At 36.8% G+C, this 72,089-nt stretch overlaps 1 pseudogene across 1 annotated transcript; it reads right to left on the bottom strand.

Annotated features, from left to right (window-relative positions):
• Positions 1-49,030: 49,030 nt before the first annotated feature.
• Positions 49,031-70,398, bottom strand: LOC308495062 (heat shock cognate 71 kDa protein-like; annotated as a pseudogene). Its single transcript has 3 exons — positions 70,194-70,398; positions 69,536-70,108; positions 49,031-50,806 (listed from the first exon to the last, which is right to left on the bottom strand). The product of its transcript is annotated as a heat shock cognate 71 kDa protein-like (transcript).
• Positions 70,399-72,089: the final 1,691 nt, after the last annotated feature.

The raw sequence follows: 72,089 nt of genomic DNA, 5'->3' as shown, positions 1-72,089 counted from the left end.
TGTTGCAACAATGTTGCTAACCTTTTTTGATATCAAAGGGATTATCCATTATGAATTTGTACTAACTGGACAAACAGTGAACCAAGTTTACTATTTGTAAGTGCTGAAAAGGATGCATGAAAAATTTAGATGACCTGAACTTTTCACCATCAATTCATGGCTCTTGCATCACGACAATGCACCAGCTCACACGGCACTGTCTGTGAGGGAGTTTTTAGCCAGTAAACAAATAACTGTATTGGAGCACCCTCCCTACTCACAAGATATGGCCCCCAAAGACTTCTTTCTTTGCCAGAAGATAAAGGAAATATTAAAAGGAAGACATTTTGATGACATTCAGGACATCAAGGGTAATATGAGGACAGCTCTGATGGCCATTCCATAAAAAGAGTTCCAAAAGTGCTTTGAATGGTGGACTAGGTCCTGGCATCGATACATAACTTCCAAAGGGGAGTACCTGAAGGTGACTATAGTGATATTCAGCAATGATGTGTGTAGCACTTTTTCTAGGATGAGTTCGTGAACTTAATTGTCAGAACTTGTATGTCACCCACAATAAAGCTGGCCCCAGAGGAGACTTTATTCAAATGGGGGTCAGGAAAGAAGACACATGAGTAACTCCAAGCAGAGACCAATGAGAAAAAGTTTGTAATTAATTTGTTTTTAAAAGACATATTTGCTTTAGGCACAGCTCTGAGTTTTTCAGAGCTAGGGATGCTCATATTTAGATTATGTCTGTAAAATTAGGAGTGAATGATTTCAGTGGCTGGCAGTTTTGAATATGTCACTGATTATTGTTTGTATATTCCTTGTAAAATTGTTGCAGATTTCAGAGAAAACATTTAAGTAATTAATTAAGTTTCTTATTTGTCTGTTGTAGCTTCCACTCCTCATTGTGCCTACTTATAAATAGGTTAATTGTATTATGAGGATTTGCAATTAATCAACCTGACTTTTTCACATTTATTTTAATATATTTTACATACCGTAGGGGACATATTTGAAAGACACATCATCATTTCAGTTATCCCTTATAAAAGAAGATGCATATATTTCTGTGTTTTTGTTATTACCCAGGCCTTTTAATTACATGTTATGTTTGTGAAAAGTCAGACAATGGTCATATTTTTGAGGTTTTATTTTTTATTAATTGGAAAAACTAATCTCATGCATTTTTACTTATAAATATGTGTGGGGTACAAATAGTGGAATAAGAAGCTTAGCAGATTTCCTCCCCAGCAAAACAATTTAACTCTTCAAAGTATTCTTTTTAAAGGAACATTTCAAGACTTATGAAATCGTGAGACATGTTAGTTAGCATTTCATTAGGTAGAGAAGAAGGTCCCTGGTGGAATAAACAAAAAAGCAGCCATATCCTGAACCTCCACGTCCTGGAATGTCTCCTTCACTCTAGGACAGAGACTTGAGAATATACCTTGAGGTTAATAAATAATTTCATATCCCTTTTGGCCAGACAAAGGAGCAGATCTGATAGATAGGAATGGGTTATTTCCTTAATCCCTTCAGGATGGGCAAACAGGACAAACCTGATTGATGAGTTCCATTAGAAAGCTCCATCCCTCTTCCCCAAGAAGGCAAGGGAAGGTATAAAAGTAAGAACTTTTGCCTCAGTCACTGGGCACCCCCATTCGGGACCCCATCCAGCTTGGGAGCTCTGACCCTTGGCTTTCAATAAACTATCTTCTTTTTAAAACTCTTTGCCTCTCTTGGGTTCTTGTTTCCACTCTTCAGTCTCACGAGACACAATCCCGGCCCTCACTCACTCAAAAGTCCCCTACATCATTTGGGGACTCACAGAGAAATAATTCTTATATCAATTGTCCTATGGGCATAGTGCAAATGAGGAAACATTCAGTTTTTAAAAATCTATTAGATTTCAGTAGGAAGAGCAAGGATCCTACTACTGAAGACCCATAGCATTTAAGCTATGACCTGCTCCCTTGTGTCTCACCCTCTTCCATTTAAGAATCTCTACTCCCATGTACCCTACTCCACACAGATGCAAGAAAAAAGACAAGATTTCCCTCTATCTTCAGGTCTCAGTATGGAACTACAAAATTACCCTGGGAGGAGAAGGCTGCCATCAATATTTCACATCCCCCCTCCGCGCTGTGTTTCAAAAGCTCTACTACAAGTAGGCATGACCACAAGGCCTTGACTTTTATCCCCACCTAGCCCCAAGTAGTGTATTGAAAGCCCTAGTAGAGGAATCCCAGGCTGACAATATTGGGATTCCAATTGCCCACTTCCCAGCTCACTTGTAGGGTGCAAGTTTCATTCCAGGAGTATATACTGAGAAGACCAGGGTTCACCACTCACCCCCATTGTCCACTCAGAGGCAGTTGCCACTTTGGGAAAAGCACACCCTGCCTCTAGCTCCAGTGCATTGATGCAAGGTTTATGGGGGGGTGTATGCCATAAATATAAAAAGCTCTGCAGCTTTTCCTGAGGGGACTGACTTCATTTTCAAACAGAACTCCTTGCCTAAGGTGTTGTTGCAAACAATTGAAATCTTAGTGGAGAGTATTTAAGAAGGGATGGGGATAGAGCTCCAGAATATAAACACAACTGCATAACAAATAGAAATGTAATAGTATTAGGGAAAGAGATGACCTTGAAAAACCCTCCTAAGACCACTATTAATCATGGAGAATGGGAAAGCTGTGTACAGGTTGTTGTACTCCCCTTATTCAGGATCAGAGTAGGACATGGGGCAAACTTGAAAACATTCCTCAAGCTATACACAGACCCATCAATATATTAAATACAACCTGTAATCAAACAGTGATTTAACTATAAGCTATCTTGACCCAGGGGATATTGCTAGGAATCCAACCTAAAAAATAAAATCACATTCATCCCTGACAGTCTTGAACGCTCTATACATTCCCAAGGCTGAACTCTCTCAGGAGCAATCAAAAAGAAAACCTTCAAACTCTACCTGGCTGAACATAGGACAAAAATTGTAAGCTTCCTAAACTCTAATAGTAGCTTCCAAGCCACATACACACACACACACACACACACACACACACACACACACACACACACACAAAGGTAAAGGGTAAAATCTAAATGGAAAAGGATGGTTAAACACAAACTTTGGTGTATGCCATCCGAGGGACTACACCTAGGTACAAGGCTAAAAAAAAAATGAATGGGGATGATTCTGAACAGGGGCATTGGAGACTGTACACTCCTAGTGAAATAGATTTTGTAGAATTAGTTGTGAAATGTTCTAAAAATATTAAACAACAACATCACAAGGGTTCAGTATCCAGAGTTCCTACAATATATTATTTATTACGCTACGTTTTCAATAAAACATTGAGTCTTACAAAGATACATGAAAGTGTAATGGACACACAGGAACAAAAGCATGCAATATAAATGGTCATGAAGGAATCCAGATATTAGCAGACAAAAGACTTCAAAGAAATTACTATAAATATTTTCAAAACCTAAAGAAAACCAGAAGAAGTAAATAAATTTATTATGACAATATCTCATCACATAAAGAACATCAATAAAGGGAAATTATTATAAAGAAAGAACAAAATGAAAATTCTGGACTTGAAAGTACAAAATAAAAAATGAATTTACTAGAGGGGCTCAGCTGTAGATTTCAGCTGTCAGAAGAAAAAATAATCAAAGAATAGATATTTAAAAGTGATAAATAATAAATAGAGCTTCAGAGAAAAAAGAACATCATTAACTGCACCAACATATGCACTATGCGAACACCACAAGAAGAGAAGGGAAAAAATAAGACAGAAAAGATATTCAAAAACAATAGCTAAAAATATCCCAAATTTGATTTAAAAAACGGTAACCCACACTTACTGAAAGAGATTTGCACCCAGACACATCATAAACTGTTGCTGAGAACAAAGATAAAATTGCAAGTAGTAAGGGAAAATGATAAATCATATATAAGGAAATCCCAATAAGATTAACATCTGATTTATCATCAGAAACTGTGGAGGCCAGAAGACAGTAGGAATGATGTGTTCTAAGTACTGGAATAAGAAAACTGTCAACCACAAATCTTATATTCAGCAAAACCACTGTTTGAATATCAAGGTGAACTAAAGATATTCCTGGATAAACCAAAGCTGTGAAAACATGTTTCTAGAAGACCTGGCTTATAAGAAATCCTAAAGAAGTTCTTCAAGCTGAAGGCAAATGAGACTGGACAGTTCTGTGAGTCCAAATGAAAAACAGACAGCTCCAATGAAGATAATTATGTAGATAAGTACAAAATACAGCATAATTGCTCATTTCTCCTCCTTTCTTCTCTTAATTGATTTAAATAGCAATTGCCCAAAGCAATACTTATAGAATTGTATTGTCAGGCTTATAACACGGAGAAATGTAATATATCTTGTAGTTAAAGTAAATACAAAAATGTAAACAAAGCTGTATGAGAGTAAGAAAATGACAGCACATGTTAACTCAAATTCAAAAGGATGAGATAGAAAGAACCAGAAAGAACAAATAAGTTTAATATAACATACTTTCTAAATATACATTTTTCATTTGTCAGTTTTTAGATGGTATAAGATTATATAAAGTAATAATTATAAAAATATTGTTAAAATAATATGAATATGTAATATGCATAGCACAAAATGGTTAGAGGGAAAGAATCTATATAGGAATAATGTTTTTATAAATCACTGAAACTAAGTATAAACTTAAAGTAAATTTGGATAAATTATATTGTAAACCCTAGAGCACCTACTAAGGAAATAGCAAAAGTATAATTAACAACCCTTAAAATAATTAAAATACTACATTTGAAGATACTGGATTAATACAAAATGATGCAATGAGCAAGAAATTGAGGAATAAAACAGACATGAGACACAGATAAAACCAAAAAAATATTATACATAAATCCAAGTACAGCAATAATAGTATTAAATATGAATGGATTAAAAAATCAATTAAAAGTTGGAGAGGGTCATACTAATAAAAAACAAGACCTAAATATATGTTGTCTATAAGACACATACTTTAGATTCAAAGATACAAGTAGATTGAAAGAAAAAGAAAGAAGAAAATCATATTGTTCAAACAGATCCATATCAAAACCAGTGGTGCTATACAAGTATCAGACAAAATATACATTAAAACAAAAATATTACTAAAAATAAAGAGATACATTTTGTACTGATAAAAGTATTAATCCACCAAGAAGATACAACAATTATAAAAATAGTAGCACTTTAAAACAGCTACAAAACACATGATGCTAAACTGAGAGGTGGAGGCATAATTAGACATTTCAACAATAAAAATTAGAGACTTCAGTACCTTAGTTTCAATAATGGAAAGGAAAATAGGCAGAAAATCAACAAGAAAAGAGAAGACTTGACCAACACTACAAATCACTAGATGTACAAATCACTATCTATAGAACATTCCAACCACAAGCAGAAGAACATATATTCTTCTTGAGTACACATGGAATATTATTTGGAGTAGACCAATATGCTATGTCATAAAACAAGCCCCACAAAATTAAAAAGGATTTAAATTTTACAAAGTGTTTTTCTGATCATAATGGAATGGAAATAGAAACTAATATCAAAAAAACTAGAAAAAAGTAAATCAAAACACTTCTAAATAACCAAAGGGTCAAAGAAAAAAAATGACAAGAAAAATTAGAAGACATTTTGAGATTAATGAAATGAAAAACAGCATACCAAAATTATAGGATGCAAAGTAAATTGTGCATAAAGGTATGAATAAATTTATAATTCTAAATATCCACATTACAAATATAGGAAGGTGGCAAGTCACTAAACTTCTTAATAAATTATAAAACCAAAAGCAATTAACATATGCAAGCAGAATAAAAAGAAAAAAAACTAAAATTAGAGCAAAAACAAAAGAAATAGAAAAAAGTCAACAAAACTGAATATGATTATTTAAATGATTAGAAATGATAAATCTCTGGCTAGATTGAATAAGAGAAATAGAAGATTCAAAATAATAAAATCAGGAATGACAAGATAGCATCGTTACTGGGATAAATATAAATGATTATAAGGGAATACTATTAAAAATTGTTATATTAGATAACTTGAATATAATAGAAAATTACTAGGAGGACTATTACAAAAAATGACTCAAGAATAAATAGAAAATTTAAGTAGACAAATTGGAAATTTAAATAATTCCCCCAAATAAATGTACAACCCGAGGGCTTTACTGGTGATTTCAACCAAAAATTAAAAAAATTAACACCAATTCTTCACAAACTCTTCCAGAAATTAGATGAGGAGAAAACACTTCTTCAGTCATTCTATGAAGTCAATATTACCTTGTTACCACCACAGACAAAGATATCACAAGAAAAGAAAACTGTGGACCAATATCCCTTGTTAATATAGACACAAAAATCCTCAAAAAATAATAGCAAACTAAATCCAGCAAAATATAGAATGTATCATACACCATTACAACTGAAATTTATCCCAAGAATAAAAAGTATATTCATTAACATATGAAAACAAATCAATGCAATATATAATATTCATAAAGGACAAAGCATCATGATTATCTCACTAGATGCCTACAGTGTTTCCCTGAAAATAAGATCTCGCCAGACCATCAGCTCTAATGCGTCTTTTGGAGAAAAAATTATTATAACACCCGGTCTTATTTTACTACAATATAATAATATAACATAACATAACATAACATGACATGACATGACATCTTATGATATGATATGATATGATATGATATGATATGATATAATATAATATACCGGGTCTTATATTAATTTTTGCTCCAAAAGACACATTAGAGCTCATGGTCCGGCTAGGTCTTATTTTTGGGGAAACATGGTAATAAACATTAGACAAAATTCAACACACTTTCAAAATAAAAACACTCAACAAATAAGAAAGAAAAGGGACCTGTCATAACCTGAAAATATCCATTCACAAAATATTCACATCTCCACCTCATATTGTTGGTGAAAAAATTGCCAGCAGACCTAAATTGCCAGCTTCCCTAAGACCAGGAAGAAAACTAGGATGTACACTATATCACTTCTATTCAACACTGTAGTGGTAGTTCTAGTCAGGGCAATTAGAAAATAAAGGAAATGAAAATAAAACAGATTTGTAAGGAAAAAGTGAAACTATATCTCTTTTCAGGTAACAATATTTTATATATAGAAAATCTGAAGTAATCCGACAAAAATCTATAATTAATAAAAACTAAGAAACAAAGTCAGCAATGTTAAATGATACAATATATGAAAATTGATTATATTTCAAGACACCATCGATGAGCAACTGAAAAGAACAATTAAGTTAACTTATGACTTGGCAAGTCAACTTCTAGGTATCTACATAAGACAAACAAAAATATACGTTCACATAAAAACTTGGACAAAAATGTTCATTGCAGCACGTTACTCATAACTGTCAAAAACAGGAAAGAACCTAAATTTTAATTAGCTGGTGATTGGATAAACAAATGTGGTTTATCTATACAATGAAATATTATTCATCCAAAAAGGGAATACATTATTCATAAATGCTACATAAATGTGGATGGATCTCGAAAACATTATCCAAGTGAAAGAAGAATCAGAAAAGATAACATGCTCTATGTTTGCATTAATGATATTCCGTGATAGGTAAATCTATGGACATAAATAGTAGATTAGTGGTGGCCTAGTATTGGCCAGAGGAGGATGGGGTGGGGTGGCAAGCAATTGGGGTGGGGGATAATTGCTAATGTGTATAAGGGTGTGTGTGTGTGTGTGTGTGTGTGTGTGGTGATGCACATTTCTAAAAATTGAATGTAGTAGTCATTGAACAATTTTTTGATTTTACTAAAAACATGGAATTGTACACATTGAGAGATTTGTATGGTATTGTATCTCAATGAAGCTATTAAAATAACTGTGTAGGAGAAAATGAAACATCATATAAAGGACACAGTTGAAGCTTAAATTGACATTCATTAACATTACAAGCATTTTTGGAATTTTAAATAATTTTTTGCTTTATCTAGAGCCTTATAACTTTTATGTTTTTTGTCAATCCTATTATTATTATTATTATCCACTTTCACTTAATGAGCCTCTTATATGTGTTGAGACAATATCAGGCCCATTACATATTTTATCATTAATCATTACAGCAATGATTAATTACTCATAAAGTATATTAATATTATTTTTCAAATAATGATACTGATGTTCAAAGAAGTTAAATAATTTGACCTAAGGCCATACATTTAGGAAATGGTGGCACTATAATTCAAATCCTGATATTTAAAATCCTAGAATGTTAGAGTTTAAGGTCATAAAAATTAGATACGTAATTTCTCTGTTTCACAGATGAAGAACACACAGCTTCACGAAAAAAAGCTGTCTAAAGAATATGATGCTAGGGAGGACCCAAGATGGTAGTGTACACAAAAATTGTGCTTGCATCCTCCAGTGACCACATTAAAATTACAACTAAATTATAAAACAATCAACCTGGAGGACCATCTGAAGTCTAGCTGAAGTTTCATAACTAAGAATATAAAGAAGAAGCTACATTGAGACTGGTAGGAGTTGTGGAGACACACAATAAACCAGCCCATACCTGCTGTGGTGGCTGAGAATCAGGAGACATATCCTGGCCGTGGAGATCCACCATCCCCTAGAGAAGCAAAGAAACCCAGCCGCACACTAGGCTCATCTGCCCAGAGTACCAGAGCTGGAAAAAAGAGCCCCCTCCACATCTGGTTGGTCAAAACAGTGGTGATTCCAATCATCTGGGTAGGACTGAAGACGGTGGAGAACCCAGACATCCTCTTAAAGGGCCAGCACAAAGAATTGCAGGAACTTAACCTGGAGTCTGGTGAAAGGACAGTGACGTGGGAGGCATCAGAGACATATGGGGAGAGATTGAGTTGTGTGGCTTCAATGCAAAGACTGGAGGGACAGCCATATTTTCCCTGTGTAGAATCCACTTTCGGTGCAGCCAACAGGCAGGTGCCATTTTTCTTGTGTTGTTCCCTCCCCCACATAGCCAAATATGAATTTGAATTGGCCTAGTAAGCTCTGCTGGCTGCATCCTGCTGACTCCTTAGGATCATACCCCACCCAATAAGTGCAATGCCAGAGACAATTTCTTGGCAAGCAGCCATCCCCACCCATACTGCACTCTTTCATGGACAACTGTCAAGAGTCCAAGGGCAGCAGGTGGCCTCAGTGTGCTATGAGACTTTTGATGAGTAGCTTCATGATCAGACTGGCACCAAACCAAAATCTAACCTGGTGAACAAAACTTATACTACTTTCGTGACAGCTGGAGACCATGGCTCACCCAACTTGCACATCACATAAGGCTTTATCAGCAGCTGAGCCTTACAGAAGCTGTCAGGCAGCAACAGGTCTCAGAGTGTCCTTGGATTTTGGCACAGCTACAACAGGCTCAGTACTGGTGAAAACAGTCTTTGATTCACAACATGGCCTCTCTCACATTCACCCTGGTCTAGCACAGGTAGTGACCAACTTCAGATTGCTTTGTAACATTTATCAGGTATTCCCTAGCCATTCACAAGCAATGACTGACCTGTGACTGAACTAGAGACCCTCCCAAGAGAACCAAGAACCAGCATGCATGGAGTTTAGCTTCAGACCATGGCATAGCACCACCCAAATAGCCCCACAATCACCAAAAACAAAGGGTAGACTCAACAGACATCAGAGCCTGCTACAGCAAATCCAGCTCCATGGGGTAAGCCCTCCCCACAGTAGCTAATAAGCTATGGACATGGCCAAACCCCACAGACAGTCAACTTGAGGGTCATTCAAACCAACTGATGTGCCAATACCAATGAAGTCTCAACTATAATAGGAGGGCACACACAAGAGACACTCCTGTGGCACTCGGCACAGGTGACGTGGAAGACGGTGTCACTGGCTCAAAGGGCACCTACTACATAATCCACCTGTCCAAGACTTGATGTACCATATCTATTTTATATATAGAAACAAACACAGAAAGGCCGCCATAATGAGAAAATAAATATATTGCAAAGGAAAGAACATGAGAAAACTCCAGAAAAAAATAAAGAAAATAGAGGCAAACAAGCTACCAGACACAGAATTAAAAACAAGGGTTATAAGGATGCTCAATGAACATAAAGGAAGAATAGATGAAATCAGTGAGAACTTCAACAATGAGATAGCAAGCATAAAAAAGGACAAGAAACCATAAAAATGAATAGGTCAGAATTAAAGAATATAATAACTGAAATGAAGAACACAATACCAGGAATCACCAGCAGACTAGATGAAGCAGAGGATCAAATGAGTGATTTGGAAGACCACGTTGTAGAAAATACCTAATTGGGACATGAAAGAGAAGAAAAATAATGAAAACAAAAATAAGGATACTTCACAAAATCTCTGGGACAACATGAAGTATAACATTTGCATCATAAGGGTACCAGAAGAAAAAGAAAGAAAGCAAAGAATTGAGAACCTATTTGAAGAAATAATGACTGAAAACTTCCCTAACCTGGTGAAGGGAACAGATATCCAAAGCTCAGAAAGCATAGAGAATCCCAAAAAAGATGAACCCAAACAGGTCCACACCAAGACATTATAATTAAAATGGGGGTGGGGGGAATAAAGAAAAAGAATCCTAAACGCAGTGAGAGAAAGACAACTAATTAATTACCAGGCGGTTCCTATGAGATCGTTAGCTGATTTCTCAACAAAAACTTAGCAGGAAGAAGGGATTGGCACAAAATATTGAAAGAGATAAAAAGCAAGGACCTACAACCAAGACTACTCTACCCAGAAAGGCTATTATTTAACATTGACAGAGATATAAAAAGCTTCCCAGACAAGAAAACGATAAAGGAGTTTATCATTACCAAATCAGCATGACAATAAATGTGAAAAAGATTTAAGAAAAAGAAAGGCTGAAAAAAGAACATAAAGATGAATAATGAAGCATTGGGTCATCAAAACGGCGTCAAGAGGTGAGCCTCTGTAAAGCTCCGCTGCAATTTACAACTAATCGAACAACAATAACTCCACATAAAACTCTCTGCACAGCAGAGAGGCAAGACGAAGAGGCCCACTATTGAATTCACGTAAAGGTGGGCGAATCGTGTGAGCGGGGGAGGGGGAAGGGAGAATTTGCGGAGATGGACCCCCGCGGGCCAAGACAAAAACCTAGCTCAGTGCTCCGAGCTCGCTGCATCATAGGACTACAGCAGCAGCGGGACAGGGAAGAACTCGGACTGCTAGGGCTCCACTTATGGCCCACAAGGCTGAGGTGCCAGCATATAACACGGCTGAACACAACGCGCATGGCAGAGACCTTAGAGAAAAGACTCAGGGAGGAGGCTGAAAAAGGTGGTTTAAGCCCTCACTGCCTAGCAGAGAATGAAAGCCTTAGGCACTGCGATTAGCTGCCCCCTCAGTACCCTCCCAGAGCTCACCCCACCCCACCTGCCCGGTGCTAGAAGCGGAACAGTAGCAGTGTCACATCAAAAGAACAGAATATTTGCTGTTCTGAGAACGGTGGACTGCACACACAGATGCGCAACCCAACTAGTTCTGGCAAAGGGGAGGGAGCTGTGGAAACGGGACCGGGTGTGGTGGTGGTCGGAGCCATTGCTCTGGGCCACCTCTCACAACTCACCCAGCCCCTGGCCCCACCTATCTGGGCGGATCCCTGCAGGAGTAAACAGAACTGCTGAAACACGCGGGCTCTGAATCTGGTGCAGAAAGAGCTTTGAAACTTCAAAAGCTCTTCACATACCTATCAACCTGTTGCAGAAACCACTCCTGTAGATGTCTAGGAAGAGAAATAGTAAATCAGTGATTGCATTGAATAACCAAGGCAACAAGATAGCTCAGAAAGAAAGTGAAAAGTCTCCAGAAAAGGAACTTAGAGATATGGAAATATGCGATTTAAATGACAGAGATTTCGAGATTGCAATTCTGAAAAAACTGAACAAGATGCAAAAAAACACAGAAAGGCAGTTTAATGAACTCAGAAACACAATCAAAGAACACCATGAGCATTTTACAAAAGAGACTGAAATTTTGAAAAAGAACCAAATAGAATTTCTGGAAATTAAGAAATCAATAGAAGAAATTAACAATAAAATATCCAGCTTAGGTAGTAGAGTTGACCACATGGAGGAAAGAATCAGTGACATCGAAGATACAAACTTTGAAATGGCACAGATGAAAGAAGAAAGAGACTTGAGACTTAAAAGAAATAAAAGAACTCTACAAGAACTTTCTGACTCCATCAGAAAAAGCAATATAAGAATAATGGGCATGCCAGAAGGAGAAGAAAGAGAGAAGGGAACACAGAATATATTTAAACAAATTGTTGATGAGAACTTCCCAAACTGGTGAACAGAACTGGATCCTTGAATCCAAGAAGCAAATAGAACACCTAATTACCTCGATCCCAACAGGACTTCTCCAAGGCATATTGTATTGAAGCTGTCTAAAATCAACGACAAAGAAAGAATCCTCAAGGCAGCCAGGGAAAAAAAGACGGTAACCTACAAAGGAAAGCCCATTATCATCAGATTTTTCAACAGAAACTCTACAAGCGAGGAGGGAGTGGAACCAAATATCCAAACTATTGAAAGAGAGAAATTATGAACCAAGAATAATATATCCAGCAAAGATGTCCTTTAGATATGAAGGAGGAATAAAGACCTTTCCAGACATACAGAAGCTGACGGAATTTTCTAATACACGACCTGCACTACAAGAAATACTAAAGGAGGCTATTCGACCACCATCAACAGGGACAATTTGTGGCAACCAAAACATAAAAAGGGGGAGAGTAAAGGCTTGAACTGGAATATGGGAATGGAGAAAGTAAGCTTGTGGAAGAAAATGGAATACTCTAAATATCAAACTTTTCTTTACATAAACTAAAGTGTAACCACACACAAAAAAAAGACATTCAGAACTGAAATATATACTGTAATAAAAGAAGAAACAGAGGAAAACTTCATAGAATACAACCACACGGAAATAATAGACAACAACGGAAAGGGGAAAAAACAATGGAGACACAGCCTTACCAGAAAACCAAAGGTGGAATGACAGGATATCCTCATGTATCAATAATCACCCTAAATGTAAATGGACTGAACTCACCAATAAAAAGTCACAGAGCAGCACATTGGATCAAAAGACTAAACCCAACCATATGCTGTCTCCAAGAGACACATCTCAGCTACAGAGCCAAGCTAGACTCAAAGTGAAAGGGTGGAAATTGACACTCCAAGTAAATGGTACCCAGAGAAAATCAGATGTAGCCATAACATCAGATGAAACAGACTTCAGGGTGAAAAAGATAACAAGAGACAAAGATGGACACTTCATAATGGTAAAGGGGACTATACAACAAGAAGTCATAGCAGTCATCAATATTTATGCCCCCAATCAGGGAACACCAAAATATACCAAGCAACTACTAACAGAACTAAAGGGAGAAATTGAACAAAATACAATTATACGAGAGGACTTAAATATATCATTGACAGCTATGGATAGATCATCCAAACAGAAAATAAATAATTAAATAGCAGCCCTAAATGACACACTAGATGAAATATAATTGACATATATGGAGCACTTCATCCTAAAACATCAGACTATACATTCTTTTCTAGTGTACATGGAACATTCTCAAGGATAGACCATATATGGGACATAAAATCAGCCTAACCAAATTTAAGAAGATTGAAATCATACCAAGCATATTCTCTGATCACAAGGCTTTGAAATTGGATATCAACCGCAAAAAGAAAGCAGGAAAAACCACAAATACATGGAGATTAAACAACATACTTTTTTTAAAAAAGATTTTATTGAGAAGGGGAACAGGATTTTGTTTGGGAACAGTGTGTACTTCCAGGCCATTTTTCCAAGTCAAGTTGTTGTCCTTTCAATCTTAGTTGTGGAGGGCCCAGTTCAGCTCCAGGTCCAGTTGTCATGTTCTAGGGGCAGGGGGCACAGCCCACCATCTTTTGCGGGAGTCGCACTGGCAACCTTGTGGTTGCAAGGATGTACTCCAACCAACTGAGCCATTTGGGAGCTCAGTGGCAGCTCAGCTCAAGGTGCCATGTTCAATTTTAGTTGCAGGGGGCGCTGCCCACCATCCCTTGCTGGAGTCGAGGAATTGAACTGGCAACCTTTTGATTAAGATGATGTGGTCCAACCAACTGAGCCATCCAGGAGGCAGCTCAGCTGAAAGTGCCATGTTCAATCTTAGTTGTGAGGGGGTGGGGAGACCGCCATCCCTTGTGCGACTCGAGGAATTGAACTGGCAGCCTTATGGTTGAGACCCCACTGACCCATGGGGAATCGAAGTGGAAGCCTTTGGAGTTAGGAGCATGCAGCTCTAACAGCCTGAGCCACAGAGCCAGCCATAAACAACATACTTTTAAAGAATGACTGGGTCAAAGAAGAAATTATAGGAGAGATCAAAAGATACATAGAAACAAATGACAATGAAAATACATCCTACCAAAATTTTTGGGATGCAGCGAAAGCAGTTTTAAGAGGGACATTTATATCATTACAGACCTATCTCAAGAAACAAGAAAAATCCCAAATAAAACTTCATGTTACACCTTAAAGAAGCAGAAAAAGAGGAAGTGAAACCCAAGGTCAGCAGAAGAAAGGAAATAACAAAAATCAGAGCAGAACTAAATGAAATAGAGAACAAAAAGACAATAGAAAAAGTAATGTGACAAAGAGCTGATTCTTTGAACAAAATTGACAATCCCTTGGCTAGACTCACTAAGATAAAAACAGAGAGGATAGTAATAAACAAAATCAGAAATAAAAAAGGTGAAGTTATCACAGACACCATAGAAATACAAAGGATCATCCAAGAATAATACAAAGGACTATATGCCACAAAATTCAATAACCTAGAAAAATGGACAAGTTCTTAGAAACATATAGCCTTTCAAGGCTGAACAATGAAGAACTGGATAATCTAAACAGACCGATCAGCAGTAACGAAATTGAATCAGTCACTCTAAACCTTCCCAAAAGCAAAAGTCCGGGACCAGATGGCTTCACTACTGAATTCCACCAAATCTTCAAAGAGGATCTAATACCAATCCTGCTCAAACTCTTCCAAAAAAATGAAGAAGACACAGTACTCCCTAACTCATTTTACGAGACCAACATTAACCTGATACTAAAACCTGGTAAGGACAGCACAAAGAAAGAAAACTACAGACCAATCCCTCTGATGAATACAAATGCAAAAATCCTAAACAAAATTCTAGCAAATCGAATACAACAATGCATTAAAAAGATTATTCATCACAACCAAGTGGGGCTCAAACCCGGGGCACAAGGATGGTTCAACATCCACAAATCCATCAATGTGATGCATCACTTAAACAAAATAAAGGTAAAAAAATCATATGATTATATCAATTGATGAAGAAAAAGCATTTGACAAGATGCACCATCCATTTATGATTAAAAAATTTAATAAATTAGAGATAGAAGGAAAAAACTTAACATATTAAAAGCCATATATGACAAGCCCTCAGCTAATCTCATAATTAATGTAAAAAGCTGAAGCCCTTTGCTCTACGTTCAGGAACACAAAAGGGCTGTCCCCTATCACGTCTGCTTTTTAACATAGTGTTGGAAGTCCTTGCCAGAGCAATCAGGCAAGGGAAAGAAATAAAAGGCGTTAAAATTGGGAATGAAGAAGCTAAATTATCACTCTTTGCAGATGACATGATGCTATATGTAGAAAACCCTAAATACTCCACCAAAGAGCTATTGGAAACAATCAACGAATGCAGTAAATCTGCAGGCTACAAAATTAACGTACAGAATTCCATTGCATTCTTATATAGTAACAATAAAATTTCAGAAAAAGAAATATAAAAAACAATTCCTTTTGCAATTGCAGTAAAAAAAATAAAAGACCTAGGAATAAACTTAACCAAGGATGTGAAGGACCTATATGCTGAAAACTATAAGACATTTTTGAAAGAAATTGAAGATGACACAAAGAAATGGAAAAACATTCCGTGCTCATGGATTGGAAGAATCAACATAGTTATAAGGGCCATATTACCCCAAGCAATATACGGATTTAATGCAATTCCCTTCAAAATCCCAATGGCATTTTTTTAAAGAAATAGAACAAAAGATCCTCAGATTTCTTTGGAACCACAACAGACCCCAAATAGCCAAAGCATTCTTAAGAAAAAAGAACAATACTGCAGGTATCACACTCCCTGACTTTAGCTTGTACTACAGGGCAACAATAATCAAAACAGCATGGTATTGGCAGAAAAATGGACACATAGATCAATGGAATAAATTTGAGAACCCAGAAATAAAACCACATAAATATGGACAGATAATTTTTGACAAAGAAGCTAAAACCATACAATGAAGGAAAGACAGCTTGTTCAATAAATGGTACTGAGACAATTCGATAGACACATGCAAAAGAACGAAACTGGACTGCTATCTGTCACCGTGCACCAAAATTAATTCAAAATGCATGAAAGACTTAAGCATAAGACCTGAGACAATAAACTACATAGAAGAAAACATAGGTATTAAACTTATGGACCTTGGGTTTAAAGAGCATTTTATGAATATGAATCCAAAGACAATGGAAGTACAAGCTAAAATAAACAAATGTGACTGTATGAAACTTGAAAGCTTCTCCACAGCAAAAGAAACCATCCACAAAATAAAGAGGCAACCAACTGAATGGGCGAAGATTTTTGCAAACAGTGCCTCTGATAAGGATCTAATATCCAAAATATACAAGGAACTCATGAAGCTCAACAACAAAAAAACAAACAACCCAATTGAAAAAGGGGCTTAAGACCTGAGGAGACATTTCTCAAAAGAGGACATACAAATGGCAAATAGACATATGAAAAAATGCTCAATATCACTATTCATCAGAGAAATGCAAATAAAAACCACAATGAGATATCACTTCATCCCAGTCAGAATGGCTATCATCAACAAGACAAATAGTAACACGTGTTGGAGAGGCTGTGGAGAAAAAGGAACCCTCACACACTGTAGGTGGGAATGCAGACTGGTGCAGCCGTTATGGAAGGCAGTGTGGTGGTTCCTCAAAAAATAACGAATAGGACATCATAGGAATGGCGGCAGAGGGGTGCACTTCTCAGTTCTCCTCTGGATCTTATTACAAACGGGACATATAACCCATAAAAAATCTCTTTGCTCATCACGCAGAACAGCTAAGGGACTCGTAGAAGGATTACTTGAAGGTGCGCAACTTGGGCGAGCAGGGGAAGAAGGAAGGGAGTGGAATGGAAACGCAGGGTCCTGTGGTGGAATTAAGGCCGGTGGCAGCAGCATCAGACTGCTGCCGGCACACGCAGCTCCAGAGACGCAAGGAACCCCGAGGCAAAACAGAGAACAGAAAAGCCAAGAGGTGGGCTCTTTCCCTGTGTCACAGCTGATCTCTCCCACGGGGTGGCAGAGTGCAGCTAGTTGGGCACTAGGGCGGACAAAGAACACAGACTCCATACCTGGGCCCCTACCCTGTTCTTCCAATCCTACCGCTGCCATTCCAGAGACTTAAACTAGCCCCTGAACTGAGGAGGCACTCCCAGAGATCAGCAGTAAGCTGCAGACCCAGCTCACAGCTTTCAGCAGCTCAGAAATCTCCCGCCCGCCCTCCCCCACACACACGGAAGAAGTGCCTCAAGACTCAGGAATACTGGACACAGGGCTGGTGTTGCGACTCTCAGTTTGCATATGTGCAGGCGATGGCAGAAACTGCACTGACTATGTAAAAACTATCATCCAGACCCACAGCCCCATGCATTTAAATCTACAATCTCAAAGTCACTCTGGGCACTCCAGAGGACAACCTGGAGATTACTTGGAGGGCTTAAGCCAAGACTGGCGCTTCTTTTTGTTTTGCTTTGTTTGTTTTGTTTTGTTTCGTTTTGTCTTTTTATCTTTGATATCTTTGCCTGTGTTGAGTGGGGGTTATCGGGTGTTTTTACATATGAATGTATTTAATTTTTTTCTTTGTTGTTCTTGTGTTTGGTGATTTACTTCGTTCTGAAATTACCATACCATGGCCAAGCTTAAGAGGCACAAGATTCAACATATCCAGAGGCCAACTCCAGACCAAACAAGAGTACTATCGTGTTAGACCTACAAGTCACATACCCAGAGGGAATTCTCTGCAGGCACAAGAGCCCATAGAGGCCAAACCACATTTAAGTGGTCAACCCTCATGCAGCAGAACAACGTGCAGTGGGCAGAGCCAAGTCTCACAACTAGTCAGCTTGGGAGTTAAACCCACCTACTCACAAGCAAAAAGCAATTAAAGTCCTTCTTTAACAGGACAATATACACAACACAAGAGTCACCTTTGGAGCACATGCATAGGAGAAGAACGAAGTAGTGCAAGTTAAATGTAAAGGACACATACTACATAAGATAACCCAGCAAGAACTAAGAACTCTAGGGGAGCTACCTAATACATCAAAGCAAACACAGAGAGTCAGCCAGAATGGGGAAACAAATAAACATGTCCCAAATAAAAGAACAGAAGAAACCTCCACAACTGGAACCAAATGAAGCAGAGGTAACCAACCTATCAGAGACAGAGTTCAGAACACTGGTGATAAGAATGTTTAACGAGCTTAGAGAAGACATAAAGAAGGATCTAGAAATCTTAACGAACAACTAGTTAGAACTAAAGAACACAATTACCGAAATTAAGAATTCACTTGACGGAATTACCAGCAGGTTAGATGAAGCAGAAGATCGAATCAGCAACTTAGAAGACAAGTTAGCAGAGATCACCCAAACAGAACATAAGAAAGAAAAAAGAATAAAAAACAATGAAGATGGTTTAAGAGACCTCTGGGATAACATCAAGGGCAACAACATGTGCATCATAGGAATACCAGAAGGTGATGAGAGGAAGCAAGGGATTGAGAACATATTTGAAGTAATAATGTCTGGAAACTTCCCTAACCTGATAAAGGAAACCAACAAACAAGCCCAGGAAATTCAGAGAGTTTCAACCAGGATAAACCCAAACACGTTCACACAAAGACACATTATAGTTAAAATCGCAAAGCTTGAAGACAAAGAGACAATCCTAAAAGCAGCAAGAGAAAGACAAAGCGTTACACACAAGGAAACTCTCATAAGACAATCAAATGACTTTTATACAGAAACATTGAAGGCCAGGAGCAAGTGGCAGGAGCTACTCAAAGTGATGGAAAACAAAGGCCTACACCCTAGATTGCTTTATCCAGCAAGGCAATCATGTAAAGTTGATAGAGAAATAAAGAGCTTCCAGGAAAAGAATAAGCTAAAGTAACTTATTACCACCAAGCCAGCTTTGCAAAAAATACCAAAAGGACTTCTGTAAATAGAAGAAAGACGAAAACAATTTACTACAAATTTAAAAATGGCAATATCTATGTACCTATCAATAATCACTTTAAATGTAAACGGATTAAATGCTCCAATCAAGAGACATAGGGTGGCTGAGTGGATAAGGAAGCAAGACCCTTGTATATGCTGTATACAAGAGACTCATCTCAGATCAAAAGACACACACAGGCTGAAAGTGAAAGGTTGGAGTAAGATATTTCATGCAAATGGAAGCGAGAAAAAAGCTGGAGTTGCAATACTTATATCTGACAAAATAGACTTTAAAATGAAGAACGTATTAAAAGACAAAGATGGGCACTATATAATAATAAAGGGATCAATCCGACAAGAGGATATAACCCTAGTAAACACCTATGCACCTAACATAGGCACACCTAAATATATAAAACAGGTACTGATGGACATAAAGACAGAGATCAACAGCAACACTATCGTAGTAGGGGACTTCAACACACCTCTGACCACAAGGGACAGGTCCTCCAGACAAAAAATCAATATGGAAACAACAGCCTTCAATGATACTTTGGAGCAGTTGGATTTAATTGATATTTTCAGAGCATTTCACCCCAATGCTGCAGAATACACGTTCTTCTCAAGTGCACATGGAACATTTTCCAAGATAGATCATATGTTAGGACACAAAACAAGCCTTGATAAATCTAAGAAAATTGAAATCATACCAATTGTCTTCTTTGACCACAGTGCTATGAAATTAGAAATAAACTACAGGGAAAAAAAACCAGGAAGACACACCAATTCATGGAAGCTGAATAACATGTTACTAAACAATGAATGGGTCAAGCAGCAGATCAAAGAAGAAATCAAAAGTATCTCGAGACAAATGAGAATGAAAACACGACTACCCAAAATCTATGGGATGCTGCGAAAGCAGTCCTAAGAGGGAAGTTCATAGCACTGCAGGCCTACCTAAAGAAACAAGAAACATCACTAATTGACAGTTTATCTTCACACTTAAGGGATCTGGAAAAAGAACAGCAAAATAAGCCCAAAGGGAGCACAAGGAAGGAGATAATAAGGATCAGAGCAGAAATCAATGAAACAGAAACCAGAAAAACAATACAAAAGATCAATGAATCCAAGAGTTGGTTCTTAGAGAAGATAAACAAAATTGACAAACCTTTAGCCAGACTCATTAAAAAAAGGAGAGAGAGGACCCAATTAATAAAATCAGAAATGAAAGAGAAGAAGTGACAACAGACACCACAGAAATACAAACAATTTTAAGAAATTACTATGACCAACTATATGCCAACAAATTTAACAATCTGGAAGAAATGGAAAATTTTCTAGAGGCGCACAACCTTCCAAGCCTAACTCAAGAAGAAACAGAAAGCCTGAAGAGTCTGATTACCACCAGGGAAATTGAATCAGTAATCAATAATTTCCCAACAAACAAAAGCCCTGGACCAGATGGCTTTACAGGTGAATTTTTCAAAACGTTCAAAAAAGAATTATCACCTATTCTCCTCAAGCTCTTCCAAAAAATCCAGAAGGAAGGAAGACTCCCAAACACTTTTTACGAAGCCACTATCACCCTGATCCCAAAAGCAGACAAAGACACCACAAAAAAAGAAAACTACAGGCCGATATCTCTAATGAACAAAGATGCAAAAATTCTCAACAAAATACTAGCGAACGGAGTTCAGCAATACATTAAAAAGATCATACACCATGATCAAGTGGGATTCATCCCTGGTATGCAGGGGTGGTTCAACATCCGCAAATCAATTAATGTGATACACCACATTAACAAAATGAAAAATAAAAATCACATGATCATATAACTAGATGCAGAAAAAGCATTTGATAAAATATAGAAACCTTTTATGATAAAAACCCTCAAGAAAGTGGGAATAGAGGGATCATATCTCAACATAATAAAGGCCATATATGACAAACCCACAGCTAACATCATACTCAATGGGGAAAAGCTAAAACCATTCCCCCTAAGATCAGGAACAAGACAAGGTTGCCCACTTTCTCCACTTCTATTCAACATAGGGCTGGAAGTTCTAGCCACAGCAATCAGACAAGAGAAAGAAATAAAAGGCATCCAAATTGGTAAGGAGAAAGTAAAATTATCATTACATGCAGATGATATGATACTATGTATAGAGAACCCTAAAGACTTCACTAAGAAACTATTAGAACTGATAGATGAATTTACTAAAGTAGCAGAATATAAAATTAATATTCGGAAATCAGTTGCATTTGTATACACCAATGATAAAATAGCAGAAGGGGAAATTAAAAAAAAAAATTCCATTTACAATTCCTCCAAAGACTATAAAATATCTGGGAATAAATCTAACCAAAGATGTAAAAGATCTGTACTCAGAAAATTATACGACACTGAAGAAAGAAATGAAAGAAGACATAAATAGATGGAAACACATTCCATGTTCATGGATAGGAAGAATTAATATAGTTAAAATGTCCATACTGCCTAAGGCAATATACATATTCAACACAATTCCTATCAAACTACCAACGACGTTTTTCACATAAATAGAACATATAATCCTAAAATTTATATGGGACCATAAAAGACCCCGGATAGCCTCAGCAATCTTGAGAAATAAGAACGAAGTAGGAGGTATAACGATACCTGATTTCAAACTATACTACAAGGCTACAGTAATCAAAACAGCATGGTACTGGCATAAAAATAGACACATAGATCAATGGAACAGAATAGAGAGTCCAGAAGTAAATCCATGCCTATATGCCCATCTAATCTACGACAATGGAAGCAAGAATGTACGATGGGGTAAAGACAGTCTGTTCAATAAGTGGTGTTGGGAAAACTGGAGAGACACATGCAAGAAAATGAAGCTGGACCACCTCCTTACACCATATACAAAAACAAATTCAAAATGGCTTAAAGACTTAAATGTAAGATCTGAAACCATAAAATATATAGAAGGAAATATAGGAAGAAACTTCATGGACATTACCCAGAGTAAGATTTTCACTGATATATCCCCTCGCGCGAGGGAAGTAAGAGAAAAAATAAACATGTGGGATTACATCAAACTAAAAAGTTTTTTCACAGCAAAGGAAACCATCAATAAAACAAAAAGGGATCCTACTGTGTGGGAAAAGATATTTGCCAATGATATATCTGATAAGGGATTAATATCACAAATCTATAAAAAAACTTACTCAACTCAACTCCAAAAAAACAAACAACCCAATTAAAAAATGGGCAGAGGACTTGAGGAGACATTTTTCTAAAAAGGACATACAGAAGGCAAGAAGACATATGAAGAAATGCTCAACCTCACTAACCATCAGAGAAATGCAAATAAAAACAACAATGAGATACCACCTCACTCCAGTCAAAATGGCTATCATCAATAAATCAACAAACAACAAATGCTGGCGCGGATGTGGAGAAAAGGGAACGCTAGTGCACTGTTGGTGGGATTGCAGATTAGTGCAGCCACTATGGAAAACAGTATGGAGGTATCTCAGGAATCTGAAAATGGAACTACCCTATGATCCAGTAATTCCACTCCTAGGCATCCATCCGGAGAAATCCAAAACTCCAATTCAAAAATCTGTATGCACTCCTATGTTTATTGCAGCACTTTACACAATACCCAAGATATGGAAACAACCGAAATGCCCATCGGTGGATGACTGGATTAAGAAGCTGTGGTACATTTATACAATGGAGTATTACGCAGCCATAAAGAAGAAAGAAATCTTATCATTTGCAGCAACATGGATGGATCTAGAGAACATTATGTTAAGTGAAATAAGTCAGAAAGAGAAAGACAAGTACCATATGATCTCACTTATATGTGGAATCTAAAGAAAAGACTATGTGAATGAACTAATCAGAAACAGGGTTGGGGACACAAAGAAAAAACCGAGAGTTGTTAGATGGGTGTGGGTGGGGGTTGGGGATAAGGGGAAAGGTGAAGGGATTTGGAAGCAGCTGGTAACCACAAGATGGCCTCAGGGTTTTTTTTGAAAATTAATTTGGGGAAGGTATTCAATAATGTTGTAAAGATTTTGTTGGGTATCCGATGGACATGCGTCCTATTTGGGAGACCACCTCAGGGATACTGTGGATACCTGATCATGGCATTGTACACCAGAAGCTAAACTTTAATGCATGCCAACTATAATTTTATATATATAATGTAATGGTTCAGTGTGAGGTCGGAAAGATAGTGGATGGGGGAGGGGGTTCACAGTGTGAGCGATATAAATGATGGACGTCTAAGTATTACCTTGCCTTGTACACCTGAAACTAATAAATAAATAAAAATAAAGAAAGAAAATGGAATAGTCTAAATATCAAACTATTTTTTACATAAACTTAATGGTAACAGCTCAAAAAAAAAATCCAGAACTGAAACACATAATGTAATTAAAGAAGAAACAGAGGGGAAAATCATAGAATATCACCATACAGAAATAGTAGAAAACAACAAAAATGCAAAGAAACAAATGAGACACAGTCTTACAAGGAAACTAAAGACAGAACGATCGGAAATCTTCACATATCAATAATCACCCTAAATGTAAATGGACTGAACACACTAATAAAAAGGCACAGAGTAGCAGATTTGATCAAAAAACTAAACTCAACAATATGCTGACTCCAAGAAGCACATCTCAGGTACAAAGACAAGCATAGACCAAAGTGAAAGTCTGGAAAATTGACACTACAAGCAAATGGTATCCAGAGAAAATCAGGTGCAGCTATACTGATATCAGATGAAAGAGACTTCAGGGTGAAAAAGGTAACAAGAGACAAAGATGGACATTTCATAAAGGTAAAGAGGACGATACAACAAGAAGACATAACAGTCATCAACATTTATGCCCCCAATCAGGGAGCACCAAAATCTACCAAGCAACTACTAACATAACTGAATTGAGAAATTGATCAAAACACTATTATACTAAGGGAACTGAATACATCATTGAAAGCTATGCATAGATCATCCAAACATAAAATAAATAACAAAATAGCAGCCCTAAATGACACAGTAGATGAAATGGGCATAACTGACGTTTATAGGGCACTTCATCCTACAACATCAGACTATACATTATTTTTGTAGTGTACATGGAACATTCTCAAGTATAGACCATATATTGGGACATAACACTAACTTCAGCAAGTTTAAGAAGATTGAAATCATACCAAGCATATTCTCTGATCACAACGCTTTGAAATTGGATATCAACTTAGAAAAGAAAGCAGGAAAAAATATAAGTACATGGAGATTAAACCACATACTTTGAAAGAACAACTGGGTCAAAGAAGAAATTGGAGGAGACATCAAAAGATACATAGAAACAAATGACAATGAAAATAAATCCTACCAAAATTTTTGGGATGCACTGAAAGCAGTTTTAAGAGGGAAATTTATATCATTACAGGCCTATCTCAAGAAAGAAGAAAAATCCCAAATAAATAACCTCATGTTACACCTTAAAGAACTAGAAAAGAAGAAGAAGTGAAACCCAAGGTCAGCAGAAGAAAGGAAATAACAAAATTCAGAGCAAAGCTCAATGAAATAGAGAACAAAAAGACAACAGAAAAAATTAATGTGACAAAGAGCTTGTTCTTTGAAAAAATTAATAAAGTTGATAAACTTTGGCTAGACTCACTAAGATAAAAAGAGGAAGACACTAATTAACAAAATCACAAATGAAAAAGGGGAAGTTAACACGGACAACACAGAAATACAAAGGATCATGCAAGAGTACTGTGAAGGACTATATGCCACCAAATTCAATAACCTAGAAGAAACGCACAAGTTCTTAGAAACATATAGCCTTCCAAGGCTGAACCATGAAGAACTGGAAAATCTAAACAGACTGATCACCAGTAAAGAAATTGAATCAGTCATCCAAAACCTTCCCAAAAGTAAAAGTCCTGGACCAGATGGCTTCACTAGTGAATTCTACCAAACCTTCAAACAGGATCCAATACCAATCCTGCTCAAAATCTTCCAAAACATGGAAGAGTCAGTATTCACTAACTCATTTTATGAGGCCAACATTACCCTGATACCAAAACCTGGGAAGGACAACACACACAAAAAAAAACAACACACCAATATCTCTGATGAATACTGATGCAAAAATCCTAAACAAAATTTTAGCAAATCAAATACAACAATGCATTAAAAAGATTATTCATCATGACCAAGTGGGGTTCATCCCTGGGGCACAAGGATGGGTCAACATCCGCAAATCCATCAATGTGATACATCACATAAAGAAAATAAAGGACAAAAATCATATGATTATATCAGTAGATGCAGAAAAAGCGTTTGATAAGATACAACATCCATTTATGATTAAAACACTTAATAAAATAGGTATAGAACGAAAATACCTTAATATAATAAAGGCTATCTATGACAAGCCTTCAGCTAATCTCATAATTAATGGTGAAAAATTGAAGCCCTTTGCTGTATGTTCAAGAACACGACAGGGCTCTCCCCTATCACCTCTGCTTTTCAACATAGTGCTGGAAGTCCTTGCCAGAGGCATCAGGCAAGAGAAAGAAATAAAAGGCATCCAATTGGGAATGAAGAGGTTAAAATATCACTATTTGCAGATGACATGATGCTATATATAGAAAACCCTAAAGACTCCACCAAAAAGCTCTTAGAAACAATCAATGAATTCAGTAAAGTTGCTGGCTACAAAATCAATGTACAAAAGTCCATTGCATTCCTATATACTAACAATGAAATCTCAGAAAAAGAAAAACAAGAAACAATTCCCTTTGCAATTGCAGCAAAAAGAATAAAATACCTGGGAATAAACTTAACTTAGGAAGTGAAGGACTTATATGCTGAAAACTATAAGACATTTTTGAAAGAAATTGAAGATGACACAAAGAAATGGAAAGACATTCCATGCTCATGGATTGGAGAATCAACATAGTTAAAATGGCCATATTACCTAAAGCAATATACAGATTTAATGCAATCCCCATCAAAATCCCAATGGCATTTTTTAAAGAAATAGAACAAAAAATCAACAGATTTGTTTGGAACCACAAAAGACCCCGAATAGCCAAACAATCTTAAGAAAATAACAATGCTGGAGGTATCACACTGACTGACTTTAACTTGTACTACAGGGCTACAATAATCAAAACAGCATGGTATTAGCAGAAAAACAGACACATAGACCAATGGAACAGAATTGAGAACCCAGAAATAAAACCAGATAAATATGGACAGATGATTTTTGACAAAGAATCTAAAAACATTCAATGGAGAAAAGACAGCCTGTTCAATAAATGGTGCTGTGAGAATTGGATAACCACGTGAATAAAAATGAAACTTGACCGCTCTCTGTCACCATGTACCTAATTAATTCAAAATGGATCAAAGACTTAAGGATAAGACCTAACACAATAAACTGCATAGAAGAAAACATAGGTACTAAAATTATGGACCTTGTGTTCAAAGAGCATTTTATGAATTTGACTCCAAAGGCAATGGAAGTAAAAACTAAAATAAACAAATGGGATTATATGAAACTTAAAAGTTTCTGCACAGCGAAAGAAACCATCGACAAAATAAAGAGGAAACGGACTGAATGGGAGAAGATTTTTGCAAACAGTTCATCTGATAAGGGGCTAATATCCAAAATATACATGGAACTCATGAAACTCAACCACAAAAAATCAAACAACCCAATTGAAAAATGGACAGAGGACCTGAAGAGACATTTCTCCAAAGAGGATATACAAATGGCAAATAGACATATGAAAAAATGCTCAACATCGCTAATCATCAGAGAAATGCAAATGAAAACCACAATGAGATATCACCTCACCCCAGTCAGAATGGCTTTCATCAACAAAACAAATAGTAACAAGTGTTGGAGAAGCTGTGGAGAAAAAGGAACCCTCATACACTGTTGGTGGGAATGCAGACTGGTGCAGCCGCTATGGAAGGCAGTGTGGAGGTTCCTCAAGAAATTACGAATAGAATTACCATATGACCCAGCAATCGCTCTCCTGGGTATCTACCCCAAAAATATAAAAGCATTTCTCTATAGAGACACGTGTACGCCAATGTTCATTGCAGCTTTGTTTACGGTGGCCAAGACATGGAAACAACCAAAATGTCCTTCGATAGATGAATGGATAAAGAAGTTGTGGTACATATACACAATGGAATACTATTCGGCGTTAAGGAAAGATGATATAGGAGCATTTGTGACAACATGGATGGATCTCGAGAGAATAATGCTAAGTGAAATAAGTCAGACAGAAAAAGCAGAGAACCCTATGATTTCACTGATATGTGGTATATAAACCAAAAAGAACAAGACAAACAAATGAGAAACAAAAACTCATAGACACAGACAATAATTTAGTGGTTACCAGAGGGTAAGGAAGTGGGGGGTGGGTGATGAGGGTAAAGGGGATCAAATATATGGTGATGGAAGGAGAACTGACTCTGGGTGGTGAACACACAATGGCATTTATAGACGATGTAATACAGAATTGTACACCTGAAATCTATGTAAATTTACTAACAATTGTCACGCCAATAAAATTAATTAAAAAGAAAAGAAAAGAAAAGAAAAATGGGCAGAGGACATGAAGAGGCATTTCTCCAAAGAGGACTTACAAATGGCAAATAGACATATGAAAAAATGCTCAACATCACTAATCATCAGAGAAATGCCAATGAAAACCACAATGAGATATCACCTCACCCCAATCAGAATGGCTATCATCAGCAGGACAAATAGTAACAAGTGTTGGAGAAGCTGTGGAGAAAAAGGAACCCTCATACACCGTTGGTGGGAATGCAGACTGGTGCAGTTGCTATGGAAGGCAATGTGGATGTTCCTCAAGAAATTACGAATAGAATTACCATATGACCCAGCAATCTGTCTCCTGGGTATCTACCCAAAGAATTTGAAATCATTTATACATAAAGACACGTGTGCTCCAATGTTTATTGCAGCTTTGTTTATGGTGGTCAAGACATGGAAACAACCAAAATGTCCTTCGATAGATGAATGGATAAAGAAGTTGTGGTGTATATACACAATGGAATACTATTTGGCGTTAAGGAAAGATGATATAGGAACATTTGTGACAACATGGATGGATCTTGAGAGTATAATGCTAAGCGAAATGAGTCAGACAGAAAAAGCAGAGAACCCTATGATTTCACTGATATGTGGTATATAAACCAAAACCAACAAAAAACAAGACAAACAAATGAGAAACAAAATCTCATAGACACAGACAATAGTTTAGTCGTTACCAAAGGGTAAGAGGGGTGGGGGGTGGGAGATGAGGGTAAGGGGGATCAAATATATGGTGATGGAAGGAGAACTGACTCTGGGTGGTGAACACACAATGGGATGTATAGTTGATGTAATACAGAATTGTACACCTGAAATTATGTAATTTCATTAACAATTGTCACCCCAATAAATTAAAAAAAATAATAATTACATCTCACTCTTCTACTTAAATTCCTCAGTGGATTCCAATGACCCTCAGATGAAAATGCAAACTCTTTACCATGTCCTCATGTGCATGATTTCTCAATCCCTCTAATCCCGTTTTATACTATTCTCCTAGCCACAGGCCCCCAGGCTGGGTCTCATGCAGCATATGCTGATTCCTGCTTAGGGAATTTGTATTTGCTGGTATGTCTGAGTTAAAATCTCTCCCATATTCCCAGCACAAGTAGGTGCTTGTTATGAACTGTGTCCCTCAAAAAAAAAAAATCTTTTTCCTGTATGTCTCTGAGACTGTTTCTGATTAGTTCGTTCATTTATTCTTTTCTTTAGATTCCACACATAAGTGAGATTATGTGGTATTTGTCTTTCTCTGTCTGACTTATTTCACTTAGCATAATGTTCTCTAGGTCCATCTATATCGTTGCAAATGGTAAGATTTCATTCTTCTTTATGGCTGCGTAATACCCCATTGTGTAAATGTACCACAGTTTCTTAATCCAGTCATCTATCAAAGGTCATTTCAGTTGTTTCCATGTCTTGGCTATTGTGTAAGACCACCTCAGGGATGATGTAGATGCCTGATCACTGCACTGTACACCTGAAGCTGAAACTGAACAATAATGAATGTCAACTATAATTTTATATATATACATATATATATACATATATATATATGTATATATATATATATATATATGTATGTATTTACAAGAAGTGGAGTACAGCGTTAGGAATAAAGACAGTGGAAATGTAATGGCTGTATGCGATGTCAGAGGGGTAGTAGATTGGGGGAGAGGGGTTATCATTTTTTGAGGGATATAAATGATAAATGTCTAACTATTACATTGTTTTGCACACCTGTAACTAATAAAAATAAATAAATAAATAAACAAATAAATAAAAGATATGTTGAAGTCCTTACACCCAGTACTTCACAATGTAACATTATTTTGAAATTGGGTCACACCACATGTATTTAGTTAAGTTAGGATGAGATCCTACTGTTGCAGAGAGGACCTGTAATACAATATGACTGGTATCCTTTTAAGAAGAGGGCCATAGACACAGAGACACAGGTAGAACATCATGTGAAAACTGAGGGGTAGATTGGAGTTGTGATACTATAAACCAAGGAATTGCTGTGTCTACAGTTTCTGAAAGAGGCTAGGATTCTCCTCCTAGAGGCTTTAGTGAAAACACAGCCTGATGAGTACCTTGATTTTGGATTTCTAGTCTACCAAATTGTGATAAATTAAACTTCTATTGTTTTAAATCACCATGTTTGTAGTACTTTTTTAAACAAAAGTTCTAGACAACTAATATTGTATGTAATAAATATTGTTGAATGAAATAATTGTTACATTTTTACTTGTATATTATATTCAAATCTTTCAACTAAAGCATATATTGTATTCTTGTTATTAAAAAAAGAATAAAGCTAACATGATCATGACTTGTTGACTTTTGCAATTTTACTCCTAATTTTTGTTTCTTTATTGTACTAAATATATAAGTTTGTAATATTAACATTTTGCTCTCAAACCATAATACTAGTTTTGATATTTGGCGACAGCATTATTGGATTAGCCCAGAGTTGGTGAGGTGGACTTAAAAGGACACTTTTCTTATGCCTTTTCCCAGTGGACTACACACTATCTCTATAGTTATTGTTATAATTAATTCTGTGTCAGTGTGGGAGTATGACAGATGAATAGAGATTCTGTACACTCCTACAACAAAACTCAATTGTTTTCCTCGTCCACTTTCCTCTAGTTTAGGAGATATGAGTGACATTTAAAAAAATTCTTTCTACTTTATTTCCAGCCAATACCAACCTCAGCCCAATCACTGAACCACTCATCAAGAAATATGGATGTGGTGGCTGGTTAGCTCAGTTGGTTAGAGAGTGGTGTTAGTAGCACCAAGGTTGCCAGTTCAATCCCTGCAGGGGCCACTATGAGCTGCACCCTCATTAAAATAATAATAATAATAATAACAACAACAACAATAGTAATAATAATAAAAAGAAATATGGATAGTTATGTGCAAGAACCTAAAATCCTTTTTCTCTCTGTCGTTGGACACCATTTTCCAGAGTGCATGATAGGAGGTTTTTGCCCTTTCATTTCTTATAGCTCTGATACTTCTTTGACAATTTAAAGCGTATTTTTATTTATGTCATTTGATTTTTGAGGATGAAGTTTTGTGATCTGCCTTTACTCTACCATCTAACTCAGAGATCCTTCAAGATTGGCTACTTTAGAGAATGTATTCAATGAATGGATGGATTAATGATGATTAATGGATGCATGAACATATGCATGGAAGGAGGAGAGAGAAAAAAATGAATCGGACAATAGATGATCAGGGAGACCAGTCAGGAGGTTTTACTGAGAGATAATGGTGACATTTATGATTTGTATAATGGGGGTAGAGTAGGTGGAAAGAAATGAATACATTTGAGGATATATGTGGGATAGAACTAACCTGCCTTGGTGACAAGGATTAGGACCGAGAGAGTGGTATAAGGGATAAAACTAACTTCTCGGTTTGTGGCATGAGCAACTGAATGGCTGCCATACTCAGAGATATATGATACAGAAAAGAGAGCCTACTGTGGATAGAAAAAGAAGAGAACGAGTACAAGTTTGACAGTATGGCGGTTTCCCCAAAATTAAATATAGAACTACTATATGATCCAGCAATCTCATTTCTAGAATCCAAAGAAATTAAAAGCATGATATCAAAGATATATCAGGACTCCAATATTCACTGAAGGATTATTTACAATAGCCAAGACACAGAAACAACCTAAATGTTAATGGATGGATTAATGGATTAAACAAATATATGGTATATACATACACTAGAATATTATTCATCCTTAAAAAAGAAGGAAAGCCTGCCATTTGTGACATAAATGATATTAGGCTACGTGAAAAAGCTACACAGAGAAGGACAAATACTGCATAACATATTACTTATATGAGGAAACTAAAATAGTCAAACTTATAGAAGCAGAGAGTATAATGATGGTTGTCGGTGCTGGGGGGATGAGGAAAGAGGCAGACATTAGTCAAAGAGTACAAAGTTTAAGTTATACAGGATAAATAAGTACTAGAGGTCTACTGTAAAGCATAGTGCCTATAGTTAATGATGTTGTATTGTATACTTAAAAATTTACTAAAAATGTAGATCTTAGGTTAAGTATTCTTATCACAAAATAATAATAATAATAATAATAATAATAATAATAGGGCAGGAGGAAACTTTGGAAGGTGATGGATAGGTTTATGGCATAGACTGTTGTAAGGGTTTTATGGGTGTATAGTTATCTCTAAACTCATAAAGTTGTACATATTAATTATGTATAGCTTTTTGTATGTCGAAAAATTTAAGTACAAATTTGAGAAGGCTGCATGATATCCAAGTGGAGCTCAGAAGACACATCCCAGCTGGAAGATAGTTTCGGAATCAGATAAGAGACAGATGTTATTTGAAATCCGAAAAGTAAGCTGGAGGTCACATGAAAAATTTGATCTCAAAACTAGGGTCAAACTTTGAACAATAAATGAGAAGTTGTGTCATATGTTTGTGACTTCTTCTCCAGTTCGTCTTTCTCTACCTTTAAGGAACTAATTCCAGAACAGAGCAGGCCAATGGGGGAGTGGTGATAACTTGGAGACATTGTCCTCTCACTGCTGATGCAACTATAAGATTCTGACATAGAGCTTGGTTGCTGGGTTACTGCTGGAGACAGAGCAGCCTCTGCCATATCAGATATTGCTGATGAGGCTCAAAAATTGGCAGATGCTTAAAACAGGGTAAGATGGCAGTGCCTCCTAACAAATGTACTGAATTAAACATATTTAAAATGTCATTAAATAAAGAGAAAGATGAGGGGTATCCAGATCAATTAGCGATACCCAGAAAAATTCAAGATGAGTTAGTTCATATAATCCAGATGTCTTTAAGCAATATAGCTATACAAGTAAATAATCTGAGTAAATATGCTGAAGATATATTTGGGGAAATATCCAAAGAGGTTGATAAAATTTCTTTCAGACTTAACGTTTTACAAGAACATGTAATCGAGTTGACTAATGGTATTACCTGTGAAGAGCCAAATGAAGACTTGTCCTTGCAAATTATGAAATCAAGAACTTTTCAAAGTATAACTATTCAAACACAGCAGGTATACTCCTCCAAGCCATTACCTGTTAAAATATATGAAAGACACGATGCTTGTATACAGACAGTACCTCTTAATATGTCCACTTCTTCTTGTCAAGATGATACAGGTTTAAAGATTTCTCCTGATGCTTCATATTGCTTTGAACTTTATAAAGAAAAGATTCTACCTGAGAGTAAAGAAGAAAAGGAGGAAAATCTCAAGCAAAAGATGCATGGGGATCATCCCAATAAACCAGAAAGTGTGCTTCAAAGTCAACAGATGAAAGACAATATTTCAGTGGACCATGTCCCACTTTCTTGTAGTGAGGTCTCACATTCATATGTGGATCAACCAGATGAAAGTTCACTTTCCAGTTCCCCATTGTGTGAAATCAGTAAGCTTGTAACAACAACTGTAAGAAAAGTGTTAACCAGCTCCTTACATGTGCCAATGCATGAAGCAGGAGGTGTAAAAAAATCATTTACATATGTCAATTATGGAACTGGAATGGGAGAAGAATTGCAACCCCAACCTCGAAATTGTCTTAAATCAGAGGTGTTTGTGAGTCCTACAGCACCAAATTCTCCACCTCCATTGCCACCTAATTGGTTGACTCTATTAAGAGCTTCAAAGAGGGCAACTCTTCCCCCAATCATGCATTCCCCAACTGAACTTTCATCACCTGTTTTGAGAACCCCAGCAACAACATCACCTACTCCTTGCCTCCCAACTACTCCTGAGGCAGCTCTTCCAATTACTTCACCTAAAGTGGACTTCTCTCCTCCAGTACCTGAACCTTTTCAGTATTATGAACCGACAACAGATGATCTACTTCCCCAAGATGAATACCAGGCGATGCTTCCATCTCTATCTCCTTCTCCAATACCCTCACCTAGTATTCAAACAAGGGTCACAGTTACAGATCTAGTTGGCTCTGCATCATTTGCACAATCCTCAACATCTTTAGTTTTTCCATATGCTACGTCTTCATTTGTACAATCACCAAGACCTTCAGTTGCAAAATCAAGATCTTCACCTTCACCAACACCAAGCTATTTTATTCCACCACCAAGATATTCAATTCCACAATTTCCAAGATCATCAACTCCACAAAAACCACAAAAGTCAGTTCCACTATCATTAATATCTCCATGTCCACAAACATCAAGAGCTTTGGTTCTATCACCAACATATTCATTTTCCCAGTCACCAAGAAATTCAGTCACCATATTATCAAGGTGTTTAAATGCACAGTCATTAAGACCTTCAGGTGTTCAATCACAAAGTTCTTCAGTTGCACAATCAACAAGGCATTTGATGCCATCACAACCAAGATCTTCAAGTTTGAAGTCACCAAGATCTTCCACTCTACAGTCATTGTTTTCTTTTGTACGACCACCGTCTTGCATTTCAAGCCCTTGGGCTCTATCAGTGTCCAAATCTTCACAAGCTCCAGTAAATGCTACTTTAAAGCAACCTCGATCAAATCTACCAATAATCATTAAAACAAGGAATGCACTGATGGAAGCAATAAGAAAAGGTGTTCTGCGACATAAAACTAAAGATTAACATGTGACAAAAGCCAAAATTGAGAATCTTGAATATGAAGCAAGTTATATCCTAATTCATCGTAAAGCTATGGGGCATAGTTTTGGTAAATCAGACAGTGAGATTAATTGGATGGAGGAAAATAAGTAAATAAATCCAACTGAATTAAAAGCAACACTCTATATTTTTATTTTCCACTAGTTAAGTTATTACTAATGATTTGCATTTTCTTTAGAATAATCCATTATCTTCCTATTTTTCCAAGAAAACTATCACCACTTACTCCACACAAAATATTTTACAGTTCTCTTAAATGATACCATTTGTCTAACAGAACCAAAATGTCTAAGTATTTAGCACAGACAGTTCTTAAAGTAGTTCTTAAATAAAATCTTTTAAAGATAACTAATATTGCAATTCTCAGGTTATCAAGGGCCTTTATTCTATTTCTAGTACTGTTTAATACAAACATCCAAAATTATTGCCTCAATTACATGAGTGTACTCAGAAAATATGTATAACATATAGCTCTCTATACCTCAAGGGAAAAGAACAATAAGCCTTTCATTTTCTGGTAAGTGGCATTATTGTCTGGAGTTATTGAGCTGTCTCTAGGAATTTAAAGTTTTGTAAATGAAATATTCAGAGTTAATAATTTTTATTAAGTAGTGTTAATACATAATGTTTTAATAAATTATTTTACAAAGTAAAAAGAAGCCATAGGATTGAGTGAGCCACTTAAGGAAAGAATATTAAAAAAAGGGAGTCAAGACCTGAGCCAGTAATTCAAAAAGTATGAGAGATGGAGCATCCCCAGAGAAGACTGAGGATAGATGTTCAGAAACATAGGAGGCAAACCAGGAAACTGAGAGCCAGAGGTGGATCACAAAAGTCAAAGTATGAATATTTCAAGGTGGGAACTATACCAAATTCTGCATATAATTCAAATATAATGAGAAATACTGCTTTTAGCAGCAGAGAGGTCTATTGAAGTTTACTAAAATAGTTTCAGTAAGGAGTCAAAAGGAAGCAGTGATGTAATTGGGGTGGTTTGAATTAATGCACCATAAGGAAGTGGGCAGACATGTTTCCCACTAGGCTAAGTTGTGAAGAGATGTACAGAAGATGGTGCCTGGATCGGCAAAAGTGTTCATTGTGAGGATGGGAGATTGGAAGCTGTTTGTGTATGTTGTAAGGAAAGAGAGAGGAGGAAATAAAAGTTAAATCCTCATATCCCATGATTATGTGTTAATAAGCAATTCTTAAAATAGAAAGTTCAAGAAAAAATAAATATTATTTAGAGACATGGAGGTAAATATCAAAATTATTAGTTACCAGTAATAGAAGCAAATATGACTAATTCAGGGAAAAGACAAATGGATGACAAATGTGTTTACATACACAAACCTTGTAGAAGCATTGACTCCTTAAATATGTTTATACAACCTAAATAAAAATAAAAATTCCGAAAAATTACCTAGGAGAGAAAATGTACTAGATAAACCAAGAAATTTTAAAATAACAATGAAGAACAATTTGCCCTATCAGATATTAAAGCATTTTACGAGATAAAATAGTTAAAACAAGTTTTAACACAAGACTTATTAAAATGTTTCAGTAAAAGAATAAAGAAACCAGAAACCATAGTCATGCATATATGGTAATTGAGTATTTGATTAAAATAGTACTTGCAATCAATATAGAAGGAGAGTACAATTTTATAAATAATAATGGGGGAAAGTACAATTTCAAAACAATTTCATACACCTCAAACAACAAATTTTAACATAAACATGAAATGCCTTTTTCAAAAATCAATTAATGTAAAACATGATCACTATAGTTGATAACACGGTATTGTATAATGGAAATTTGTTAAAAGAGGGGGAAATGTTCTTATCAAAAAAGATTAATTGTAAAGTAATGGATGTGTTAACTTGATGTGGGAAATCTTATCCCAATGTATATCAAATCATCACAATCTACATTTTGAATAATGTACAATTTTATCAATCATACCTCAATAAAGCTGATTTTTTTAAAAAGATCAGTACCAATATAAGAAAAAAAATTAAAATCTATTTCACTTTTAGAAAAAAACAAAACAGAAGATACATAGAATATGCAGGTGAATATATGTAATCAGTGAGTGAGGAGACTTTCCTAAAGATAAAAAAAAAAACACAAAAAACCTAGAATCAGAAAGGTAATAAGTAACATATCAACAGATATGACAAAATATTCTATATGAGAGGCAGAATAAAAAAAGCTTAAAAGTGACAAAAAGGATAAATATGGTAAACATATATAAATACCAAAGCATATACAAATTCCGAAAAATCAGTAAGGAAAAGACAATCTAATAGAAAACTGAACAAATGAATTGAACAGGCAATTTTCAGAATAATCAGTAATACAGGCTCAATCTCACTTGTGCAAGAAACGTGCAAATCCAAACAAAAATATGCCATGTATTGCGGTTCAAAAATAGCAAAGTTTAAAAAGACACCATTGTCTAGTGTTGAATAGGGTGTAGAAAAATTAGAGAATCCTCATTCACTATTAATGGGAATAATAAACTAATATAGATTTTTAGAAAGGTAATTTGACAGTATTTATCAAAATGTAAATATGCCTACACTTGGCCAAGCAATTCCACTTCTGGGCATTTATCCTGAATGAGCATAAAAATGTAGATACAAAAATATTTATTCTAGTATTATATGCAGTAGCAAAAAAGGAAATAACATAAACATCCACTAGTAGAGGAATCATCAAAAAAGGTGAAATGACTCATACAGACCACTTTGATAAAAAAATACGAAGTATGAAGTGAACATTTGCCATCTGGGTTGGGAAGGTAGTCAACTTCCCAGCATCTAAATTTCCTTTCTGTGTTTGAGGGAATTTGAAATTGTGCACGCTTTTGTGGCAGGTAGTACTCCACCCCCATCTAGAGAATTCCAAATGCTATATATAGTTTATTTCCTTGAACCTGAGTAAATGGGGTACAGGAACATACCTAAACATAGCCAATTAGATGATGTCACCTAGGAGTTTGAATCAGTAGCAAGTGATACACTGTAGTGGATTCTGTGATGTGGCACCCACATCCACATCCCCATTAATGAATGAAGGATGTGTTTCCTCCTGTTGCTGTACGTGATGCTGGCAGACAGCCCTCAGCTGCCAACCCTCTTGAAAAATGCCTTGATTGAAGAAAGATGGTTCACCCAAGGTCACACCCCATTATTGGAACAGACCTTATTCAATGATTGACCAATATGGAAACATAAAGGTTCAACTTTTTTGCCCCAACTCAAGATAACTATGCTAGGCCTTCCCAGCTTCACAATTACCAGTGTGGTCAGCTGAAGCCTTAACTTAGGCTTGTTTGTCTACAACCAACAGAGTGGAAAAAAAATTGTAAATCATATACTTGGTAAGGGTTTGATATTCAGAATACATAAAGAACTCCTACAACTCAACAACAAAAATACAAACAACCCAATTATAAAATGGGCTATAGACTTGAATTGACTCTTCTTCAAACAAAATAAATAAATGGCAAATAAGCACATGAAAAAATGCTTATTGTTAGACATTAAGAAAATTAAAATCAAACCGCAATGAGATACCATTCCACATACACTATGATGGTTATAATAATAATTTTTCAAAAACAGGAAAATAAGTGTTTACAAGGATGTGAAAATTTTTCAACACAAGCATTTCTGGTGGGGATGTAAAATAATGCAGCAAAACAAAAATATAACAATATAATCACCATATGATCTAGAAATTCTACATCTAGGTATATACCCCGAGGAATTGAAAACGAGTACTAAACCAGATATTTGTACACCAAAGTTATAATAGTATCATTCCAAAAGCCAAAAGGTGTAAACAATCCAAATGTTCACCAACAGATGAAGAGATAAATAAAATATGGTATACACATAAAATAGAATATTATCAGCCATAAAATAATGAAATTCTAATATATGCTACAATGTAGATTAACCTTGAAAACATTGTGCTCTGTGAGATTATCCACATAAAGACAAATAGTATATGAATCCAGTTATATGAAATATGTTTAATATATTAATTTATAAAGATAGAACACAGAATATAAGTTTCCAGGGACTAGGGGCAAAACGTAATAGGCAGGTCATTGCTAAATGGTTACTGAGTTTCTGTTTGAGGTAATGAAAATATTTTTATAACAGAGAATGTTGATGGTTATACAACATGATAGATAATGCCACTGATTTGCACACTTTAAAATACTTAAAGTGGGCTCTTCCTATAAGTGGTCTGAGGCGACCTCTGAAATGGTTTGCTATTGTTTACTTGACTCAGAAAACACCACAAAATCATGCAAATCAAGAGGTTGAAATCTTCGTGTTCACTTTAAGAACATTCATGAAACTGCCCAGGCCATCAAGTGTATGCATATCTGAAAAGCCACCAAGTATCTGAAGCAAAATGTGCCATCCCACCATTACAGTGGTGGAGTTGGTAGGTGTGCCCAGGCCAAACAATGGGCTTGACGCAGGGTCGGTGGCCCAAAAAGAATATTGAATTTTTCTCCACGTGCTTAAAAATACAGAGAGTAATGCTGAATTTCAGGGTTTAGATGTAGATTCTCTGGTCATTGAGCACATCCAGGTGAACAAAGCTTCCAAAATGCAGCACAGAACTTACAAAACTCTGGAGCAGATTAACCCATGTATGAGCTCTCCCTAACACATTAAGATGATCCTTACTGTAAAAGAGCAGATCGTTCCTAAACCAGAATCAGAAATTGCAGAAGAAAAACATCTCCCAGAAAACTAAAGAAACAAAAACTTATAACCTGGGAGTAAATTCAGCATCAAATAAATGCTAACAAAAGTTTTTCAAAAATGGTAAAAATACATACAATGGAGAAAAGACAGCGTCTTCAATAAATGGTGCTGGCAGAATTGGAAAGCCACGTGCAAAAGAATGAAACTGGACTGCTATCTGTCACAAAGTAACAAAATTAATTCAAAATGGATCAAAGAATTAAGCATAAGACCTGATACAATAAACTGCATTGAAGAAAACATAGGTACTAAACTTATGCATCTTGGGTTCAAACAGCATTTTATGAATTTGACTCCAAAGGCAAGGGAAGTAAAAGCTAAAATAAAAGAATGGGACTATATGAAACTTAAAAGCTTTTGCACAGCAAAAGAAACCACTGACAAAATAAAGAGGCAACCAACTGAATGGGAGAAGATTTTTGTAAACAGTGCCTCCGATAAGGGGCTAATATCCAAAATATACAAGGAACACATGCAACTCAACAACAAAAAAACAAACAACCCAATTGAAAAATGGGCAGAGGAGCTGAAGAGACATTTCTCAAAAGAGGACATACAAATGGCAAATAGACATATGACAAAATGCTCAACATCACTAATCATCAGAAAAATGCAAATAAAACCCACAATGAGATATCACCTCACAACAGTCAGAATGGCTATCATCAACAAGACAAAGAGTAACAAGTGTTGGAGAGGCTGTAGAGAAAAAGGAACCCTCATGCACTGTTGGTGGGAATGCAGACAGGTGCAGCTGCTGTGGAAGGCAGTGTGAAGGTTCCTCCAAAAATTACTAATAGAATTACCATATGACCCAGGAATCCCTCTCCTGGTTACCTACCAAAAAATATGAAAACATTTATCCATAAAGACAAGTGTGCTCCAATGTTCATTGCAGCTTTATTTACCGTGGCTAAGACATGGAAACAACCAAAATGCCCTTCGATAGATGAATGGATAAGGAAGTTGTGGTACATATACACAATGGAATACTATTCGGCGGTTAGAAAAGATGATATAGGACCATTTGTGACAACATGGATGGATCTTGAGATTGTAATGCTAAGCGAATTAAGTCAGACAGAAAAAGCAGAGAACCGTATGATTTCACTGATATGTGATATATGAACCAAAATCAACAAATAAAAAGACAAACAAATGGGAAACAAAAACTCATAGACACAGACAGTAGTTCAGTGGTTACCAGAGGGTAAGGGGTTGCGGGGAGGGAGATGATGGGAAGGGAATCAAATATATGGTGATGGAAGGAGAACTGACTCTGGGTGGTGAACACGCAATGGGATTTATAGATGATGTAATACAGAATTGTACACCTGAAATATATGTGACTTTACTAACTATTGTCACCCCAATAAACATTAGTTAAAAAAAATAAAAATAAAAAATAAAAAAATAAACAACAAACACTTATGTCTATGATGCTTAGAAATATGTAATTCTCCTTTATTCTAAAACATGAAAAAAGAAAAATGGTTAAAATGGTAAAATTCATTTTATACATACGAGTATATTTTACCACAATAAAATACTTTAAAATAAAACATATTTCAGAGCAAACAAAAATTTAATTAAAAAATAAATTTGGTAATTCAGACTATTTTTTTACTTGTTTGCTTCTTTTTTCCTACTTGCTATGTCATGAACTTCCAGTGAGGTAACTATACCTACTATGAATGTCTTTCTATTTTCCCCTTCATTTACAAAGTTTTGTCTTTAAATATTTTGATACATTGTTATCGAGGGCATAAAAATATAACAGTTTTATATTTGTCCTGTTTATGTGTTTCATTGAATGCAATTTTGTATGATATTAATAATCCCTACTTTCTGTTTTTTACATTTTCTTCGTATAGCTTTCTTTTTAAATGTTTTATTTGAAACAAATATAAATTCAAAGGAGAGTCTAAAGAAATGTTCAGGGAAGCCCCATGCACCAATCACCAAGTTCTTTCAGCAATGTTACATTTGGAATAATAGAATTATTATAATTTGGGCATTCATGTATGAGAGAGAGGCAGAGAGAGAGAGAAAAGTTCAAGGTAATTCTATCATATGTGTAATTTCATGAACCAATACCAGAATCACTTACCTATGTAATCATCACAAGACTCCTTTATACTACCCTTTTATAGCCACAGCCACATTCATTCCCTATCCCTAAACCCTGGCAACAACTAATAAATTTTCCCTCTCTATAACTATGTTGTTTTACAAGTGTTATATAAATAGAATCAAAATATGAATTTTGAGATTGGCTTTTTCCACTCAGCATACTTTCCTTCAGTTTTATCCAAGTTAATGCATGTATCAATATTAGTTTCTCCTTTGTAGTGCTGAGTAGTATTTCATGGTATCTTTCTTTAAATATTCACTCTTTGAAGGACACTTGGCAACGTTTACAGTCTTTTATTACTACAAATAAAGCTGCCATAAACGTGTGTACATATTTTTGCAAGAAACTAAGTATTAATTTCTCTGCAACATGCTCAAGAATGAAATTATTGCATCATATGGTAAATTTATTTCAATTTTTTAAATTTATTTATTGGGTTGACATTTGTTAGTAAAATTACATAGATTTCAGGTGTACAATTCTGTATTAAATCATCTACAAAACCCACTGTGTGTTCACCACCCAGAGTAAGTTCTCCTTCCATCACCATATATTTCATCCTGCTTAACTTCATCTCCAACCCCCAAACCCCCTTACCCTCTGGTATCCACTAAACTATGGTATGTGTCTATGAGTTTTCGTTTCTCATTTGTCTTGTTCTTTTGTTATTTCTGGTTTATACACCACATATCAGTGAAATCATACGGTTCTCTGCTTTTTCTGTCTGACTTATTTGGCTTAGCATTATACTCTCAAGATCTATACATGTTATCACAAATATTCCTATATCATCTTTTGTTCCCGCCAAAGAGTATTCCATTGTTTAAATATAACACAATTTCTTTACCCATTCATCTATCGAAGGACATTTTGGTTGATTCCATGTGTTGGCCACTGTAAATAAAGCTGCAATGAACATTGGAGCTTGTGTCTTTATGGATAAATGTTTTCAGATTCTTGGGGTAGATACCCAGGAGACGGATTGCTGGGTCATATGGTAATTCTATTTGTAATTTTTTGAGGAACCTCCACACTGCCTTCCATAATGGCTGCACCAATCTGCATTCCCACCAACAGTGTATGAGGGCTCCTTTTTCTCCACAGCCTCTCCAACACTTGTTACTATTTGTCTTGTTGATGAAAGCCATTCTGACTGGGGTGAGGTGATATCTCATTGTGGTTTTCATTTGCATTTCTCTGATGATTAGCGATGTTGAGCATTTTTTCATATGTCTATTTGCCATTTGTATATCCTCTTTGGAGAAATGTCTCCTCAGGTCCTCTGTCCATTTTTCAATTGGGTAGTTTGTTTTTTTGTTGTTGAGTTTCAATAGTTCCTTGTATATTTTGGATATTAGCCCCTTATCAGAGGAACTGTTTGCGAAAATCTTCTCCCATTCAGTTGGTTGCCTCATTATTTTGTCAATAGTTTCTTTTGCTGTGCAGAAGCTTTTCAGTTTCATACAATCCCATTCGTTTATTTTAGTTTTTACTTCCATTGCCTTTGGAGTCAGATTCATAAAATGCTCTTTGAACCCAAGGTCCATAAGTTTAGTACCTATGTTTTCTTCAATGCAGTTTATTGTGTCAGGTTTTATGCTTAAGTCTTTGATCCATTTTGAATTAATTTTGGTACATGGTGACAGATAGCAGTCCAGTTTCATTTTTTTGCACGTAGCTATCCAATTCTGCCAGCACCATTTATTGAAGAGGCTGTCTTTCCTCCATTGTATGGTTTTAGCTTCTTTGTCAAAAATTATCTGTCCATATTTATGTGGTTTTATTTCTGGGTTCTCAATTCTATTCCATTGGTCTATGTGTCTGTTTTTCTGCCAATACCAAGCTGTTTTGATTACTGTAGCCCTGTAGTACAAGCAAAAATCAGGGAGTGTGATACGTCCAGTATTGTTCTTTTTTTTAATATTGCTTTGGCTATTCGGGGTCTTTTGTGGTTCCAAACAAATCTGTTGATTTTTTGTTCTATTTCTTTAAAAAATGCCATTGGGATTTTGATGGGGATTGCATTAAATTTGTATATTGCTTTGGGTAATATGGCCATTTTAACTACGTTGATTCTTCCAATCCATGAGCACAGAATGTCTTTCCATTTCTTTGTGTCTTCTTCAACTTCTTTCAAAAATGTCTTATAGTTTTCAGCATATAAATCCTTCACATCCTTGGTTAAGTTTATTCCTAGGTATTTTATTCTTGTTGCTGCAATTGCAAAAGGAATTGTTTTTTCTATTTCTTTTTGTGAGATTTCGTTCTTAGTATATAGGAATGCAATGGACTTTTGTACGTTGATTTTGTAGCCAGCAACTTTACTGTATTCGTTGATTGTTTCTAATAGCTTTTATGTGGAGTCTTAAGGGTTTTCTATATATGCCATTGTGTCATCTGCAAAGAGTGACAATTTAACTTCTTCATTCCAAATTTGAATGCCTTTTATTTCTTTCTCTTGCCTGATTGCTCTGGCAAGGACTTGCAACACTATGTTGAATAGCAGAGGTGATAGGGGACAGCCCTGTCGTGTTCCTGAACGTACAGCAAAGGGCTTCAGTTTTTCACCATTAATTGAGATATTAGCTGAAGGTCTGTCATATATGGCCTTTATTATGTTAAGCTATTTTCCTTCTATACTCATTTTATTAAGTTTTTTAATCATACATGAATGTTGTATCTTTTCAAATGCTTTTTCTGCATCAATTGATATAATCATATGATTTTTGTATTTTATTTTGTTTAAGTGATGTATCACATTGATGGATTTGTGGATGTTGAACCATGCTTGTGTCCCGGGGATAAACCCCACTTGATTATGATGAATAATCTTAATGCATTGTTGTATTTGATTTGCTAGAATTTAGTTTAGGATTTTTGCATTCTATCCATCAGAGGTATTGGTCTGTAGTTTCTTTTTTTGTGTTGCCCTTACCAGGTGTTGGTATCAGGGTAATTCTGGCCTCATAAAATGAGTCAGGGAGTACTGTCAATTCTTCAATTTTTTGGAAGAGTTTGAGCAAGATTGGTATTAGATCCTGTTTGAAGATTTTGTAGAATTCACTAGTGAAGCCATCTGGTCCAGGACTTTGCTTTGGGGAAGGTTTTGGATTACTGATTCAATTTTGTTACTGTTGATCGGTCTGTTTAGATTTTCCGGTTCTTCATGGTTCACCCTAGGAAGGCTATATGTTTCTAAGAACTTGTCCATTTCTTCTAGGTAATTGAATTTGGCGGTATATAGTCCTTCATAGTATTCTTGGATGATCCTTTGTATTTCTGTGGTGTCCGTGATAACTTCCCCTTTACATTTCTGATTATGTTAGTTTCTTCTCTCTTTTTATCTTAGTGAGTCTAGCCAAGGTTTTGTCAATTTTGTTAAACTTTTCAAAGAACAACCTCTGAGTCACATTAATATTTTCTATTGTCTTTTTTTCCCTCTATTGCATTTAGTTCTGCTCTGATTTTTGTTATTTCCTTCCTTCTGCTGACCTTGGTTTTCACCTGTTATTCTGTTTCTAGTTCTTTAAGGTGTAACATGAGGTTATTTATTTGCGATTTTTCTTTTTTCTTGAGATAGGACTGTAATGATATAAATTTACGTCTTAAACCTGCATTCGCTGCATCCCAAAAATTTTGGTAGGATGTATTTTCATTGTCATGTGTTTCTATGTATCTTTGGACCTCTTCTCTAATTTCTTCTTTGAATCAGTCGTTCTTTGAAAGTATCCTGTAATACAGAATTGTACACCTAAAGTCTATGTAATTTTACTAACAAATGTCACCCCAATAAATTTTTATGTAAAAAGCATGTTGTTTAGTCTCCATGTATTTGTGTTTTTTCCTGCTTTCTCTTTGTAGTTCATATTCAATTTCAAAGACTTGTGATCAGAGAATATGCTAGGTATAATTTCAGTCTTCTTAAATTTGGTGATTTAGTTTTATGTCCCAATATATGGTCTATCCTTGAGAATGTTCCATGTACACAAGAATAAAATGTATAATCTTGTTTTTTAGGATGAAGTGCTCTATATACTTCAATCATGTCCATTTCATCTAATATGTCATTTAGGGCTGCTATTTCGTTATTTATTTTCTGTTTGGATGATCTATCCATAGCTGTCAATGATGTATTTAAGTCCCCTAGTATAATTGTGTTTTGGTCAATTTCTCCCTTTAGTTCTGTTAGTAGTTGCTTGGTATATTTTGGTGCTCCCTGATTGGGGGCATAAATATTGATGACTGTTATGTCTTCTTGTTGTATAGTCCCCTTGACCATTGTGAAATGTCCCTCTTTGTCTCTTGTTATCTTTTTCACCCTGAAGTCTGTTTCATTGGAAATCATTATGGCTACATCTGATTTTCTCTGGGTATCAATTGCTTGGAGTGTCAATTACCACCCTTTCACTTTGAGTCTATGCTTGTCCCTTAGCTGAGGTGTGTCTCTTGGAGACAGCTTATGGTTGGGTTTAGTTTTTTTTTTATCCAATCTGCTACTCTGTGCCTTTTTATTGGTGAGTTCAGTCCATTTATAGTTAGGGTGATTATTGATATGTGAGGATTTCCTCTCATTCTATCTTTAGTTTTGTTGTAAGTCTGTGTCCCCATTGTTTATTTGCCATTATTTGTTTTCTATTATTTCTGTGTGGTGGTATTCTATGATGTTTCCTCTGTTTCTTCTTTTATTACAGTATATATTTCAGTTATGGTGTGGGGTTTTTTTTTTTTTTTTGAGTGGTTACTCTTAAGTTTATGTAAAAGAAAGTTTGATATTTAGAGTATTCCATTTTCTTCAGTACGCCTACTTTCTCCATTCTCATAATCCGGTTCAGACCTTTACTCTCCCCCTTTTTACGTTTTGGTTGCCACAAATTGTCCCTGTTGATGGTTGGTAAAATAGTCTGCTTTAGTGTATCTTCTAGTGCAGTTCATGTATTAGAAAATTCCCTCAGCTTCTATATGTCTGGAAAGGTTTTTATTCCTCCTTCATATCTAAAGGATATCTTTGCTGGATATATTATTCTTGGCTCATGATTTCTCTCTTTCAATAGTTTGAATATTTGGTTCCACTCCCTCCTGGCTTGTAGAGTTTCTGCTGAGAAATCTGATGATAATCTAATGGGCTATCCTTTGTAGGTTACTGTCTTCTTTTGCCTCACTGCGTCAAGGATTCTTTCTTTGTCGTTGATTTTTGACAGCTTCAATACAATGTGCCTTGGAGAAGGCCTGTTGAAGTTGAGGTAATTATGTGTTCTATTTGCTTCTTGGATTCGAGGATCCAGTTCTTTCCACCAATGAGGAAACTTCTCCTCAACTATTTGTTTGAATATACTCTCTGTTTTGTTCTTGCTTTCTTCTCCTTCTGGTACAACCATTATTCTGATATGGCTCTTTCTGATGGAGTCAGAAAGTTCTTGTAGAGTGCTTTCATTTCTTTTAAGTATCAAGTCCCTTCCTTCTTCCATCCGTGTCATTGACAGGTTTCTATCTTCGATGTCACTGATTCTTTCCTCCATCTGGTCAACTCCATTACCTAAGCTGGCTATTTCATTCTTAATTTCCTCTATTGAGTTCTCAATCTCCTGAAATTCCATTTGGTGCTTTTTAAAAATTTTAATCTCTTTGTTAAAATCTTCATGTTGTTTGATTTTGTTTCTCAGTTCATTAAACTGCCTTTTTGCGTTTTCTTGCATCTCATTAGTTTTTTCCAAACTGCAATCTTGTATTATCTGTCATTTAAGTCCCATATATCTGTATCTTTAAGTTTATTTTCTGGAGACTTTTCATTTTCTTTCTGATCTATCTTGTTGCCTTTGTTATTCATGGCAATTAATTATTTATTATTTCTCTTCCTAGACATCTATAGGTGTGGGTTCTACAACAGGTTGATAAGAAGAGGTCTTTCTTTTGTTTTCCAGTTCATGTTGGTAGAATGTTTTATTTTCTCTCCTACTGCACCCCTTTTCTCTCTCACACACTGTAGTTTTATGTTTTCTCTGCCCTATTCCAGCTTGCCACACAATGGGGGGATTCTCTGGAAGGTGGGCTTCTCCTCTGTTAACAGTTCGCTTGGGTCATAGGGTGCCACATTCTTGTAGGGATGCGGAGAACTTGTAAAGTTCCAAAGCTCTTCCTGCACCAGATTCAGAGCCCGTGAGTTTCAGTAGTTCTGTTTACTTCTGCAGGCGTCTGCCTAGATAGGTGGGAACAAGGGCAGGGTGAGTTGTGATAGGTGGCCCAGAGCAATGGCGGCAACCACTACCACAGCCAGTCTGCTTCAACAGCTCCCTCCCCTTTGCTGGAACTAGTTGGTGTACGACTCTTTGTCTACTGACCACAGTTCTTAGAACTGCAAATATTCTGTTCTTTTGATCTGGCACTGCTACTGTTCTGCTTCTAGCACTGGGCAGGTGGGGGGCAGGGCCAGCTCTGGGAGGGTAGGGAAGGGGTGGCTAGTCTCAGTGCCACAGCTTCAGTTCTCTGCTCAGCAGTGAGGGCTTAAAGCACTGTTTTCAGCCTTCTTCCCTCAGTCTTTGCTCCGAGGTCTCTGCCGTGAGCGTTGGTTTCAGCCATGTTATATGTTGTCCTCTCAGCCCTGTCGGCCATCAACGGATCCCTAGCAATTAGAGTTCTTCCCTCTCCCACAGCTGTTGTAGTTCTGGGATGCAGCAAGCTCAGAGCACTGACCTAGGTCTGCGCTCTGCGCCCGTGCATCTCCATCTCCGCTCCTCTCCCTTCCCTCTTCCCCTGTTCACACAATTTGCCCACCTTTAGGTGAATTCAATAGTGAGCCTCTTTGTCTTCCCTGTCTGCTATGCAGAGAGTCCTTTGTGGAGTTTTAGCTGTTCAATTTGTTGTAAATTCCAGGGGAGATTTCCAGAGGCTCACCTCAAACCACCATTTTAATGACGTCTTTTTTTTTATGGTGCCAATTTTAAATGGTTTTATTTAAGACATGTTATTTGCCACTTTACAATACTGTGCTTATAAAGTGCATCATCATTTCCTTTCCCTGTGTACATATTCCATATTCAAATACCAAGAATGTCCAGTTTTTTAACTATAGAGCATCTCAAGTTTAAAACTGCTGTGAATTTGCTTCAAATTTGGGTCCTTCCATATTTTGTGTGCAACAGTGCTCAATCTATGCTTAAGGTTGGCTTAATCAAGCTCTTCATGGTTTTTCCAGAAGAGGCACCACCAGGGTAGCCTCCAGGCATCCCTCCTGGCATGCCCCCTACACTCTAGTACAGCTTGGTAATGATGGGATTGGATACTTTTTCCAGCCCTTTCTGCTGTTGTCCAAATTATTCCTTCCCTGCAGTCTGATTCTTATCAAGCCAGTTGATGATTTCATTGCACTTATCAAGAATCTTCTTTTTGTCCTTATCATTGATCTTTCCTTACAGTTTTTCATCTTCAAAAGTTGCTTTTATGTTGAATGTGTAGGATTCAAGTGAATTCTTGAAAAACACCTTGTCCCTCTGTTGTCATCTTCAGCTTTGTAGTTCTCAGCTTCCTGGACCATGCACTCAATGTCTTCCTTGCTCAGGCAATCCTTATCATTTGTGATGGTAATTTTGCTCTCTTTTCCTGTACTTTTATTCACAGCAGAGACACTGAGGATGCCATTGGCATCAATATGAAAAGTGACTTCAATCTAACGGACACAATGACGTGCAGGAGGTATGCCTATGAGTTCAAACTTGCCAGGCAAATTGTTATCCTTGGTCATGGACTGCTCACCTTCATAAACCTGAATGAGCACACCAGTCTGATTGTCAGAGTAGGTAGTGAAGGTCTGTTTCTGCTTGGTAGGAATGGTAGTATTGCACTTGATGAGGACAGTCATGACTCCACCAGCAGTTTCAATGCCAAGGTAAAGAGAAGTGACATCCAACAGCAGCAAATCTTGAACATTTTCAGATTTGTCTCCAGATAGGATGGCTGTGTGGACAGCTGCACCATAAGCAATAGCCTCAACAGGGTTGATGGTCTTCTTCAACTCTTTTCCATTGAATAAGTCTTGTGGGAGTTTCTGAATCTTGGGGATACAGATAGAACCATCTACCAGGACAATATCATGGATCTGGGACTTGTGGAGCTTGGCATCCCAAAAGGCTTTTTCTACAGGGCCCAGGGTGCCATGGAAAAGGTCAGTATTCAATTCTTTGTATCGAGCACTAGTGACAGAGGTATAGAAGTCAATTCCTTCATAGAGCAAAACAATCTCAATACTGGCCTGGGTGCTGGAAGAGAGAGTATGCTTAGCCTGTTCACAAGTAGTACAGAGGCAATGCACAGCCCTATATTTCTCACTGATGTCTTTCTTGTGCTTGTGTTTGAACTCTGCAATAAAATGGTTGGGCATTCAGTTGTCAAAGTCTTCTCCACCTAAGTGGGTGTCCCCGGGCTATAGACTTGACATCAAAGATTCCATCTTCAATTGTAAGAATTGACACATCAAAAGTGCCATCTCCCAAGTCAAAGATCAGCACATTCATTTCAACTCCAAACTTTTTGTCTAAGCAACAAGCAATAGCAACAACAGTTGGTGCATTGATGATTCTGAGTACATTGAACCAGCAATAGTTCCAGTATCTTTGGTAGTCTGATGCTGAGAGTCACTGAAGTAAGAAGGTACTGTGATGACAGCATTAGTGACAGTCTTCCCAAGGTAGGCTTCTGCAACTTCCTTCATCTTTGTCAGAACCACAGATGGCAATTCTCTTGGATAGAAACTTTTTCTCTCTCCATTGTATTCTAGTTGAACCTTGGGCCTTCCAGCATCATTCACCACCATGAAGGGCCAATGTTTCATATCGGATTGAACAACAGCATCATGAAATCTATGTCCAATCAGGCATTTGGCATCAAAAACCATATTGGTGTGATTCACTGCTACTTGAATCTTTGTAGCATCATTGATCAATCATTCAGTATCAGTAAAGGTGACAAAACTTGGGGTCGTACGGTTTCCCTGATCATTGCAATTATTTCCACTTTTCCATGTTGGAAGACACCAACACAAGAGTAGGTGGTGTCAAGATCAATGCCAACTGTAGGTCCCTTAGATATGGTTGCTTCAGTGTTAACATGTCTTGAAAAGAAGACAGATCCTCACAGCTGCCCCCTCATTCAATGAGTTGCCCATCCTTTTAATTTCAACTTTTTAAGTGATTTTTCTTTAAATGCATTTATTCCATAGGGTGAACAGTTGGGTTTTGGGTTTTGATCCAATTTTTGAATAATTTTATATAATGGATAAACTAACCCTATTGAAGTCTATTGTTAAAACAGATATTATTTTTCTTACTCCTACTACCTCACTTTATCATATGCTTTCAGCTTTAGTGTTTATTTTGTTTTCAAAGTTTTAGTCTATTGAAGTGTTTTGTTAAAACATACTATTTTTCGAGGAGACCACATCAAAATGGCGGCGTGAGGTGAGCCTCTGTAAAGCTCCCCTGGAATTTATAACTAATCAAACAACAATAACTCCACAAAGGACTCCCTGCACAGCAGACAGGCAAGACGAAGAGGCCCACTACTGAATTCACCTCAAGGTGGGAGAATCACACGAGCGGGGAAGGAGGGAAGGGAGAAGTGCAGAGACTGAGCCGGGCGGGGACGGGACGCAGACCTAGCTCAGTGCTCCGAGCTTGCTGCATCCTGAAACTACCGCAGATGCGGGAGAGGGGAGAACTTGGACTGCTAGGGCTCCGCTAATGCCCCACAGGGCTCAGGGGGCAGCATATAACACACTCACGGCACAGACCTCAAAGAAAACACTGAGGGAAGAAGGCTGAAAAGGATGGTTTAAGCCCTCACTGCTGAGCAGAGAACGGAAGCCTTGGGCACTGAGACTAGCTGCCCCCTCCCTACCCTCCTCCAGGCCCCATCTCCCCAGTGTTAGAAGCGGAAGAGTAGTGGTGTCAGATAAAAAGAACAGAATATTTGCTGTTCTGAGAACTGTGGACTGCACACACAGATTCGCAGCCCAACTAATTCTGGCAAAGGGGAGGGAGCTGTGGAAGTAGGATCGGCTGTGGTGGTGGTCAGTGCCATTGCGCTGGGTCACCTCTCACAACTCACCCCGCCCCTGGCCCCACCTAGCTGGTCGGATCCCTGAGGGAGTAAACAGAACTGGTGAAACATACGGGCTCTGAGTCTGGTGGAGAAAGAACTTTGGAACTTCAAAAGATCGCCGCATCACCACAGGGACATGGCGCCCTGACCCAGGCGAACTGTTAACAGAAGAGAAACCCTTTTCCCAGGGAATCCCCCCATTGTGTGAGAAGCTGGAATAGTGCAGAGAAAACATAGCAGTACTGTGCTAGAGAGGGGAAAAAAGGCTGCATTCGGAGAGAAAATAAAACATTCTATCAACAAATATTGGAAAACAAAAGAAAGACCACTTCCTATCAACCTGTTGCAGAAGCCACTCCTCTAGACGAATAGGAATAGAAACAATGAATCAGTAATTGCTATGAATAACCAAGAAAACAAGACAGCTCAGAAAGAAAGTGAAAAGTCTCCAGAAAATGAACTTAAAGATATGGAAATATGTGACTTAAATGACAGAGAATTCAAGGTTGCAGTTCTATAAAAAACTCAACAAGATGTAAGAAAACACAGAAAGGCAATTTAATGAACACAGAAATAGGATCAAAGAAAAAACATGAGCATTTTACGAAAGAGATTGAAATTTTAAAAAAACACCAAATGGAATTTCAGGAGATTGAGACTCAGTAGAGGAAATTAAGAATGGAATAGCCATCTTAAGTAGTACAGTTGACGAGATGGAGGAAAGCATCAGTGACATTGAAGATAGAAACCTGGAAATTACACAGATGGAAGAAGAAAGAGACTTGAGACTTGAAAGAAATGAAAAAACTCTACAAGAACTTTCTGACCCTATCTGAAAGAGCAATAAAAGAATAATGGGCATACCAGAAGGAGAAGAAAGAGAGAAGGGAACAGAGAATATATTCAAACAAATTGTTGATGAGAACTTCCTAAACTTGTGGACAGAATTGGATCCTCAAATCCAAGAAGCAAATAGAACACCTAATTACCTCAATCCCAACAGGCCTTCTCCAAGGCACATTATATTGAAGCTGTCTAAAATGAACCACAAAGAAAGAATCCTCAACGCAGCCAGGGAAAAGACGACGGTAACCTACAAAGGAAAGCCCATTAGATTATCATCAGATTTTTCAGCGTAAACTCTACAAGCCAGGAGGGAGTGAAACCAAATATTCAAACTATTGAAAGAGACAAATCATGAGCCAAGAATAATATATCTGGCAAAAATATCCTTTAGATATGAAGGAGGAATAAAGACCTTCGCAGACGTACAGAAATTCAGGGAATTTTCTAATACACGATCTGCACTACAAGAAATAATAAAGGAGGCTATTTGACCACCATCAAAAGGGACAATTTGTGGCAACAAAAAAAGGGGGAGAGTAAAGGCCTGAACCAGAATATGGGAATGGAGAAAGTAAGCATACTGAAGAAAATGGAATACGCTAAATATCAAACTTTGTTTAACATGAAGATAAGGTAACCATTCAAAAAAAATCCAGAACTGAAATATGTATTGTAATAAAAGAAGAAATAGAGGGAAACATCATAGAATACCACCACACAGAAATAACAGACAACAATAAAAAGGCAAGGAAACAATGCAAACACAGCCTTAACAGAACACTAAAGATACAATGTCAGGAAATCCTCACGTATCAATAATCACCCTAAATATAAATGGACTGAACCCACCAATAAAACGGTAAAGAGTAGCAGATTGGATCAAAAAACAAACCCAACCATATGCTGTCTCCAAGAGACACATCTCAGCTAAAGGACAAGCATAGACTCAAAGTGAAAGAGTGGAAATTGACACTCCAAGCAAATGGTACCCAGCGAAAATCAGGTGTAGCCATAATGATATCAGATGAAACAGACTTCAGGGTGAAAAAGATAACAAGAGACAAAGATGGATATTTCATAATGGTAAAGGGGACTATACAACAAGAAGACATAACAGTCATCAATATTTATGCCCCCAATCAGGGAGCACCGAAATATACCAAGCAACTGCTAACAGAACTAAAGGGAGAACTTGACCAAAACACAAGTATACTAGGGGACTTAAATACATCATTGACAGCTATGGATAGATCATCCAAACAGAAAATAAATAATGAAATAGCAGCCCTAAGTGACACATTAGATGAAATGGACATAATTGACATATATAGAGCACTTCATCCTAAAACATCAGACTATACATTCTTTTCTAGTGTACATGGAACACTCTCAAGGATAGACCATATGCTGGGACATAAAATCAGCCTCAGCAAATTTAAGAAGATTGAAATCATTCCAAGCATATTATCTGATCACAAGGCTTTGAAATTGGATTTCAACTGCAAAAAGAAAGCAGGAAAAAACACAAATACATGGAGAATAAACAACATACTGTTAAAAAACGACTCGGTCAATGAAGAAATTGGAGGAGACATCAAAAGATACATAGAAACAAATGACAATGAAAATACATCCTACCAAAATTTTAGGGATGCAGCGAAAGCAGTTTTAAGAGGGAAATTTATATCATTACAGGCATATATCAAGAAAAAAGAAAATTCCCAAATAAATAACCTCATGTTATACCTTAAAGAACTAGAAAAAGAAGAACAAGTGAAACCCAAGTTCAGCAGAAGAAAGGAAATAGCAAAAATCAGAGCAGAACTAAATGAAATAGAGAACAAAAAGACAACAGAAAAAATTAATGTGACAAAGAGCTGGTTCTTTGAAAAAATTAATAAAGTTGACAAACCCTTGGCTAGACTCACTAAGATAAAAAGAGAGAAGACACTAATTAACAAAATCAGAAATGAAAAAGGGGAAGTTATCACGGACACCACAGAAATACAAAGGATCATCCAAGAATACTATGAAGGACTATATACCGCCAAATTCAATTACCTAGAAGAAATGGACAAGTTCTTAGAAACATATAGCCTTCTAAGGCTGAATCATGAAGAACTAGAAAATCGAAATAGACCGATCACTGGTAACGACAATGAATCAGTCATCCAAAACTTTACAAAACAAAACTGCAGGACCAGATGGCTTCAAGAGAATTCTACCAAACCTTCAAAGAGGATCTAATACCAATCCTGCTCAAACTCTTCCAAAAACTTGAAGAAGAGACAGTACTTTCTAACTCATTTTATGAGGCCAACATTACCCTAAGCAAAACCTGGTAAGGACAACACAAAAAAGAAAACTACAGAACAATATCTCTGTTGAATACAGATGCAAAAATCCTAAACAAAATTCTAGCAAATCGAAAGCAACAATGAATTAAAAAGATTATTAAACACAACCAAGTGGGGTTCATCCCCGGGGCACAATGATGGTTCAACATCCACAAATCCATCAATGTGATACATCACATAAGCAAAATGAAGGACAAAAATCATATGATTCTATCAATTGATGCAGAAAAAGCATTTGACAAGATACAACATCCATTTATCATTAAAACACTTAATAAAATAGGTATAGTAGGAAAATACCTTAATAAAGACTATACTTGACAAGCCCTTAGCTAATCTCATAATTAATGGTGAAAACCTGAAGCCCTTTGCTCTACGTTCAGGAACACGACAGGGCTGTGCCCTATAACCTCTGCTTTTCAACATAGTGTTGGAAGTACTTGCCATTGCAATCAGGCAAGAGAAAGAAATAAAAGGCATCCAAAATGGGAATGAAGAAGTTCAATTATCACTCTTTGCAGATGACATGATGGTATATATAGATAACCCTAGAGACTACACCAAAAAGCTATTAGAAACAATCAACGAATACAGTAAAGTTGCTGGCTACAGAATCAACGTAAAAAGTCCATTGCATTCCTGTATACTAACAAGGAAATCTCGGAAAAAGAAATACAAAAAACAATTCCCTTTGCAATTGCAGCAAAAAGAATAAAATACCTAGGAATAAACTTAACCAAGGATATGAAGGACCTATATGCTAAAAACTATAAGATATTTGGGAAAGAAATTGACGAAGACACAAAGAAATGGAAAGACATTCCATGCTCATGGATTGGAAGAATCGCCATAGTTAAAATGGCCATATTACCCGAAGCAATATACAGATTTAATGCAATCCCCATCAAAATCCCAATGGCATTTTATAAAGAAATACAACAAAAAATCATTGGATATGTTTGGAACCACCAGAGACCCCGAATGGTAAAGCAATCTGAAGAAAACAGAACAATAGTGGAGGTATCACACTCCCTGACTTTAGCTTGTACTACAAGTGTACAATAATCAAAACAGCAAGGTATTGGCAGAAAAACAGACACATAGACCAATGGAATAGAATTGAGAAACCAGAAATTAAACCGCATAAATATGGAAAGACAATTTTTGACAAAGAAGCTAAAAACATACAATGGAGAAAAGACAGCCTCTTCAATAAATGGTGCTGGGAGAATTGGATAGCCACGTGCAAAAGAATGAAACTGGACTGCTATCTGTCACCATGCACCAAAATTAATTCATAATGGATCAAAGACTTAAGCATAAGACCTGACACAATAAACTGCATAGAAGAAAACATAGGTACTAAACTATTGGACGTTGGGTTCAACGAGCATTTTATGAATTTGACCTCAAAGGCAATGGAAGTAAAAGCTCAAATAAACTAATGGGATTATATGAAACTTAAAAGCTTCTGCACAGCAAAAGAAACCATCGACGAAATAGAGGCGAACAACTGAATGGGAGAAGATTTATGCAAACAGTGCCTCCGATAAGGGGCTAATATCCAAAATATACAAGGAACTCATGAAGCTCAACAACAAAAAAACAAACAACCCAATTGAAAAATGGGCAGAGGAGCTGAAGAGACATTTCTCCAAAGAGGACTTACAAATGGCAAATAGACATATGAAAAAATGCTGAACATCACTAATCAGAGGAATGCAAATAAAAACCAGAATGAGATATGACCTCACCTCAGTCAGAATGGCTACCTTCACCAATCAAATAGTAACAAGTGTTGGAGTGGCTGTGGAGAAAAAGGAACCCTCATACACTGTTGGTGGGAATGCAGACTGGTGCAGCCATTATGAAAGGCAGTGTGGAGGTTCCTCAAAAAATTACGAATAGAATTACCATATGACCCAGGAATCCCTCTCCTGGGTATCTACCCAAAAAATCTGAAAAAGTTTATGCATAAAGACACGTGTGCTCCAATGTTCGTTGCACCTTTGTTTACAGTGGTCAAGACATGTAACCAATCAAAATGTTCTTCGATAGACGAATGGATAAAGAAGTTGTGGTATATATACATAATGGAATACTATTCGGAGGTAAGAAAAGATGATATAAGAACATTTTTGACAGCATGGATTGATGTTGAGAGTATTCTAAGCGAAATAAGTCAGACAGAAAAAGCAGAGACCCTATGATTTCACTGATATGTGGTATATAAACCAAAAACAACAAAAGAACAAGACAAAGAAATGAGAAACAAAAACTCATGGACACAGACAATAGTTTAGTGGTTACCAGAGTGTAACGGGGTAGGGGGTAGGGAGATCAGTGTAAGGGTGATCAAATATATGGTAATGGAAGGAGAACTGACTCTGGGTGGTGAACACACAATGGGATTTATAGATGATGTAATACAGAATTGTACACCTGAAATCTATGTCAATTTACTAACACTTGTCACCCCAATAAATTTAAAAAAAAATAAAAATAAGACCGGGCCTTATATTAATTTTTGCTCCAAAAGATGCATTAGAGCTGATGGTCCGGCTACATCTTTTTTGGGGGGAAACACGGTAATTGCCTACGAGATATGCCAAAGACCAAAAAAAAAAAAAATTGTACACCTGAAATCTATGTAATTTCAGTAACCATTTTCACCCCAAAAATAAATAAAAAAATAAAAAACATGCTATTTTTCTTAATCCTCCTACTGCATTTTACCATAAGCTTTCAGCTTTAATGTTTATTTCATTTTCTAAGTTTTAGTAATCATATTTTCCTCATAAGTGTGTGTATGTGTTTTCCTTTTGCATCTGTTTTTCTTTATTGCAAACCATTCTCCAAACTGCAGCCAGAAAGTTATTTTTAAAGAAAAAATCTGATTACATCATAAAATGTTGGCATGAGGTGAGGCCCTTGAAATCTTCCGTGGAATTTACAACAAATTGCACAGCTATAATTCCACAAAGGACTCCCTGTACAGCAGACAGGCAAAACTAAGAGGTGCGCAATTGAAATCATCTAAAAGTGAGCAATTTGGGCAAGTGGGAGAGGAGGGAAGGAAGAAGTACTGATACATGGGCTACGTGGATGCAGGAGCAGCCCTGAGTTCAGAGCTCCGAGCTCCTTACCTTCTGGACCTACTTCAGTCATGGGAGAAGGAAGAATTCAGACTGCTAGTGCTCAACTTATCACCCGTTGTCCCACCTGAGGGATCAGCATATATCACAGCTGTTCCCAACACTCACAGCAGAGACCTCTGAGCAAAGACGGTGGGAAGAAGGATGAAAATGGCAGTGTAAGCCCTCACTGCTGAATGGAGGATGGAAGGCATAGGCACAGAGCCTACCTGCCACCTCTCCTCCCTATCAGAGCTTGCCCAACCCCTGCCTTCTGAGTGCTAGAAGTAGAACAATAGCAGTGTCAGAGCAAAAGAACAAAATATTTGCATTTCTGAAAACTGTAGCCTGCAGCCACGGACTAAAAGTATGACTAGTTCCAGCAAAGGCGAGGAAGCCCCAGTGCAGGACTGGCTGTGCTGGTGGTCGCCGTCATTGCTCTGGGCCAGGAAGAGCTTTAGAACTTCAGAAACTCTCCACATTCCCCCACAGAAGCAGTGCTCTGTGACCCAGGTGACCTATTCACAGAGGAGATGTCCGCCTTCCAGAGAATCACCCCATTGTGTGAGAAGCCAGAACAGTGCAGAAAAAATATAACACTACAGCGTGTGAGAGAATTAAAGGCTACAGTTGGAAAGAAAATGAAACATTCTACCAACACTTACCAGAAAACAAAAGAAAGACTCTTCCTACCAACCTGTTGCAGAACCCACTTCTCTAGATGTCTAGGAAGAAAAATAATAATTCACTAATAGCCATGAATAACCAAGGTAATAAGGCAGCTCAGAAACAAAAATGAAAAGTCTCCAGAAAATGAACTTAAAGACACAGAAATATGTGACTTAAATAACAGAGATTTCAAGATTGCAGTTCTCAAAAAACTCAATGAGATGAAGTAAAACACAGAAGGAGGTCTAATGAACTCAGAAACACAATCAAAGCACAAAATTAACATTTTACCAAAGAGACTGAAATTTTAAAAAAGAACCAAATAGTATTTCTAGAGATTAAGAACTCAATAAAAGAAATGAAGGATGAAATAGCCAGCTTAGGTAATACAGCTGACCAGATGGAGGAAGAATCAGTGACATCAAAGATAGAAATCTGGAAATGACATGGATGGAAGAAGAGAGAGAAAATTGAGACATAAAAGAAATGAAAGAACTCTACAAGAAATTTCTGACTCCATCACAAAGAGCAATGTAAGAATAATGGGCATACTAGAAGAAGAAAGGGAGAAGGGAACAGAGAGCATATCCAAACAAACAGTTGAACAGAACTTCCCAAAATTGTGGAAAGAACCGGTTCCTCAAATCCAAGAAGCAAATAGAACACTAAATTACCTCAACCCCAACAGGCCTTCTCCAAGGCACAGTTCATCGAAGCTGTGAAAAATTAACAACAAAAAAGAATCCTCAAGGTAGCCAGGGAAAGAAGATGGTAACCTACAAAGGAAAACCTATTAGATTATCATCAGGGTTTTCAGAAGAAATTCTACAAGCCAGGAGGGAGTGGAACTAAATATTCAAACTACTGAAAGAGAGAAATTATGAGGCAAGAATAATATATCCAGCCAAAGATATCCTTTACATATGAAAGAGAACAAAGACCTTTCCAGACATACGGAAGCTGAGGGAATTTTCTAACACATGACCTGCACTACAAGAAATACTGAAGGAGGGTACTTGACCTGAAACAAATAAGCAAAAGAATATAAAACCATGGGTAGCATTACAAACAGACAGATGGAAGCAGGAAATTGCAACCAGTACACCAAATAAGACACTATCCATTTAAACATAAGATACATGGTAAAGAAGAAGAAAAAACTATTTAAAGAAAAAGAGAAAAAAGACAACTTGCTACTGCAGAGCAGGAAACAAGTCACAGCATAAATAGGGATAATTTATGACAAAGAAAAACCAAAAAAGTGGGGGAATAAGTGTTTTAACTGGCATAACGGAATGGAGAAAGTAAACATGCGGAAGACAATGAAATACTCTAAACATGAAATATTATTTTACATAAACTTAATGGTAAACACTCAAAAAAAAAAATCCAGAACTGTAATATGTAACATAATAAGAGGAGAAACAGAAGGAAAAATCATTGAATACCACCACACTGAAATAACAGACAGCAAGAAAAAGGCAAAGAGGAAAGCCTCATATATCAACAATCACCCTAAATGTAAATGGACTGAACTCACCAATAAAAAGGCACAGAGTGGCAGATTGGATCAAGACACTAAACCCAACCATATGCTGCTTCCAAGAGACACATCTCAGCTACAAGGACAAACATAGACTCAAAGTGAAAGGGTGGAAATTGACACTCCAAGCCAATGGTATCCAGAGAAAATCAGGTGTACCCATACTGATATCAGATGAAATAGACTTCAGGATAAAAAAAGGTAGCAAGAGACAAAGATTGATATTTCATAATACCAAAGGGGACTACACAACAATAAGATATAACAGTCATCAATATTGATGCCCACACTCAGAGAGCACCAAAATATACCAAACACCTGCTAACAAAACCAAAAGGAGAAAATGACCAAAACAATTACAGTAGGGGACCTAAACACATCATTGACACCTATGGATAGATCATCCAAACAGAAAATAAATAAAGAAATATTACCCATAAATGACACATTAGATGAGATGGACATAATTGGCATTTATAGAACACTTCATCCTAGAACAGACTATACATTCTTGTGTAGTGTACATGGAACATTCTCAAGGATAGATCACATACTGGGACACATAACTAACCTCAGCAAATTCAAGAAGATTGAAATCATACCAAGCATATTGTCTGATCACAAGGCTTTGAAATTGGACATTAACTGCAAAAAGAAAGTAGGAAACACCACAAACATGTGGAGATTAAAAAACATACTTCTAAAGAATGACCGGGTCAAAGAAGAAATTAGAGGAGAGATCAAAAGATACATCAAAACAAATGACAATGAAAATACATCCTATCAAAATGCTTGGGATACAGCAAAAGTAGTTTTAATAGGGAAATTTATATCATTACAGGCCTATCTCAAGAAACAAGAAAAACCCCAGATAAATAACCTCACATTACACCTTAAAGAACTAGAAAAAGAAGAACAAATGAAACCCAAAGGCAGCAGAAGGAAGAAAATAATAAAAATCAGAGCAGAACTAAATGAAACAGAGAACAAAAAGACAATAGAAAAAATTAATGAAACAAAGAGCTGAATCTTTGAAAAGTTTAATAAAATTATCAAACCCTTGGCTAGATTCACTAAGATAAAAAGAGAAAAGACAATAATAAACAAAATCAGAAATGAAAAAGGGGAAGTTATCATGGATGCCACAGAAATACAAAGGATCATCTGAGAAGAGTATGAAGGTATATGCCATCAAATTCAATAACCTAGAAGAAATGAACAAGTTTTTAGAAACACATAGCCTTCCTAAGCCGAATCATGAAGAATTGGAAAATCTAAACAGACTAATCACCAGTAATGAAATTCAATCAGTCATCCAAAAACTTCCCAAAAGCAAAAGTCCTGGACCAGATGGCTTCATTAGTGAATTCTACCAACATTCAAAGAGGATCTAATACCTGTCCTACTCAAACTCTTCCATAAAAATCAAAGAAGAGACAACATTCCCTAGCTCATTTTATGAGGGCAACATTACCCTGATACCAAAACCTGGTAAGGAAAACCCAAAAAGGAAAACTACAGACCAATCTCTAATGAATATGGATGCAAAAATGCTACAGAAAACTCTAGCAAATTGAATGCAACAATACATTACAAAGATTATACATCACGACCAAGTGGGGTTCATCCCAGGGTCACAAGGATGGTTCAACATATGCAAAAATCAATGTGGTACACCATATATACAAAATAAAGGACATATTTGGGAGACCACCTCAGGGATACTGTGGATACATGATCATGGCATTGTACACCAGAAGCTAAACATTAATGAATGCCAACTATAATTTTATATATATAATGTGATGGTTCAGTGTGAGGTCGGAGGGATAGTGGATGGGGGCAGGGGGGTTCACAGTGTGAGGGATATAGATGATGAACATCTAAGTATTACCTTGTCTTGTACACCTGAAACTAATAAATAAATAAATTTAAAAAAATAAAGGACAAAAATTGTATGATTATATCAATAGATGCAAAAAAGTGTTTGACACGATACAACATCAATTTATAATTAAAACACTTAAAAATAGGTATAGAAGGAAAATACTTTAACATAATAAAGGCCATATATGACAAAACTTCAGCTAATATCATAATTAATGGTGAAGAACTGAAGTCCTTTGTTCTATGTTCCGGAACACGACAGGACTGTTCCCTATTACCTCTGCTTTTCTACATAGTGTTGGAAGTCCTAGCCAGAGCAATCAGACAAGAGAAAGAAATAAAAGGCATCCCAATTGGGAATGAAGAAGTTAAATTGTCACTTTTTGCAGATGACATGATGTTATACATAGAAAACCCTCAAGACTCCATGAAAAATCTATTAGAAACGATAAATGAATACAATAAACTTGCAGGCTACAATATCAACGTACCTAAGTCTATTGAATTCCTATATACTAACATGAAATCTAAGAAAAAGAAACAAAAAATACAATTCCTTTTGTAATTTCAACGAAAAGATAAAATACTTAGGAATAAACTTAACCAAGGATGTGAAAGACCTATATATGGAAAACTATAACACATTTTTAAAAGAAATTGAAGACACAAAGAAATGGAAAGTCATTCCATTTTCATGGATTTGAAGAACCAACATAGTTAAAACGGCCATGTTACCCAAAGCAATATACAGATTTATTACAATCCCCATAAAATTCTAACTGGCATTCTCTAAAGAAATAGAACAAAAAATCATCAGATTTGCATGGAACCACAAAAGACCCCAAATAGCCAAAGCAATCTTAAGAAAAAAGAACAATGCTGGAGGTATCACACTCCCTGACTTTAGAGTGTACTACATGGCTGCAATAATCAAAACAGCATGGTATTGGCAGAAAAACAGACACACAGACCAATGGAATAGAAATGAGAACCCAGAAATAAACCCACATAAATATGGACAGATAATTTTTGACAAAGAAGCAAAAAACATACAATGGAGAAAAGACACTCTAGTCAATAAATGGTGCTGGCAGAATTGGAAAGCCACATGCAAAAGAATGAAACTGGATTGCTATCTGTCACCATACACCAAAATTAATTCAAAATGGGTCAAACATCTAAGTATAAGACCTGAAACAATAAACTGCATAGAAGAAAACATAGAGACTAAACTTCTGGACCTTTGATTCAAGGAGGATTTTATGAATTTGATTCCAAAGGCAAGGGAAGTAAAAGCTAAAATAAATAAATTGGACTACATCAAGCTGAAAAGCTTCTGCACAACAAAAGAAATGATTGAGAAAATAAAGAGGTAACCAACTGAATGGGATAACATTTTTGCAAACAGTGCATCCAATAAAGGGCTAATATCCAAAATGTACAAGGAACACATACAAATCAACAACAACAACAACAAAAACTCCAATTACAAAATGGGCAGAGGACCTGAAGAGACATTTTCCAAAGAGGACATATGAATGGCTAATAGACATGCAAAAAATGCTCAATATCACTAATCATCAGAGAAACGCAAATAAAAACCACAATGAGATATCACCTAACCTCACTCAGAATGGCTATCATCAGCAAGACAAATAGTAACAAGTGTTGGAGAGGCTATGGAGAAAAAGGAACCCTCATACACTGTTGGTGGGAATGCAGACTGGTGCAGCCATTATGGAAGGCAGTGTGGAGGTTCCTGAAAAAAATTAAGAATAGAATTACCATATGACCCAGCAATTCCTTTCATGGGTATCTTCCCAAAAAATTCAAAAACATTTATACATAAAGACACATGTGCTCCAACGTTCATTGCAGCTTTGTTTACAGTGGCCAAGACATGGAAACAACCAGATTGTCCTTCAACAGATGAATGGATAAAGAAGTTGTGGTATACATACATAATGGAATACTATTCGGTCGTAAGAAGAAAAGAGGAAATAGGACCATTTGTGATAAATAGATGGATCTTGAGAGTATAATGCTAAGCGAAATAAGTCAGACAGAAAAAGCAGAGAACCCTATGATTTCACTGATATGTGGTATATAAACCAAAAACAACAAAAGAACAAGACAAACAAATGAGAAACAAAAACTCATAGACACAGACAGTAGTTTTGTGGTTACCAGAGGGTAAGGGGAGAGGGGGTGGTAGACAAGGGTAAAGGAGATCAAATATATGGTGATGGAAGGAGAGCTGACTCTGGGTGATGAACACACAATGTGATTTATAGATGATGTAATGCAGAATTGCACACCTTAAATCTATGTAACTTTACTAACAATTGTCACCCCAATAAAGTTTAATTAAAAATACAAAAAGAAAGCATAGGTACTAAACTTATTTACTTTGGGATCAGAGAAGATTTTATGAATTTGACCTCAACAGCAAGGGAAGTAAAGCTAAAATAATGTTTTAGCTTTATTAATGGGACTATATGAAACTTAAAAGCTTCTGCACAGCAAAAGAAACCATCAACAAAACAAAAAGGCAACCAATTGAATGGGAGAAGGTATTTGCAAACAACGTTTCCAGTAAGGGGTTAATATCCAAAATATATAAAGAACTCATACAAAATAATCCAATTTAACAAATAGACAGAGGACCTGAATAGACACTTCTCCCAAGAAGACATACAAATAGCCAACAGGTATATGAAAAAATGTGCAACTTCACTCGCCATTAGGGAAATGCAAATCAAAACCACAATAAGATACAACCTCACACCTGTTAGAATGGCTATTATTAAGAAAATTAATAACAAGTATTGCAGAGTTTGTGGGAAAAGAGGCACCCTCATACATTGCTGGTGGGAATTTAAATTGGTACAGGCATGATGGAAAACAGTATGGAGATTCCTGAAAAAACCAAGAATAGAATTGCCACATGACCCATCAATTCCTCTTCTTGGTAGCTATCCAAAAAATCTGAAAACATTTATTCTTAAATATATATGCATCCCTATTTTCATTGCAGCATTATTCATGGTGGCCAAGACATAGAAACAACCAATGTTCTTTGATAGATGATTGGATAAAGAAAATGTGGTACATATATACATAAAGAAAATGTGGTACATATATACAATGGAATATTACTTGGCCATAAGAAAAGATAAAATACTGCCATTTGCTACAAAATGGGTGAATCTTGAGATTATCATGCTAAGCGAAATAAGTCAGACAGAAAAAAGTGGAGAACTGTATGACTTCACTCATATATGGATATAAAACTGAAAGCAACAAATGAACAAAACAGACAAACAAAGAAACAAAAACTCATACACACAGACAACAGTTTAGTGGTTACCAAGATGTAAGGGGAGGGGTGAGAGGGCAGCAGGGGAAGGTAGAAAAAGGAAAAGGTGGTCAAATATATGGTGATAGAAGAAGAACTGACTCTGGGTGATGAACACCCAATGTAATATATAGATGATGTATTATAGAAATGTGTACTTGTAACCTATATAATTGTACTAACCAATATCATCCAATAAATTTAATAAAAAATTTAAAAAATAGGGGATCAAATATATGGTGATGGAAGGAGAACTGATTCTGGGTGGTGAACACACAATGGGATTTATAGACGATGTAATACAGAATTGTACACCTGAAATCTATGTAAATTTACTAACAATTGTCACCCCAATAAATTTAATTTTTAAAAAAATAAAAAAATAATAAATCAGTCATATATACTTTTTTATTTTATTTTTTTTAGTTTATTAGTTTCAGGTGTACAAGACAAGGTAATACTTAGACATTCATCATTTATATCCCTCCCACTGTGAACCCCCCTCCCCCCATCCACTATCCCTCCGACCTCGCACGGAGCCATCACATTATACATATAAAATCAGAAACAGTTTTGGGGACAAAGGAAAAATTGAGAGTTGTTAGATGGGCGGGGGGTGGGGATAAGGGGGAAGGTAAAGGGATTAGGAAACAGTTGGTAACCACAAGATGGCCTCAGGGTTTTTGAAAATTAATTTTGGAAACGTAATCAATAATGTTGTAAAGATTTTGTTGGGTATCCGATGGACACGTGTCCCATTTGGGAGACCACCTCAGGGATACTGTAGATGCCTGACCATGGCACTGTACCAGAAGCTAAACAATAATGAATGCCAACCATATATACTTTTTATAATGAGGTGTGTGTGTGTGTATGAGAGTGTGTGTGTGTGTGTGTGTGTTGCATGACTCCTCCCACAACCACAGGGCTCACAAACACTCACAGATGCTCCTTCTCCAGTCATCTCTACAGGTCTTGACTACTTGTTTTACTTCACTTTTTCCCTGGAGCCTGACAGTGATATAATGTGATTCATTTAGTACTAATCTGCTGAACTGAGATATGGCCAGATAACAATTTTAAGCTTTCTGGGCAAAGCAATATGTTGCTCAACTTTCAAGCTTCAAGTGCAAACTGGGTTTCTCCTTCACGGATAAGGTAGTTAAGGCAGCACATGCTAATATTTGCCCTCACTAATTACTTTAAGCAGAGATCTGTGTGCCTTTCAAGGAAGTCACTTGTGAAAAGGGAAGCTTAAACAAAAGTCAGGGGCCACTGCCTGCTATATGATTAACTTAGGTCAAGGAGTCCCACACACCTAATAGACCAGGCTCTGAAGAGTCCCATTACTAAAGCCTGTACCCAAAGTGTTGCAATGCTAGAAAGAGCATAGGGATAGTATCTTGGACACCTTTTATTCTCTGTGTGACTTCAGCTAATATCCATGGAATGGAACAAATAATCTTTTGTCTACCTCATAGGGGTATTTGAGGATCAAAGGAGACAATAGGTGTCACAGACCTTTAATGACTATAAAATATGCTACCATTACGTGATAAATCAGCAACATCTGAGTCTCTTCTGTCACATTATAACATATAAACAAAATTATCCCCCTACTTTGTGTTTTTTTTAAGTATGCAAATACAACCGTGCCCTTCTCCTGAATTCCTCCTCCACTCACTCATTCCCCTCACAAACACACAAAAACACTCACAAGGTGAATGGTACATTTTTTCTTCAATAAATATTCTAGAAACAGCTTTAATAATAATAATAATAATAGTAATAGTAATAAAAACTGTTCTCTTCCATATGTATACAATTGCTATTCCTAGCAACAGAGAAATCTCTTTCCCCATTTCCCAGTCTCTCAATCAAGGTAAGTGGCAGGATGTTCAAAAACAATAATTCTTACGGAAGTAACCATGAGAGAGATGGAAACTTACAGAGAATCAGAATGAAATAGGGGAAAACTATTCTCAATTTTTAACTCCCCAAGATAAACGCCAGCTAGCATTCCAAAGGATTAAAATCTCATGAGTTCTATCCTGTTTTGTTGTTAAATGTACACACATAATGTAAGAGGGGATTATTATAATGAGTTTTTTAAAATATACTCATTTTATTGTAAATAAAATATATATGGAGGTCTAGGGAAATATCATCAACATTGTAAAGATTTTGAAAGCCTAGTCCATTATTTTAGAGGGAAAAATCTAAGTCAGCCTCTGTAAAAATCCGAGTGATAGGCACCTGTTAGCAAGTATATTAATGGAAATTCAACAAGGAATGCAGGATTGCATGATGTATTTCAAATGGTATTTATGACCCTATAAACTTATTATCACATTCATGCAGGGTTTGATTTCCATTTAAGAGTTCAAACAAGGTATCCAACAATATTCTAATTTGATCAGAAACTTGTTTTTTTTTAATTTATTGGGGTGACATTTATTAGTAAAATTACATAGATTTCAGGTGTACAATTCTGTATTACATCATCTATAAATCCCATTGTATGTTCACTACCCAGAATCAGTTCTCCTTGCATCACCATATATTTGATCCCTTTTACCCTCATCTTCCACCCCTCATCCCCCTCTTACCCTCTGGTAACCACTAAAGAAACTTGTTTTTTGAGATGAATTTCTTTGAAGGACATGAGTTACAGTGACCAAACCAATTACAACACTGATGACAACAGATCCAGGTTGGTACCATAAAAAACAGCAGGAATTCAGACAAAGAAATGGAAGCTGGAGTTAGATGTGCTATAGCTTTTGAAACAGTAAGATGCAAATACATGGATGTGGTTTCTCTTTAGAAACAGGTGTAAAAATCCTTAAAAAAATGAAATCACTCATTTTCAATGTGTGAACATGCCCCCTCTACAAGAGATGGCAGAAAGGGCTACAGTTTCTCCACAACTTGTACATGTCCTTGAGAATCTCATAAGTCACTGAGGATAAGTATTCCTAAACTTCTCTTTCTATTCACCCACAGGAGTGTAATCTACTCCATACAGAGCTTCACAAGAGTCCTGGTCTCCTCATCAGGGTCTACTTTTATCTCCATCAGAGAAATTCCTCTGCCCCAGAACTCCCTTGGCTTTCTGATTTCACATGCACTACCAACCTTCTGTTTACAGTTATCATGACCTAAAAGCCTCTTGGAATGGACTCACTGGGAAATTCTCTAGCCAGAATAAGAATAAAGATAGCTTAGCCTAGGATAGCAGGTGGCCCCCAAGCCAAACTTCATTCATGCTGATGGTGTCCCTATTGGTTACATGGAACACTTGATTAAATCTTGCCCTTTGGTTTTCCCGACTTTTCTCTCATTATCCAACCCTTTGTTCTCCTAGTCTCTCCCCCCAGTTTCCTGATACCTACTTTAACCAGTCTTTGCAGTATCTATCCTGGCCTACCAACTGCCATTCTTTAAATCCCAACCCAACATCCTGGTATAGCCCTACGGTAACAAAGTCTTGCCATTCCCTTAAAAAGGAACAAACATCTGCCAATAAATCACTATTGAGTTTCTGATAGTGAAAAACTGAAGGAAAATTGTTCATTTGGTACCTAGAGCAAGCAGCTTCAAAGAAACAAAAACAAAATAAACCAACTCCTGAGCCTCAGCATCTCTAAAACACAGCCAGTCTTGCACATATTATTATTTTTTAATAACACATTCCACAAATGTGTAAGCAAAACCAGAAAAACAGATTTTCTGTCTGGCTATCTTGGAGGAAACAAGCAAGTCACACCAGATTTGGTAGGCCAGGTGTTGGCCCAAGTTTGCAAAGCTGACATTAAGCTTATGTAACAAAACAGAACAAATGGTGTCTTTGCTCTTTGGCTTGTTGCTGACACTACCAGCAGGCACTTTCTATGCTCAATGCAGAGCCCTGGTCACACAAGACAAACATGTACAACAGGCACAAAATCCTGCCAAAGTTGATACCACTGTCAGGAAGCGTGATTGGTGCTTATATTTGAGGGCTTTCTTCATTATTGTTTCATTTGATTGTTCGGTGTAGTTCTGGGTCTGCAAAATGTTGTACTCAATGCTGTCCACCAAGTTCTGCTGCTCTGAGATGAGCATCTCCAGTTGGAGGAAGATGGTATGCAACTCACTGATCTGACACTCCAGGTCCAGTAGCTGCTTGTGACAAGCCTGGGCCAGAGCCAGGCACTGCTTGGCCTTCAAAGTGTCTAGATCATGACCCATAATCTGAGGGCTCACAGGTCTAGTCACCAGTTTCTCCAAGTCCTCTTCCTGGAGCTTCAGGCCTGCTAGCTCAGCCTGCGTCACCATGTTCTCCTTCAGCCTGATTACATACTGAGTTTTGTGGTCATAGTGGTCACTAACAATGTCACGGTAGTGGCTGAGAAGCACAGAGAGCTTGCTCTGGCGGATGCGGTTCTCTGCTGGCCAGTACTTACAGTCTGTGGCAAGTTCACGCTGTATGGTGCTTAGTTGGAGCTGGATGAACTGGGCTTGACTGGCAAAAAGAGAATTTTATGATACTCAAATCATTCTTCTCTCTGAAAACACTCTCTTCTGTAGTACAGTAAAGCACACCTTGCTGCTTCTTGTCTATTAACTCAGATAGCCCTTCTAACTCTGTCATTGCCAGGCACAGCTGAGTCATTTCCTGAAAAAACTTCTCCATAGGTTTAGCCTCACTCTCCACAAAAGCAGGATTGTCAAAGACCAAGGTGTCATCCAGCTCAGAAGGGTCGCTTCTTTGGTTTACTTGGTTCTTCAGTTCCTGCAGTCTGTCCATCTTCAGCTCCAGCTGCTAGACATATCTGTAGTAGAAGGACTGGAGGCACACACATTAGCTTTGTTCACTGATGTGGAAAACCAGGGTCTCAGAGTTTTGCGTCAGTGAAATCTATTAAAGGTCTTTCCTCCCACGGCAAGCAAATATTGACAAAGTCAATAGGCTGCTGTATTGTTGATTTATTATCAGATGGTAAAGCATACAGGATAGGTTAGATTTTATGCAAGGAATGGGCCAGGCAATGGCCTGATTTGTCAAGATGTGGGACAAGAGTACACAGTACAGTGGAATACGGGAGTGCAGGGCCAAGCTGTAACAAAGAGAATGTCTGGAATCTGAATAATCCCATGGAGGCTTGTGCCTGGGCTCAAGGAAGGTAACTGAGGATGTAGAGGACACAGTTAAGACAATGGAATTGAAAACTTTTCACTGAAAACTGTGGTTTTCCTTATTTGAGATTGGTAACTAAGTTCAAGAGTAGCATAGGCCCATGGTTTGGCCAACTTTGGGCCCCTATGTAAGCTGTTGCTAAAGGAAAACACTGACCTTTAATAAAAATTTCAGATGCCTCACAGAACAGCATCTGTTTTTGTTTTTTTTTTCATTTTTCTTTAAAAATTTTTCTTTTCTACTTTTGTTTTAGACTACCTGGATTAAATGCCTGCTGCTCCACTTACCAGCTATGTGATCTTGGGCTGTTTTCGTAATCTCTCTGTCAATCTGTATCTTTGTCAGTAAAATGGGCATAATAATTATACTTACTTCTTAGGGTTGTAATAAGAATGAAATGAGCTAATGTAGAATGCTTTGAATAGTGTCTGCCATATATAAGTGCTATCATTTAGTTGTTATTAGTATTACTTATACAAAACACTGCAAAGGCACTGGCTAGAAAGGGATGAGATCAGGATTTCGGTGAATGCTAAAGATGCTCAGAATCAGGAGCTTCCAGCCAGACTGGGCCAAACCCTGGAAACACTAAGATGGGAAGCTAAAGTGCCATTAGCTCATCTTTCTATCCCTCTAACACCCCTCTCATGAGCTGTCTTCCTCCCCTAGTATCCAGTATTCACTTGCTGTCTTCAAAAGTGCAGAGGCCTAGGACATGACACTCTCCTCTGTGCATCCAGCCTTTCCTACACTCTCATCCATCCACAAAGCTACAGAGTTTTAGAACTCAAAAATCAATAGTGATGATCAATTCCAAACTCATCATTTCACAAATGAGGAAACTGAGGCCCAGAGCGGTAAAACGACTTGTTCAAAGCCACACTGATATTTGTTTGTAGAGCTAGTACTAGAATTCAGATCTCTTGACCACAAGGGCTTTTACTATCTAAACATATACACCTTACTTTCCATTCCTTATAAAAAGAACTACAAATGAATCCAAGCTGATATTAGTTGTGTTATTCCTTCTGTTACCTATGGCCTTATTCAAGGCCTTCTGAAAACATGGTATGACGACCTGAAAGATAATTTCTGATACTAGGAATTATAAGTAATCTGCAAAACAAACAGTAGCAAGAAGGGGGACCCTTTGGTGATTCTAGAATCATATCACACAAGATACTTTATACTTGGTTTATTTAGGGGGAAGAATGTATCAGACTGGAATGTTCCAACCCAGTTCAACAGCCAAGGTTTTTACTTAGAGGAAACGTTATTTAAAATTGTGCTAACCATTACTG

Source organism: Rhinolophus hipposideros (genome assembly GCF_964194185.1).
Source record: "Rhinolophus hipposideros genome assembly, chromosome: X".
Lineage (NCBI taxonomy): Eukaryota > Metazoa > Chordata > Mammalia > Chiroptera > Rhinolophidae > Rhinolophus > Rhinolophus hipposideros.
This window is presented reverse-complemented; position numbering and strand designations above follow the sequence as displayed.